Source organism: Odocoileus virginianus, chromosome 20 (assembly GCF_023699985.2).
Source record: "Odocoileus virginianus isolate 20LAN1187 ecotype Illinois chromosome 20, Ovbor_1.2, whole genome shotgun sequence".
In the NCBI taxonomy this organism is placed as follows: domain Eukaryota; kingdom Metazoa; phylum Chordata; class Mammalia; order Artiodactyla; family Cervidae; genus Odocoileus; species Odocoileus virginianus.
In genome coordinates this window covers 4976024-5042473 of record NC_069693.1, presented here as the reverse complement: position 1 = coordinate 5042473, position 66450 = coordinate 4976024, and the positions used below count along the sequence as shown (strand labels likewise).

The window sequence follows — 66450 nt, the reverse complement described above, 5'->3', positions numbered from 1 at the left end:
CAGATGAAGGGCGTGGTTCTAGGCACTAAAGATGACAGGTGAAGAAGAGGGACTTCTCTGGCTGTCCAGAGGCTGAGACTCTGTGCCCCCATTGCAGGGGGCCTGGGTTTGATCCCTGGAGGGGGAACTAGATCCTTCGTGCCACAACTAAGACCCTATGCCTGCTAAGTCGCTTCAGTCTTGTCAGACTCTCTGCGACCCTATAGACTGCAGTCAGGCTCCTCTGTCCCTGGGATCCTTCAGGCAAGAATACTGGAGTGGGTTGCCACGCCCTCCTCCAGGGGATCTTCCCCACCCAGGGATCAAACCCGAAAATCTTACATGTCCTGCATTGGCAGGCAGGTTCTTAACCACTAGTGCCACCTGGGAAGGCCAAGACCCTGTACAGCCAGATAAATAAATATTCTTTTTTCTTTCCTAAATTGTGAAGGCACAGACATTCCTGTGGGGGGGGGGGGGTGTGCTGATATTCAAAGGGGAGGGACAAACATTCCAGGGGAGGGGCTAAGGTTCTCTACCCTTCAGAACCCACAGCCTCCACCTCCACACCATACTCTGTTCCTATAAAATACCGACTGAGCACACGGTAGGTATAAATCTCTGCCATCCCCGGGGACTCGAGTATGCCTGCCAAGACCGTAGCTTCTGCCCTCACGCAGCTCCCAGCCTAGGAAAGACAAGCCTGAATAGTAGGATCGCACAGAAAGAGGCTTACCTCCCAGTCGGGAGGGAGGCAATTACGGCACGCTGTTAATCAGTACCTCTGTGTCTCTCAGCACCCAGAGATGGGAGGCGGTGCCCCCGATCTGGCCTGGTTTGAGATGTTCCCAGTCGTGGGAGACAGACAGACTGTCATCACATGTCGGAAAATAGCTGTCAGGAGACTGCTCACCGCCCTGACACCTGAAACCTTCCCTTCGTGGCTGCAGAGTCATAGGTTCTGTTCCTGTTGACTGAGCGCCCGAATCCTTTCCAGTCCTCGTGCAGCCTGACTGGGGTAGAGACTTCCCCACCTGATGTCTCAGCCAGGGTCAGGATGTCAAGGATCGGGTTTAAACTCAGCACCGTGGGCAACACAGTGAGCTGTGCTGTGGGTCTCCTGGTGCCCATTCTTGTTCGTGTGGAATAAAGTGAAGGGACGACAACGTGATGGTCTTACACCCTTGTCTGTTTCATTGTGTCCTCCATGGGCTTCCCAGGTGGCGTTAGTGGTAAAGAACCTGACTTCCAGTGCAAGGGACATAAGAGATGCGAGTTGGATCCCTGGGTCAGGAAGATCCGCTGGAGGGGGGCATGGCAACCCACTCCAGTATTCTTGTCTGGAGAATCCCCATGGACAGAGGATCCCTGGCAGGGGGCGGGGGGGGGGGGGGGGCTACAGTCCATGGGGTCGCAAGGAGTCGGATGCGACAGAAGCGATTGAGCAGCCGCAGCAGCAGCAGGGTCTGCCAGGCCTGGACGTGGTCTGTAATGATGTACTGTCCCTCCCCGCCACCGCACTCACGCGGACCAAGATCTGGGCTTTCTTTTTGTTCTGTTAGTTGCTCAGTTGTGTCTGGCTCTTTGCAGCCCCATGGACTGTAGCCCACCAGGCTCCTCCGTCCATGGGATTTCTCCAGCAAGAATACTGGAGTGGGTCGCCATTTCCTTCTCCAGGGGATCTTCCCCACCCAGGGGTCGAACCTGCATCTCCTGCCCTGGCAGGTGGATTCTTTACCACTGAGCCACCAGGAAAGTCCTAGACCTGGGTTTATAGAGGGTTAAAGGGTTCACTGTCTTGCAAATGGGGACCCACTCCTCTCATATGCCTCCCCTGTGGTGGGTGACGCTGGGGACCCTGGAGGAGTCAGGCCAGGGCCCTTGATCTCAGAGAGACTGACTCGCCACAGAGATGGACACAGGTGGTGAGGACCGCAGTGGTCACGGCTGTGACAGAGCAGGCTGCACCAGGGGTGCAGCGCCCAGAGCTCAGGGTGATGCCACGGCGGGGAAGCCGAGGGCTCTGATGGGCAACAGTGGGAGAAGGGCAGGCTGAGGGGCTTGAACTTTGTTCAGGGGCACCTGGGAGCCACAGCGGGTGAGCAGGGGAGGGGTGAGGCCAGCCCTGGGCACAGAAAGACCCTCCCATCCGGGACCCCGTGGGTGTGGACACTAACCGGGAGAAGGTCTGGGGATGCAGGAGAAGGCCTGGGCAGTGACCAGCTGGTGGGGATGGAGAGGAGAGTGGGGGGGTGGGGCAGGACAGATAGGGCTGGAGGGGGGCAAGGAGGGAGAAGCTGGCAGTGGGCTCTAATCCAAGACCGCTTCCTCCTCCCTCCTCTCACCCCCTCCCAGTTTTGGACACTTTGAAGCCCACAGGAGCCACAAGATGGAGCCTGGCAGAGTAGGGTGACCCACATCCCTACCCACCCTCCCTGGTTCCTGCTTCTTCATCTTTCCCCACGGCCAGCTCCATTCCTCCCACCACAGCCTGGCCATCCCCTCCAGACTTCCCCTTTGGCCATCTGGGGGTCCAGATGCCCCTCTCCCTGAGGCCTGCCCCCAACTTCCTACCCCCTCTTACTCAGCGATTGTGTGGCCCTCAGCAAGCCTCCAGGGGCTGGTCTACAAAGGGAGGGTATTATTTTCCTATGGTCAGTGTAACAAATTCCTACAAACTTAGTGGCTTAAAACAGCATCCATCTATCTCATGATTCCGGAGGCCAGGGGTCCAAGGTGGGTGTCACCAGGCCCTGGAGGACAATTCACTTTCTGTCTTTCCCAGCTCCTGGAGCTGCCCTCATTTCATGGCTCATGGCTCTTTCCTCGTCTTCAAAGCCTGCAGGTAGCATCTTCATTCATTATTAATTTTTTAAAAATTATTTTTGCCTGTGCTGGGTCTTCGTTGCTGCACGGGCTTATCTCTAGTTGCTGCTCACAGGCTTCTCACTGCGGTGTCTTCTCTTGCGGAGCACAGGCTCCAGGGCACCGGGGCTTCAGGAGCTGCAGTGCGTGGGGGCAGCAGTTGCAGCCCCCCGACTCTCGAGCACAGGCTCAGTAGCTGTGGCACACAGTCTTAGTTGCTCTGGGGCATGTGGGATCTTCCCGGACCAGGGATCGAACCCATGTCCCCTGCATTAGCAGGCAGATTCTTTACCACCGAGCCACCAGGGAAGCCTTTATTTATTTTTTAGCTGCACCATGCAGCTTACAGGATCTTAGTTCCCTGACTAGGGATCGACCCTGCATCTCCTGCATCAGGAGGCAGATTCTTAACCACTGGGCCTCCAGGCAAGTCCCTGTGATGTGCTTATTATTCACTACCCAATTGTCTATGGACCTTTTCTCTTCAACTGAGAAAACTGGCGCTCAGGGATGAGGCATCTGGTCACATGAGGAGGTGGGTATCTCTGGACTCCTGGTATGATGCTCACTCAGCCTGCTCTGGGCCCTGAAGCTTCAGCCACCTCCTTACTGGAGGACCAGCCTGAGCTGTTGTATGTCCTCCTCATCACTGGGTTGTAGCCTCTTCTTCCTCCTGGTCAGTCTCCAGACCCTAAGCTGCACCTGCAAATACTAAGGCCTCCTCTGAGGGTGGTTCTGAGCTGGGGGGTTTTGGGGACACAGATATGAATTGGCCTTCTGGGGGCTCCCAGGCTGGTATAGGAGGAAAAATAAGGCACAGACAGTTCCAGTCTGGAGGGATTAAGGGGATGAGAGGGAAGAAGAGAGACTGTAGGAGGACTGTGCCTGGAAAAGTCATGGAGGGCATCGTGGAGGAGGAAGCATTTGCACTGGGAATTGATGTAGGAATAGGAGTTTGCCAAGTAAAAGAGGGGAATACATTCATTCATTCACTCATTCTTTTTACAAACATGTCCTGAGGCATTGTGTGGGTCAATTGTTCAAGGATGACTCATGCATTTATTCATTCAGTCTAACTTTATTTAGGGAAAATAACACAATGGTTAAGATTTCAGATCCTGGAGTCAGTCAACCTGGATTCTTTTCTCAGTTGTTTCATTGACTGAATGGCTCAGTTATTTAAGCTTGCCTCGGCTTTCCCCCTTGATATAATGACGACAGCAATAGTATTGTCCTCACAGTCTTCTTGGAAGAATAAATTAAAATGGGACTTCCCTGGTGGCCCAGTGGTTAAGAATCTGCCTGGCAATGCAGGGGATGTGGGTTCAATCCCCCGTCGGGGAACTAGGATCCCACGTACCTAGGGGTGACTAAGCCCAAGAGCCAGAATTAGAGAGTCCAAAATGAAAGATCCTGAATGCCTCAACCAAGACTCAGTGTAGCCAAATAAACTGACTAATTAAAAAAGATTAAAAAAAAAATAAAGCATACTCTAAAAAATAAAGTATACTATTTAAAAAAAGAGAGGCTAAATTAAAACGAGGCCTGTGTAGGCACACTGCCCCTACGTAGTTGACACCTTGTTCCTGCCTTGGCTTAGCCTGAACCTCTCAGAGACTTCATGTGCAGTGAAGGTGATACCTGGTTTAGTCTGGTGTGGCACAGTTGTAGGGAAGGGTTTCTAAGGGAGGGTGGCACTCAGTTGGGTTCTGAAGCTTGAGTAGGAGTTTGTGCATGTGACCAATAGGGTAGAGTGGTCCAGAATGAGGAAATGGAAAGGAGAAAGCCTGGATAGGTGCATGAAACCATGCGGCTTGTTCTAGGAACTGCAGAGCAGAAGGAAGGGACCTGGTGAGCCTGGCGGCTGGTGATGGGGGTGGAGCCTCGGCAGGTTAGGGCTGCAAAGGCCAGGCTGAGGAGCTCAGATCTCATCCTGGGGACGATGGGAAGGCAGCGCTCAGGTACACAAGCTGATCTTTGGTTCAGAGATGGGGAAACTGAGACGCATCCTCAGACCTGCGTGGTGGCCCCTCCGATTTCCAGCCCTCTGATTTATATCCACTTGTGTGCGGTCCCATCCTGGGTCCTCTGGGAGAGACCAGGCCTGGGGCTGCTGCTCAGACTCCCTGGGAAACCCCTGCCTCCCACCCGCTGGCGAGCTCAGGACAAGGAAACAGAGTGGGGAGACGGAGGCCCGTGAACAGAGCAGGACCCCCGAGAGCTAACATCCCGGCCTCCGAGGTTGCACAGGCGTGAGTGCACATCCAGGCTCTGCTTTGTCAGCTTTGATTGTGAGCAAGTGAATTTCCCTGCCCCAAGCCTCAGTTTCCCCATCTGGAAAATGGGGCTGTTAAGAGTGCAGCCACCCAGTGGGGCTTGGCACAGCCAGGGTCCTGCAGTCCTGGAAGGATACAGGTCTCCTGAGAGGATGGCCGAGGCCAGCAGGGGTGAAGCGCATGAGCCTGGAGCCAGGTGCTATTTCTGGGAGTGGTTGGAGGTGATGATGCCTTGAGGACAGGAAAAGGGTGGGCCAGGGGACCACCCTGGGGTCTCCACCCTAGGATGTGGGCCGGGGACTTTGGCCAGGGGTCCTGGGGAGCCAGGGGTGGTCTGTGAGCAGGGGAGGAGGGACAGGCTCGCTCTGGACTGGATGGGATGACTGGAGGCAGGGAGGCCCGGGAGGAGGCTGGGCTGAGCATCCAGTTAGGTGAGTTGGAAGCCTGCACTGGGCCGTGATGGTGGGGTCGGGTCAGAGGGGACAGGGCAGAATCAGGGTGAGACTGTGAGGGGAGAGGGGAAGGCAGGGAGAGGGGGGCCGCGCCTGGGCATGGGGGGACAGTGGGCCGTCCCTGAGACGGGGAAGTCGGTGGGGGAGGCTGGGTGTGGGGCTTGCTGACGTGGAGGCCTGTCTGTCCCAACAGCATCATCCCGCCCCTGGGAGACCCTTTGGAGACTTGGCCGCCGTCATCCCCCAGAGCCACGAGCCTACCGGAGGCCGCCCTCTTCCTTCTCTAACCCTGGCTGCCCTCACCTCCTGCCTGCTGGAGGTGGCCAGCCCCAGCCCGGTGGTCCAAGCCGCAGGGCCCCTCCTGCCTCGCCCCCATCAGCTGCCTGGTTCGGCTGCCTTCAGCGTCCTCCCGCCCTTGACTCACCCGGACGCGCTCCGGCTGGCCCCTGGGTGGCATCTTCTGCCACCTGGACCCTGGCCTGGCCTTCCTGACCTTCTGCGGCGGTGGCCCGGGATTGCTACTCCTCCATGCTCCAGCCCGCCTGGGCGCAGAGCCATCGCGCAGCCGGAAGGGCGGTTTTCTGGGCCGGGGTGTTCTGCTTCCTTCTTCCTGTCCTGGGCACACTGGCTCTATGAACTCTGGGGGGGCGAGGTGAGCAGGGCCGACCCTTCTAACAGGAGGCCTGCTGGGGAACCTTGTCAGCCAGCCTCATCCTCTGGCCTGGCACTGAAGCAGTTGGTGTTTGGACTGGAAGAGAAATCCCTGGGAGGGTTGGGGACTTTTACAGGGACAGAGGAGGGGGGTCTCCCATCTTATCAAATTCTGGAGAATGTGAGATGCTGAGAGAGAGAGAGAGGTTTAGAGAGGGGGACAGAGACCCAGAGACAGGGGGACAGGGATCCAGAGACTGGGGGACAGAGATGCAGAGAGAAAACAAGCCAAGTAGGGGACAGATGCTGGGAGGGGGAAGGGGGCGTTGACACAGATGTGACAGCATCACATGCACGGGCGACAGACGGGGGCCACAGCAGGGAGAGGAGGTGAGAGATGGGTCAGGCTGCTGGGGGGGACCAAGCCGGAGACAGCAAAAGACCCGGGAGGAGATGGAAACAGAACTCATCTGGAGGGGAAGGAGAATGAGTGGGGAGAGGGACGGATGGACAGGGGGAGACAGACAGACAGACAGACATGGGCCTGGATCTAAAAACAAGACCAGCCATTCCCTGGTGGTTCAGATGGTGAAGAATCCGCCTGCAATGCAGGAGACCCGGGTTCGATCCCTGGGTTGGGAAGATTCCCCTGGAGAAGGGAAATGGCAACCCATCCCAGTGTCCTTGCCTGGAGAATCCCATGGACGGAGGAGCCTGGCGGGCTGTGGTCCATGCTAGGGCTTCCCAGGTGGCTCCAGGTTATTGCCAGGACTCAGCAATGCAATACTGGGCTATAGGACTTTCGGAGCTAAAACCGTGAAAGGCTCATACCCACTGGGATGTCCTGGTCCCCATAGGTAGGACCGAGCATCACAGAACAGCTCTGGACACCCGGATTTTCTGGGCCCCTGGGACACCCATTATCATTCACCTTCTCTCACTGCCTTTTGAAACACGCATGAGCCTCCTAAGCATCTCTCCAGTGGCCCAGCCTCTGGGGAAGGATGTCGTTGGTAATCTTTGGTTTTCAAACTCCCTCAGGTTTCCAAACTAAAGGTTAATTTTTGCTCCACATTCTGAGTCCTTTGATGTATCCATAGAGCTACTTTAGAAACCTGCTAAGCTCCAGTGGGGAAAGCCTCTCTCTTCTGTCTTTGGAAAACGCATTGCTAGGATGCCTCTCCTGACGTGGTCTGCCCATTAGCATCTCCTGGGGGAGCTTTTAAAATCCAAATCAATGCCCAGGCCCCATCCCCAGGCGTTGTGGTTTAAGTGGTCCAGAGTAGAGCTGGGCTCTGGGAGTTTCAAAAGCTCCCCAAGGAGTCCCAGGGCTGCCGGCGGAGCCCCATCCATCTCCAAGTGCCTGTGGTTGTGAAAATGCAACCTCGATAGCTCCCAGGGGACTGAGAAAACCCAGCCCTCAATGGCTGAAAACCCTGGAGGTGGGAGTAGGGGGGCGGGGAGGACACAAAGATCAATTTCTTTGTCAATATTTGTTCGCTTCACAAGCACTGATAGCCAAGACCCATGGGGGTCGAAGAGGAGTCAGATCTTATTCTGCAGCCCCACCCTCAGGCTCCCAGTCACAACCGAGAAGGGTGAGGAGTGGGGAAGGTGTGAGGGGTAGGGAGACTGATTCTGATCAGGAGGGGTTTTACAAAGGCTTTCAGGTGGGGCTGACACAAAATAGAGGCAGACGCCCAGGCTGGGAGCACAGCATGTGCGATGGCCCTGGGGTGTGTTTTTCTTTTTTTTTTTTTTTTATAAAACCATCTCTGGGTTATATATGGAATTTGCCTCCCAATGCAGGAGACACACTCACACTTGGAGACCTGGATTCGATCCTTGGTGTGGGAAGATCCCCTGGAGAAGGAAATGGCAACCCACTCCAGTAATCTTGCCTGAAAAATCCCACGGACAGAGGAGCCTGGTAGGCTACAGTCCATGGAGTCACAAAAGAGTCAGACACGACTCAGCAACTGGGCCAGGGTATACTACAGCGGGGGAGTGGGAAGTGGGTAAGATTTTAAAAAAGAAAGCCTGGAGGGCTGTCAGGTTAGATACACCTTGCTGCGATGCCAGTCTGCTGGGCTGGGACAGCTGTCCCGGGGCAGGGGCTGTGAGCAGGGACTGGTCAGCTCTGCTTGTAGAAGGGCCCCTGCGAGGACTGGAGGAGAGAGATGGGGGGTGGGGGAGGGGGGGGCGAAGGTCCAGAGAGAGAGGAAGCCTCAAGAACGGCTTTCCCCGCCCAGGTCACAGAATTCCGGTTTTGCAGAAATCAACTAACTTCCCTACTAGAACCAGGGGGACCAAGTTCTGGCTGGGAACATGGTCCAACACCGCCCCCGTGTGGTCATTCTCAGTTTTGCAAACAAAGTGCTGTGTGCTGAGTCGCTTCAGTTGTGTTCAACTCCTTTGTGACCCTATAGACTGTAGCCCGCCAGGCTCCTCTGGCCATGGGATTCTCCAGGCAAGATTACTGGAGTGGGTTGCCATTTCCACCCCCAGGGGATCTTCCAGACCCAGGGATCGAACCCGCGTCCTCTTAAGTCTCCTGCCCTGGCAGGCAGGCTCTTTATCACTAGTGCCACCTGGGAAGCCAGCCCCTCTATAAGTAAGACTACCTTTTAAATCAGGACACTTTCAGGAATTAAAGAACAGGGCTTCCCTGATGGCTCAGTGGTAAAGAATCCGCCTGCCAGTGCAGGAGACGTGGGTTCAACTCCCAGTCCTGGAAGATCCCACGTGCTTCGGAGCAACTAAACCTGTGCACCGCAACTATCAGTCGCCCACATGCTGCAACTACGGAAGCCCCTGAGCCTTAGAGCCCGTGCTCCGCAACAAGAGAAGCCACTGCAATGAGGAGCCTGCGCACCACAACTAGAGAGGAGCCCCTGCCTGCTGCAACTAAAGAAAGCCCTCACAGCAATGAAGACCCAGCACCGCTAAAAGTAAGTAAATAAAAAAGAAGAAATGAAGAGGATACGATTCCCAATTATACTGGAATAACTGGCCCAGAGTGTTTGCATTCCGCAAGCCAAAATTACAGTAAGACTATAAATCAATTCCTAATTAGAATTTGATAGGCCTTCCCTGGGAAATCCAGGATGTTCAGTCACTCTGCTCAGAAGTCTCCTTTTGAAATCTTGAAATGAAATGTTTATCTGATGGAAAAAAATGAATAAAGCTCAACTAAAGGCTAGGGTATCCCCCAGGGCATTCCACCTCCTGGGGGTGGAGAGAGGGAGTGGGGAGGAGGCAGTTAGTGAGGGAGGGGGTAACTGGCTATGTGTTTGGAGGCCTGGATACTTTCATAGTAAGGGGCATTTACAGTGGGTATTGAAGGCTGAATAGGAGTTTGCTAAGAGAAAGATGTGTTGATATAATGTAACAGTAAAGATGACCACTACAGACCCTTTGTAGCTTGCAAATTCCATTCACATCTTTCATGTCAGGTTGTCGTTTCGGCCTTTTGGAGTCCAAGGAGAAAACCAAGGCTCAGAGAAGAAATAAATCTGAAGTACACAGCAGTCTGTGTTGGTACCTTGTGGGGAATCAGCCCTGTTATTTCTCCCCTCTGTGCTCTTGCATACAAGTTGGAATGTCTTTCCCCCATCTAAACTCTGACAGACTCCTACTCATCCTTCAAAACCCAGCTCGATGACTGGACCCCTAGGCTCAAATCTGAGAGTCTATCTTGCTAGTCCCCAACTTCCCCAGACCCAGGAGTCCAGGCTTCCTCTCTCTGACCCAGAAGCCTGGAGCTCAGACAGAGCTGGCCGGAGGCGGTGTGCCTGCCAGCCTGGTGAGATGGAGCAGGGTGTGCTGACTCAGTCACATTTATTTGGTCTCAGAGGCCAGAGTCATGGTTGGGACAGAGGCAGGACTCTTGGGTTAGGTGGTCCTGTGTCTTCTCATTGCTGAGCCTACGAGAGGAAAAGAGACAGAGAGAGCCACAGAAACAGAGATGATAACACAGGCCGAAGCGACTGAGATCTAGCCTGCCACCTCCACCCTCTTCCCACTCACCTTGTTGAAGAAGTAGATGGAAGCGAGGATCGTGAATACGGCCATGGCCAGGGTCACATTCTGGGTGGAGGGGTCAGAGGTCAGGACCCGTCCCTTCCCTTCACCACCACCCCTGCCCTGGGGCACCGCCCTCCCGCCCGCTGGGCCCCTCCTCACTTCCTGAAAGTTCATGGCCATGACTTCCAGACTCTGGGCTGCTTGGCCTCCCTCTCCCTTTCCTGAGCCTCTGAGCCAGACAGAGAAGACCAGCCGGCGGAACCCTGAGGGGAGACCAGAATGGTGGCCATGGTGACCAGAGAAGGGCATTCTGGGTAGAAGGGACCTCGCCCCAGAGGCTTGGGGGAGACGGGCACTTGGATACAGAGGGCATCTGAACTCTGAGATGGGAGAAGCCACACCTACGGCCCCAGAGGGCGCTGGGGAGCCACGGAAGGGCCGCAAGCAGGGGAGGAACAGGATCAGCTCTAAGTGGCAGCGATATCTCCGAGCAGGAGCTGGAGGGAGGCTGGAGACCAGAAGAGCAGGTGAGGTGGCCCAGGCAAAATTCCCTCCGACGGTGTCCACCAGATGCAAGCTTGAGAGACACGCAGTGGGGGAGCTGAGCCTTCCAGAGCCGGGTCACCAGTTTTGGGGGCGGGAGCAGCAGTTGGTCAGTCGGTCATTGCCAACTCTTTGTGAACCCATGGGCTGCAGCACACCAGGCCTCCCTGTCCTTCACCATCTCCCGGAGCTTGCTCAAACTCATGTCCATTGAGTCAGTGATGCCATCCAACCATCTCATCCTCTGTCACCCCCTTCTCCTCCTGCCCTCAATCTTTCCCAGCATTTTCCCAGTCTTTTCCAATGAGTCAGTTCTTTGCATCAGGTAGCCAGCGTATTGGAGCTTCAGCTTCAGCATCAGTCCTTCCAATTCAGGGTTGATTTCCTTTAGGATGGACTGGTTGGATCTTCTTGCAGTCCAAGGGACTCTCAAGAGTCTTCTCCAACACCACAGTTCAAAAGCATCACTTTTTCGGTGCTCAGCCTGCTTTATGGTCCAACTCTCCCATCCAGACATGACTACTGGAAAAACCACAGCTTTGACTGTAAGAAACTTTGTTGTCTAGGTGATGTCTCTTCTTTTAAATAGGCTGTCTAGGTTGGTCGTAGCTTTCCTTCCAAGGAGCAAGCATCTTTTCATCTCATGGAGCAGCAGTTATGAAGGTAGAAATCATGGCGCAGGTAACAACTTCCCCATCTCTGGGCCACGGGCTTAGTGATGCGCCTGGGACTCCCCTGGCCCTCCGGTGGCCCCTGTTGTTTACTCCACCAGCCCTCCTTCTCAGTAGGTGGTGTCTGTAGACACATGAATCTCTTTGGGTCCATCATGCCTTCAAGACTAATTTCGAGGTTAGGAGTGACATGGAGGACAGAGACACCAGTGCAGTCAGCCCTCATTATCCACGATTCCGTCTGCACAGAGTGGCTATAGTTTTGAGTCTGAGGACATGCACACTCCCAGCTGTGGCTGATCGAGGTGATAGTTCTCCGTTTTCCTGTCTCAGCTGTCAGCAGGGAACAGCCTGGAGGCTAGAGACAGGAGGAGGGGGAGGGCGGGGCTCAGGAGGAACTCCAGGTTCAATGGGTGATTTTTGAACTGGGTTCTGGTTTGGATATATCAGCTGTACATGATATTTGGGATGACATATGGGACCTCTGAGAGTGGGTATTATATGAGGTGAAAGTATTGTTGATGTGGAAAGTAGGAGATCATTACAAAATTTCAAGATCTCATTTCAGTAAAAAGCACACAAATATTTTAAAAATGTGTGTGGGAACTTCTCTGGTGGTCTGGTGGTTAAGACTGCGCTCCCAAGGCAGGTAAGACTGTGCTTCCAATGCAGGGGACACAGGTTCGATCCCTGGTCGGGGAACTAAGACCTTGCATACAGCTTGACACAGCAAATAAATAACATTAAAAAAAAATGTGTTGAAAAATCTGGAAGGATGTTCTGTCTCAGTATTGCAGCAGAAAGTGGCAGGTGCAGTTCAAAAAGGTTTGGTTGGAAAGAATTTAATGCAGGGCTCATGTTCACAGCTGGTGGGATGGTGCAGGGCTGGGCTTAGAAAAATCAGGGAGCTGCTGCCACCCAGTAGGAATTGAACTGAATCCTTCCCAAAGGTCAGTTCAAGTCCTCACCCCTGGTACCCATAAATGTGACTTCATTTGTAAATAGGGTCTTTGCAGATGTAAATCAAGTTAAGATCAGGTCTTAACCAGTGTCCTTATAAGAAGAGACACCTTGTTTTGACAGACTGGAGTGATGCTCCCAAAAGCCAGGGAATTGTCAACGACCCTGGAAGCTAGGGAGAGCCTGGGAACCGATCCTTCCTCCCAGGAGGGACCAACTTCCCACTTGATTTCAGACTCCTGGCTGCCAAAACTGTGAGACAATAAATTTCTGATGGCTAGGGACTTCCCTGGTGGTCCAGTGGTTAAGAATCTGCCTTCCAGTGCAGGGGACTCTGCATTGATCCCTGGTCAGGGAACTAAAATCCCACAAGCTCGGGGCAACTAAACCTGCACTCCACAACTAGGGAGAAGCCCACACACTGCAGCTAAGACCCAACACAGCCAAATAAATGAATAAATATTTTTAAAAAATTAATTAATTTCTGGTACCTAAACCAGCCAGTTTGCAGTCCTTTATTACGGCAGCCCTAGCGAATCAATCCACACTCCTAGGCATCAAGGGGGCTTCCCCAGTGTCTCAGTGATAAAGGATCCACCTGCAACTCAGGAGCCATAGGAGACATGGGTTCAATCCCTGGGTTGGGAAGATCCCCTGAAGGAGGGCATGGCAACTCATTCCAGTATTATTCTTGCCTGGAGAATCTCCATGGACAGAGGAGCCTGGTGGGCTACAGTCCATAGGGTTGCAAAGAGTTGGACACAACTGAAGCGATTTAGCACACACACACACAGGCATCAAGTGGTGAGAACCGTGTCACCAGACCCTCAAGGGACAGGGTCCTCCCCTAAGAAAGCACCATCCTCGGAGTTCCTGCTCCTCTCACTGGCTGACCCCAAATGGGATCCAGAGAGCAGAGGGGCCAGGATGGTGCTGAAGACAGAAGGCCTCCTTAAAGGCACAGAACCGGAAGGAGTAGGACAGAAAGTGTGCAGAGGGGTGGGGCGGGCTGCCCCTTATTTTCTTGCGTGGTGGGCTGAGTCATAACCCCAAACTGCCCACACCCCAACCCCCAGAACCTTGTATTTCCCTCACACGGCTTAAGGGACTTTGCAGCAATGATTACGTTAAGGATCTTGAGTTGGGGCTTGTCTTAATCCATTTGGGCCACTCTAACAGAATACCACAGATGAGGTGGCTTCTAAACAACACAAATCTCTTTCTCCTAGTTCTGGAAGCTGGAGATCCAGAGATCAAGGTCCTGGCAGATTCGGTGTCTGATGAGAGCCGGCTTCTTGGTTCACAGATGGCCAGTTACTTGATGTGTCCTCTTGTGATAGGAGAGACCAGGGAGCTCTCTGTGGTGTCTCTTATTTTATTCATTTATTTGGCTGCACCAGGTCTTAGCTGCGGTACACAGGATCTTTAGCTGCAGTACACAGGATCTTTAGCTGCGGCGTGCGGGGATCTAGTTCCTTGGTGCACAGGCTTAGTTGCTCCATGGCGTGTGGAATCTTCCCAGACCAGGGATTGAAGCTGGAAGCCATGTCCCTGCATTGGCGGGTGGATTCTTATCCACTGCACCACAAGAGAAGTCCTCATTATGTTTTAGAGTGACCCGTTACACAGCAATAGATAACTGACATACTGAGTAGTTACTCTGCACACCCTTGGAATAAGTGCTGAACACACTGCATTGCATTGCGTGCTCAGTGGCTTAGCTGTGTCTAACTTTTCGCGACCCCCATGGACAGTAGCCCGCCAGGCTCCTCTGTCCATGGGATTTTTCAGACAAGAATACTGGAGTGGGTTGCCATTTCTTCCTTGGGGGAAATCTTCCCAACCCAGAGATCAAACCTGCATCTCCTATATTTCCTGCATTGGAAGGCAGATTACCAGTGAGCTACTGGGGCTCCCAATCTATTAGAACTTGTCAATTCTCAAAGAACCTCTCTGAGGTACAGACCGTGTTTGTCCCCATTTTATGAATGAGAAAACAAAGGCACAGACAAGGTTCAGTAACCTGCCCCAAATCACACAGCTTTATATGTGGCAAAGCTGGGGTTTGAACCCAACCTGTCCCAACTCCAGGGTATGGGTGTTCAGCCTCTGGGCTTGTTGGCTTTGGCCAGCTGTGAGTGGCACTGAAAGAAGATGAAATCACCAAGAAGTTCAAGAGAACCTCAAAGAACAGACATGGCAGGCATAGCGGGGAGGGAGGAGAGGGCAGGGTCTAGAATGTGGGGCAGGGGTGGGGGTCTCCCTCCCTCTGCACCCACTCTCAGGGCACTAGGCTCAGACCCCAGCTCTGCCGCTCACTAGCTGTGTTCTCTCAGGCAGACTGCCTACCCTGGCGGTGCCTCAGTTTTCCCATCCGCACCATGGAGACGGAGGCAATCAGATCAACACCTCCTGGGGTTGCGGGAAAGATTAAACTGACGCATCCCCGGTGAATCCATGGCTGACAGAGGCCCTGGTGGGTGGGGGTTCTGGATCCAGGGGAGGCGTGCTGGGACCTGCTCTTCTGGTGGGGGGGTGCTGGGGCGGGGGTAATGAGCAGGTGGGGCTGTGGCGCAGACAGTGCGCTGAGCTCAGCGTCTGGCTGTGTGGAGATGGCCGGGCAAGGGTTTCGGGGCCACCCCGCCGGACCTCTCCTGCTGCTGCTGCTGCTGCTGCCCCCGGCCCTGACGGAAGGACCCCTGGTCTTCGTGGCGGTGGTGAGCTGCCCCCTGCCCCGGCCCAGCCCCTCACGTCCCCCAGGCCGGCCCTGACCTGGTCCCCTCCCCAGGTGTTCCGCCATGGCGACCGGGCCCCGCTGGCCTCCTACCCCACTGACCCACACAAGGAGGTTGCATCCACCCTGTGGCCACGTGGCCTGGGCCAGCTGACCGAGGTGAGACGCTGGGGATGGAGCAAGGGGTGGGGCGGGGGCGGGGAGGGGTCCGCTGAGCCGGCTCTGTCCCCAGGAGGGGGTCCGCCAGCAGCTGGAGCTGGGCCGCTTCCTGAGGAGCCGCTACGAGGACTTTCTGAGTCCCGAGTACCGGCGGGAAGAGGTACGGCCATGCTGACCTTCATCCTACCTCGTGACCTCTCACCTCTGATCCCCACTGACTCCAGAGCCTCCCTGGGCCTCCATCTCTGGCCCTTGACCCCCATCCACCTGACCTGCACCTTAGGTCTGACCTCTGACCCATGAACCATCAACTAACCCACACTGACCCCTGACTCCATCTCAACCTGAGTCACATCTTGACCTCTGACCTCCATCAACTCTGACTTTTATTTTCTGGTCTCCATCTCTGTGTTCTGACTCACTGAACCCAGCTAGTCCCTCTGACTTGGAAACTTGATTGATTTTGTCTTTGTCCCTCATTGATTCTACCGGCCCTCTGACTCCAACCTTTGACCTCTACCCTTCATCAAATCTGACTTTCCTCTATCTTCCTCTATCTCCTGACAGATGACCATAGGATCATTCCTGCTGACCTGATCTCACGACCTCCAACCTGCCCTCCTCCTCTTGACCTCTAACTTTCCACCTCCAGCAACTCTGATCTTCCTTTCCGACTTTCATTGGCTTAACTGATCCCCTTAATCCTCAGTGTCCATCCAACTTCCCACCCCAACCCAACTGCTCTTGACATTGACCTCTGACCCTTGACACCAACTTCTAATGTTGAAGGCCAGGTCCTTGAACCTGCCCTGAGTTTTGACCCCTAACACCTGACCTTCGACCCTGAGCTGAATCTGAAGCTTTTGGTTTGCTGCTGTAGTTGACCTCTGACCCCGACAGCAGCTCTCTGGCCTGTCCTCTCCCCACCCCCCATCCAGGTGTACATTCGCAGCACAGACTTTGACCGGACACTGGAGAGTGCTCAGGCCAATCTGGCGGGGCTGTTCCCTGAGGCCGCCCCAGGGCGCTCCGAGGCCGCCTGGAGGCCAATCCCTGTGCACACCGTGCCGGTCACTGAGGACAAGGTCAGGGGCTGGACGGGGCCTGGGGGCGGGAGGGATGGAGAGGGCCGGTGGCTCAGAGACCAGGCTCAGACCCGACGGGGCTGGGGGCTGGGGGCTTGGGGCCTCCCGATGGGGTGAGCCGCCCACCCCGCGCTGCTCAGCCATATCTGGGAGAAACCGTGGACCAGAGACAGGACCACCCCAGCCCCACTTCCCTGCCTGCAGTCGGGCCCCAGTCACACTTTTGTCCCCTCTGAGCCTCAGTCTCCTCCAGCTGCTGAGGTTCCCTACGCGCAGCTGTCCCCGATACCGTGAGCTGCTGAGGGAGGCCACGGAGGCCGCTGAGTACCAGACCGCCCTGGAGGGCTGGACGGTGAGCTGGGCGGGCCAGATGCGGCAGGATGGGGAGGGACCCACAGGACAGGGCGGTGCCGGCAGGCCGAAGGGGGCGGGGCCGACCGGGATGGGGCGGGGCCAGTGGATGTGGCGGACCCACAGGACAGGGCGGGGCCGACAGGCTAAGGGGGCGGGGCGAGGGGCGGGGTCGGCGGGGCCGGCCGGACGTGGCTGGACCCTAGGGGCACTGACATTTGCCAGGCTCACCCATCCCGGTTCGGTTCTTGCAGGACTTCTTGACTCGCCTGGAGAACTTCACGGGGCTGTCGCTGGTCGGGGAGCCGCTGCGCAAGGCGTGGAAGGTTCTGGACACTCTGATTTGCCAGGTGGGCCCCTGACCCATACACCCAGCCGGCCAAGTCGTTAAGGGCCCTGGGTTCCAATCCCAGCGTTGCTGCTCACTACTTGTGTTCCCTCAGGCAAGTCACTTAACCTTTAGTGCCTCAGTTTCCCCATCTATACAACGACAATGGCGACACTCGTATCAACTTGGGTTGCTGTTTGGATCAAAAGGGGTTAATTCACGCGATGCGCTTAAAATAGCGCCTGGCACATGGTGAGGCATTTTCGGTCTACGTGTTTGCCGTTCAAATCCTCCAATTCCGTAATCGGAAAAGCGCAGGAAGGCATAGCTTGGGCCCCAGGCGCTGACCTGAAGTGGCCTGAGGCTGGCAGTCCTTGCTTACCCACTTAATGGGAATGTTCCTAATTGCCTGGTGGGAAGAGCAACGTGTGTGTCTAAGGCGGCTGCCCCAGCCCCCACTGGATGTGTTCAGTTCAGTTCAGTCGCTCAGTTGTGTCCGACTCTCTTCGACCCCATGAACCGCAGCACGCCAGGCCTCCCTGTCCATCACCAACTCCCAGAGTTTACTCAAATTCATGCCCATCGAGTCGGTGATGCCATCCAGCCATCATCCTCTGTCGCCCCCTTCTCCTCCTGCCCCCAAACTCTCCCAGGATCAGGGTCTTTTCCAATGAGTCAACTCTTTGCATGAGGTGGCCAAAGTACTGGAGTTTCAGCCTCAGCATCACTCCTTCCAATGAACACCCAGGACTGATCTCCTTTAGGATGGACTGGTTGGATCTCCTTGCAGTCCAAGGGACTCTCAAGAGTCTTCTCCAACACCATAGTTCAAAAGCATCAATTTTTCGGCGCTCAGCTTTCCTCACAGTCCAACTCTCACATCCATTCATGACCACTGGAAAAACCATAGCCTTGACCAGAGAGTTAGGAGGTATATATTAATAGTACCGTCACCACCAGAACTTTCTGAAATTCCAAACGTCTGAATTATTATTATTTTTTTATTTAATCAATTATTTGGTTGCACCAGGTCTTAGTTGTGGCATATGGAATCTAGTTCTCTGATCAGGGGTCAAACTTGGGCCCCCTGCAGTGGAAGCATGGAGTCTTAGCCACCAGGGAAGTCTTGGGCCACCAGGGAAGTCCCCCCAAATGTCTGAATTCTGAAACAGCTCTGGCCCCAAGGGTTTCCGATAAGGGCTTCTGGAATAATGGTTATTACCATGGTTAATTAATAATTGCTATTACCCACACCAAGGACATCCCAGGTGGTGCTAGTGGTAAAGAACCCGCCTGCCAATGCAGGTAGAGGTAAGAGATGTGGGTTTGATCCCTGGGTTGGGAAGATCCCCTGGAAGAGGGCATGGCAACCCCTTACAGTATTCTTGCCTGGAGAATCCCATTGACAGAGAAGCCTGGTGGGCTACAGTCCATAGGGTCGCAAAGAGTTGGACACGACTGAAGCAACTTAGCACATTACCCACACCATAATTTCCTGACCAGACCTTGCCTATGAGGGCATCAGTCAGAGAAGGGCTGGAAGAGTGAACTGCAGCTGATGGGGGCATTGCCAGTGGGTCTGAGGGGAGCAAGAAGAGCTCTGGACATCGCGGTCACTTTGTTCCCTCCCTCTCTCCTCAGCAAGCCCATGGTCTTTCCCTCCCATCCTGGGCCTCCCCAGACGTCCTGCAGACACTAGCTCAGATCTCGGCTCTGGATATCGGAGCTCATGTGGGCCCACCCCAGGCAGCGGAGAAGGCCCAGCTGAGTGGGGGTGAGATGTGGGGCCGGGCGACTGGGAGGCCCAGGCGGCTTCCTTTGGAGGGTTCTTAACATTCTGTCTTGCCCTGTCAGGAATCCTGCTAGATGCCATCCTGGCTAACTTCTCCCGGGTGCAGCGCTTGGGGCTGCCACTCAAGATGGTGATGTATTCTGCTGTAAGTCTTCGGAAAGGGAGGCAGTGCCACGTGGGCACAGGGATGGGGAGGGGGTGGGATTTGGGTGAGGGGGGGACTCATGGTCCCGGTGGAACCTCAGCCTCATGCCTTGAGTAACACATATCTCCAAACTATACTCTCGGGTCATATCACCAGAGGTATGGAATCTGGAAGGAGGGAGGTGATGATGGGAAAGAATTCAGTTCTTCTGGAAGGACAGGCTTTTTGGCTGAGCTGTTCAGTCATATTTATTAAATGACCACCTGTAACTGGTGGGGCTGCCTCCAGGGTGAGGAGGTTTGGGGGGGCGTTATTTGTTCTAAGGGGTCTGAGGGCCATCTGGAGGAGCCCCGACTCAGCCCTGGATCCGCCCGCAGCACGACAGCACTCTCCTGGCCCTCCAGGGGGCCCTGGGTCTGTACGACGGGCACACACCGCCTTACGCCGCCTGCCTCGGCTTTGAGTTCCGGCGGCGCTTGGCCGACGCGGACCACGACGACACAGACGGCGACCACCCAGGGTGAGGAGGGGGCGGAACCCGGAAGTGGGCGGGGCCAGGGCGCTCTAGCGTAGGAGGGATGGAGACCCCGGTACGCGGCGTGACCCAGGTACGGGCCTGGAGGGGGAGTTTACAGGGGCGGTATTGGCAGGGATAGGAGTCAGAAGCGCAATGCTTCATCCAGTCGCTCTTCTCCAGATTCAAAGTCAGCGGCAGGGAAGGCGAGAAGGGACCAAGGCGCCTCCTCTCTCCCTCCAGGAACGTCACCGTCTCCCTCTTCTACCGCAACGACTCTGCTGGCCTGCCCTTGACTCTCCGCCTCCCCGGGTGCCCAGCCCCCTGCCCACTAAGCCGATTCCGCCAGCTGACGGCCCCCGCCCGGCCTCCGGCTCACGGGATCCCCTGCCACGGCTCCCACGAGCCCGCCACCCCCGCAGGTGACGGCCCTCGGCGCTGGGGTGGGAGTGGGGGGCGCCGGTCTCGAGACTCACACCCCCGTGTTCTCCCCGCAGCCACCGTGGTGCCCCTGTTGGCTGGGGCTGTGGCCGTGCTGGCGGCCCTCAGCATGGGGCTGGGCCTGCTGGCCTGGAGACCTGGCTGCTTGCGGGCCTGGGGGGGCCCCGTGTGAGCCATGAAACCAGGCACCCCTTCCCCCACAACTGAACCTGGATCCCAACACATCTGCTCACCCGCTCCTCTGGCTTCTGTGACTTACTGTGCGCGCTGGGAGAATGCGGGGCCGGGCTCCTAGGCCTGGAAGCCACACGTGGCCCTGTGGATGAGTGTGGGCTGAAGGGTGCCTGGGTCTGTGTGCAGGTGCACGCGGACGGCTGTCCATGCGTGCACTCCTGCATCAATCCGTGTAGTGCTTGTGTATATACATACTTGACACTCACGTGCAGACTTATGTGTCCTGTGCTTCTATGGGTAATACCTGCATGGGTGTTTATGTGCAGGTTTCTATACATGCCTGGGAGCACGAGGTGTGCGTGTGGAAACCCGTGTCTAGGTGTCATCACCTGTACTCTGGGGGAAGCCCCCCACTGTGGGTTATGCACTGCTGGGAGAGCGCGGATTCAAAGCCTGGGCCCACTGCCAGCCTGCTTGCTGGGACTGGTCTGGAGGCCGGGACTCTGGGTTAACTGGTCTTTGCCCCCACCTGTGATGGTTGGGTGCCATCACCGACTCCATCGACATGAGTTTGAGCAAGTTCCGGGAGTTGGTGACAGACAGGGAAGCCTGGAGAGCTGAAGGTCGCACGCCTGGAGAATGAACTGAGCCCCACCTTCTTTGATGCAGAAACCCCAGGCCCCTGAAATTAACCTTCTGGGAACCAGCAGAGCTGGTGGGGCCTGTAACAGTGCCCCTAGCAAAGCAGGGGCTACAATGATGATCTGAAGAGGGAGGGACCCCACCTGAGCACTGCCAGGTATGGTAGCCAGTGGCTGCCTTGAGGTCCCATTTGTACCTGGAAGGTACAGATCAGGAGCTTCATTTGCGGGCAGGCACTGAACTAAGGGAAGCTACCACACATCTAATAAACAGCAGGCTCATGGGTGCTTGTCATAGACTGGGTGATGCCAGGCCTGCTCTTGTGGGGCTTCGTGTCACCCCTCAACCCAGGAGGCTCTGTCCTCCCCACACACCAAGCAGCAGTCTGGGGCACCAGCGATGATGTCTGCATCGTGTTGACACCCCATCTGACTGGATGAGTAGCCTGGTGTGCAGCAGGCACTCTAATGCCACTTGGTGCCTATTAGATGGGGCAGAGCTGGAGCACCAGGGGTGGGGCCTGGTGTTCAGACCCAGACCTTTCCAGGCATGGGAGAAAAAGGGCAGAGGCTAACAGCTGGGTCTTCACAGCTAGACAAGACAGGAAAATGCTCCTCCTGCCCCAAGTGGGGCCACCAGTACACCCTCCCTGGCACTACCCACCACCCAGCATCATGGGGCAGGGGATCTGGGCCCCCCAGGTTGCCCGGGTCATGAGAACGCAGGCCACCATCGGCCCTGGAGTTCTGGGACAGTCACAGGGCCTCAGGGAAGGGTTAGGAATGCTCTCTGCACTTCATGGTCTTGGGGGGGGGGGGGTGGAGGGGGTACAGGAACATAGTCTATTGCTTATGGATCCATGTGTGAGCATGCTCAGTCATGTCCAATCCCATGGACTGTAGTCCGCCAGGCTCCGCTGTCCATGGGATTTCCCAGGTAAGAATACTGGATCAGGTTGCCATTTCTTCCTCCTGTGGGATCTTTCTGACCCAGGGATGTAACCTGCGTCTCCTTTATTGGCAGGGAGATTCTTTACCACTGAGCCACCAGTGAAGCCCCATAGAGCCATAGAAGACCCAAGCAAAGTTCTAGCTGATTCACCTAACCCTGCTGGTGGGAGCAGCTCCCACAGCCTAAGAGCCCAGTGCTCCCCTCTCTGCGGACAGCGTGGCGAGTGGGGGGGGGGGGGGGCAGTCATGGAGACCATGCAACCGACCCCTAGCCTCACTAGGGGAAGGTTCTGGCTCCAGCTTCACCCCTGCACCCAAACACCACAGCTCACAGGGAGTGACACATGTGTTTGTTTTTTTAATGGATGCGTGGTACCACCTGCTGGGGCTGTCCATCCTCACAAAGCTGGGATTCTTGGCCACAGTGCCCCTCACCCGGAGGTGACAGACCCTCCAGCCACACACGCAGCTGAAGAAAAAGGAAGGGACAGGCTAACCCCTGTCGAAAATTCCATTTTAAGAGAAAGGCATTGCAGGAGAAGAAAAGAAAAAAGTCTTTAAGAGACAATCCTTCACAAAGGGGGAAACGAGCACCGCTAAAAAACAAGTGTTGTCTGCTAAAGATCATAGAGTAAAAAAATATTGCATTAAAACAAACAAACAAAAAAACCTTAAGAAAACGGGTACAAACTTCAAAGTGCTTTCATGGTGTGGGCGGCGGGGTCTCCCACTTGGCCTGTAGTGCCTGGGGGGTTGGGGGGGCCATGTGGCAGAGCAGTGGGGGCGGAAGGCGCACCCACCCCACCATGCCCATCGGGCTAAAGTGTAACAGACTGGAAATGTAACAGACTCTCTCCCTGCATCCTGCAGCAGCTGCCAAGAGCCAGCCAGCCGCCTGTTTTCCACCAGCAGCGGCCGGTGATGCCCACCGGTGGCCGCGGGCACGGACACCACCCATCTCTGGGGCTCCCTGGACACGCTGGCCGACGTCTCCCCTACCCGACGGTGGGGGGCACATACTCCTGGAGCACCGGCGGCTCCTCCCCGCAGGCCTGGTCGGAGTACGGGGGAGGCGGGGGCTGCTCGTCTCCCAGCCCGCAGGGGGCGTGGCCGCGGCTGCGCTTGGCCTCCTTGATGTACAGCTCCAGGAGGACCTTGGTGGGCTGCTTGTCCACCCGCTCCTTGGGCACGCCGTGGCTCAGCAGCCAGCCCATGAGGTCCTTGCGTGTGGGGTTCGGCCCCAGCATGAGCTTGGCGCGGCCCGGCTGGCTCTGGCGCCAGAGCAGGCCCACGTCGGCGATGGTCTGGATCTCCATCACTGCCTCCAGCACCGTCATGCCCTTGACCAGCAGGCTGACCAGTGAGAGCCGCAGCTCGGAGGGCGCGGCTGTCAGCAGGCGCCGCTGCAGGCCCTGCGTTAAGGGCAGGTCCTCCGGCGCCAGCTGGGCAGGCTTGGGGAGCGGCGGCTCGCGGTAGATCCAGTCGAGCATGCCCAGCTCACGTACCAGCTGGATGCCCTCCTCCATGGTGGTCCAGGGCCGGAAGGGCAGCTCGGTGGCCTCGAAGTGCAGGAAGGACTCCCAGCGCTGGCGCCAGGCCAGCAGCAGCCAGGCCAGTAACGTCTTGCAGTCGCCCCGCAGGGCCTTGCAGCGGTAGTTGAAGACGGCGTCGCCGGTCAGGTCGCCCAGCAGGGCCAGCTCCCCGGAATTCAGGGACAGGGCCTGGCCGCCCTGGTCATACACCCGCAGGATCCAGCTGATCATGAGCTCGTTGGGGTTCTGCCGGAAGCGCCGCGCGATGGCCAGGAGCTCCGTGTACGTGTAGTAGCGGTCGCCCCGCCCCGCCATGGCTGCTCCAGGCGGGGGGCCACCGGAGCTGCGGGAAGGGCACGGAGGGGTGTTGGGCAGGGAAACAGTCACCCACCCCCAATTCTTCCCCAGAGGGGGAGCCCCTCAGACCCCCAGGTGTCAAAGGTCCTGGGGGGGGGGCACCGTGTCCTCACGGGAGATCAGAGCCCAGTGCTGGACATCACGGGGGCCCCAAGCACGGCCCTTCAGGAGCCCGGATACCGGATGTCTCTGCACACGCCAAGCGGTTCCCCTTATACCTTACACCACCCACCATGCCCCCATCATGAGGTTACTGTGAAGATTAAATGCCCTTAGTGCCTAGCACTGTGCCTGGTTCATAGTTTAGTGCTCAGCATCTGCCTGTACGGATACCACCATCACCACCATCTCTACATCGGATAAGTTCGATACGATTACGGCATTGGCCAACCCACTAAGAACTTGTTCTTACCGGGAGGGCTGAAGGAGCGGCTGGACTCCTGGAGGAACTGCCTGCAGATGGGAAGGCGTGGGGGTGGGGAAGAGGAGGTTGGTGGGGTGCAGCAGACACGATCCCCATCCACCTCTGCCCAGAGCCTGGGACCCCTCAGGCCCCCAGGTGTCAAAGGTCCCGGGGGAGCACCATGTCTGCATATAAGATCAGAGCCCAGTGCTGGACATCACGGGGGTCCCTCGCACGGCCCCTTTGGGCACCAACTGAGCACATCTCTCTGCAAACCACCCCCCACCCCTACAGGCTCACCTGTTCCTCACCCCAGCCCTTCTTGCATCCACTTCCTCTTACCACCACCCCTCCATCTTTGCAGCGGATGGCACAGGAATTCAGGGAGCATGCAGTACTTTCGGAGGTGGCTTGCAAAGGCTGATTGTTCAAGGACCCCCAGCTCTGCCACCTCCTCAATCCCCAGCAGGACTGGCTGAGGCATTAGCTACAAGCCCAGACAGGGTGGGGCCTGGGACCTCATGGGAGACAGGCCCACAGCACACACACACATACACCCACCCCGCCCCAGCCCTATTCGTGCAGACAAATCATGAAGGCGCCCTGTCAAAATGGCAAAACCAGGAATCAAAACCCACCCCTTGGTCCTGTATCCTCAACTGTAGGGAAGAGGGGTGACAGAGAAAGCCCCCACCACACTGGTCCCCCTGAACATGGGGGCTGCAGAAATAAGCCCCCTCCTGGCCAGAAGGAGCCAAGGATGGGCAAATTGCAGCCTCTACGTGCCTCCGCCTCAGCTGTGAAATAGTGACAAAAACTGCACCTATTTCAAATCATGAGGTTACTGGGGGGATAAGGAAATGGCAATCCACTCCAGTACTCTTGCCTGGAAAATTCCATGGACGGAGGAGCCTGGTAGGCTACAGTACATGGGGTCATAAAGAGTTGGACACGACTGAGCGACTTCACAACTCTAGGGCTTAGAAATGCAGCCGGGCTCAGACTAAGTGCTCAGCATCTATCTTTATTATTACCATAATCTATACATTTTATTAACAAATTGATGCCACTGTAAATTGGATTATGATTATTACAGTATTAATAACAAGGGGAGTCTCTTCTGTTCTTACCGAGGGGTGGCCAGACTGCTCAACTCCTGGAGGAACCACCTGCAGACAGGAAGGGGTGGGGGAGCTGGAGGTTGGTGGCATGTGGAGCAACCACGCCCCCTCCTCCATCTGGAGGTGGGATCCCCCACTCAGACCCCCAGGTGTCAAAGGTCCCGGGGTGCACCGTGTCCTCAGTGGAGATCAGAGCCCAGTGCTGGACATCATGGGGGTCCCAGTGCCCTCAAACCCCACACCCCAATCCCACAGTCCTCAGACTGGCTGATGCAGAATAAAACGCTTCCATCTTGCCAGTTCTGCTGCCTCGGAAATCTACAGATGTCACACATCCCTTAGGGATTCCTCTTCTCAGCCCCTTCACATATCCCGCCCAAGTGGCATCCTCCCAACTCCACACTTCCCAGAAATTCCCTCTCGGCCCACAACACTTTGGATGAAGAGAAGAGCCCTTCCAAAAAGATGCTCCGATGCACCCCATTCTGAGCTAACCCTTCAGAGAACACAGCTTCTCACCCTCTCAGGTACTTGTCAGCAAGAATCTAAACCTTCCCAGAGACTACACTTTCAGTTCTACATAGTATGTATTTAGAAAGTAATCTATGTCCATCAATCTCAAGTCAACCTTATTAGTGGGAATACAGATTTAGGCCCAGATTTCATTGAATAGAGGTGGGGAAAAAAACCCTCCTAGAACTGGGAACAGTTGTTTCTTTTCAGGTAACACACATACCCATGCCTACTTAATGATTTAGCTGTTGAAACAATTGTGAAACATTCTCCAAAACTTGAAACATTTTGTGAGACAGTCTCCAGATAAACCATGTCTTTTGACAGTGGCTATTGTATAAATTGAGGGTAAACTTGATAACTGTATCAGTTTACATAGGCATGATTCATGGGAAGCTGCCTAAACTCTGCTGGAAGGTACATTGTCTACAAATTCCACCACCACCACCCTACAGTGTGACAATGATAGTGCTTCCAGCCTTTCTGCTTCTTTTCTGCTGAGTCTGAAAATTAAGATTTTGGATTAGCCTTTTCCCCTGAAATCCAAAAACTTACACTGGGCCCTCCACATCTGTGGGGCCCTGGAATCAATCCCCATGGATACCATGGACAGACTATACATCTTCCCCTTCTGCAGTCCATATTCCTTGTCATATTCAAACCTTACCTTTGAAGGCAGGAGGAATCACTATCCCCCACCCAACTGGTCAGAGGACTGGGGCACATCTGCTCCTGGTGGATTGTACCCACTCTACAGACACAGAAACTGAGGCTCAGGAGAGCAATCACTTGACTAACATCTCTAAGCCCAAGAACAGGACAGTTGGGCTTTGCATGATTGCTGGCAGATAAATTAGAGGTTTGATGCAAAGTTATCCCAAATGAGGGTGAGATAGTTTAGATGTGGATGGGTCAGGTACTGGGAGCAAGGGTTCTTACCAAGGTGGGGTGGGTGGCCTCTCAGCTTGAAGACACACCTGTAACACAGGAAGGATTTGGTGAGGGTGGGGGAGGAAAGTCTTGGGGTGGGGGTCGGGGTGAAATCCAGAGAACATCAAAACCAAGGCCCCTCAGATCCCCAGGTGTCAAAGGTCCTGGGGGCACTGTGTCCTCACGGGGTAATCGGAGCCCAGTGCTGGACATCATGAGAGCCCGGGTCCCTCTGCAACCAGGTCCCAGGGCCACTCACCTTCAGGGACAGAAGCCAAGCAAGCTAACAGTGCCTAGAGACTGGAAAACACAAATCCATCACGGGGTACAAATGCCCACAGCCTTCCCTGTGTGACACCAAGATGCTCTCACCTCCCCAGTGTCACAGGTCCACAGAAGACTGTCCTAAACCCATCACGTAGAGAGAACCTGCTGACTACTCCCCTTGCCCAGTTTTGCAGATTTCCAGCATTGACTCTACCGGCTGCTGACCCTGAACAGTGACCACTAAGATGCAAATCCCTTGGAAGAAACTGTCCAGGGGTGGGGGGCGGTGTATAAGGAGGAAAAGTGAAACCTGAAGCACAAGCAGTCACCAGAGAGCCTTAAAACGCACCAGTTTTGAACAAAACAGTGAAAGACATTTTGGAAATGACAGGAACTATGGCCACAGAGCAGATGGGAGATGGCTTCCTTAAGGAATCAATCTCACCGAGGATGATGACAACATTGTCATTAAATAGAGAAAATGCTATTTTAGAGACACTGTGTTAACTATTTTGGATGAATTAAGAAATTTATTTCCAAAACATGAAGTACACAAAAAGCAAACATGGCGAAACGTCCTGTTAAGCATCTATTTCCCTGTATGTTTGGGGATTTTAACAACGAAAAGGCAATATATGGGACAATGGCAAAAGAGTGATGAATGGATGAGAAACTGCCTTCCACTTGTGACAAGGCAACAGTTAGGATAAAATTAACTGTTTTCTAAAAGGAGAAACAAAGCTGGACGAGATTCTTGCTGGGTTGTGGTGGGGAAACAGAAAATCGACAAGCTATTCCTGGGCTGGATCTCCTTGGAGGAGGTGTGGTATTGCTCGGGAGTCGGGAAAACGCTATCCATAAAGTCCCATTAGCCGAGAACTAACGCTGAACAAAACTCTGATGTTCTGAGCAAGCACAAAACTGATATTTAAATGACTGTGTCAGAATGATTCCTGAAAGTGAACGAAGGCCCCATTTACTTTGTCCGACAACTACTCCCCTCTGGTTCTGACACAACCCAGTAATTCACTTAAGAGATCCCACTCCCACTTCTTCCGCGGCAACCCTCGCGGTCCTGTCTACCTCCCACGCGGCCTCTGTTCTACATCGCACAAACACTCCAGCCACATGAAATCAGAATACGTAAGAACGATTTCCTAAGGAAAGCACGTGTAAGCTAACACTGGAGTGGAAAACCTCAGGCAGAAAGACTATGTCATAAGCCTACCCTCCCCACCTCCCCACACCCCGCAAATTCCCCCCAGAAGTTGACAAGATGGCGGAGCCCTGAAACGTGGGCAGCAGACACGGCGCAGCCAGACTGCGGCGCAAAGGAGGGCCAGCCCCGGGGGTCCGCCTTCGCTTCGGCAGGACTCCTCCTCCACCCCCTGAGCGCCCCCAGGGAGCCATCACCCTCTCCGAGTGAGCCACTGCCGCCCCGAAGGGAACACCCAGGGATCGCCTCGAGGCGCGGGTGCTGAGTGCTTACGAAGGTCCTGACACCGTCCCCGCCACGGCGTGCCCGCCCCCGCTGCAGCCCCGGGCACACACGTCACGCGTGACCGAGTCCCCAACGCGTGCCCTCCGGCAAACACCAGCAAAACTGAACGCTCACCTCCACTCTCCGCAACGCATGTGCGAGCCGCTGCGCGCTCTGCTTTATTGCGCGCGCCGCTCGCACGGCCCGCCCCGCGGCGCCAGGTGGGCCCCGCCCCGGGGCGTCCAGCAGAGACGCCGGTGTCGGAATCTGTACTTTGGTGCTTGGGGAGGGAAATAGGTAAATAAGAGTAAGAATCTTCCTAACAGGAGATGAGATGAGGGAGGCGGAGAAAATGAGAGCAAGCAAATATTGGGGCTCGTTATCCTGCATTAGAGTTAGGCAATTCTGTGAACAGCACGAGAGGCGGGCCATGGGGGAGAAGGACCCCTCCCCGAATGTGGGCGGGGCAGGAAGGCGAAGCCGCTGGGATTGCCGGAGCGGCAGCGGTGAGCGCGGTGGCTGCGGGGGCGGGGCCTACTCAGTCCCAGCCGCAGGGTGGGAGGCGGGGCCAGCGCGGAGATTGACAAGGGGGCGTTCCGGGAAAACGTCTGCGTGGCGCCAGTTAGAGGCCGAGCCTGCGCAGTGAGAGGTAGGCGGGGCGGGGCAGAGGCTGGAAGGCTGGTTTCCCGCCTGGGTCGAGGGAGGAGGGGCCTGGAGGCCCGGGCTCGCCTGGGAACTTGGATTCTTGGTATGGTTGGCGATTTGAGGAGTGTCTTGCAACTGACATGATTGGAAAAGTTTTTTTTTTTTTAAAAACGTATGAAATGAAACCTCTACTTCAGTCCTCCTAGTGCATACAGTCGGCAGTATCAACAGGTTGGTGTGGACTTTAATTTTATAGACACGCGCGCACACACACACACACACACGTCTTATGGGTAAAGATGCTTTTTTTTTTTTTAAACTCCAGTTTTCCCATACGTAGTCTCGTCCCATCAGTATACGGAGTGACCTCATTCCTTAAGCTGTAGCTAAGTATTCCCTTGTGTGAATAGAACACGCTTTGTTTAGCTGGTTCCCCTGATCACCTGGGAGAGGAGGCTGTGATCTGAAGTAAAGGGAAGAGACCTAAATTTTGCACGTTAAAGAAGTGATAACGTTTCCTTCACTGGTTCTACCTCACTCGGGAATGCAAAGTCCTCACTATGGCCCACACCGCCCAGAGTGACCTGGTCTCTGTTCCCTTTCAGCCCTTATCTTTCCTTCCTTTCTCGTCCTTGCTCAGGCTACACCAGCACATTGGCCTCGCTGGTCTTCCTGGATCCTGTCAAGGACATTTCTACCCCAGGAACTTTGCTTCTGTGGGTTTCCTCTGCCTGGAACTCTTTCCCCCCAATCAATCCCCATGGCTGTCTCTCTCCAGTCCTGTTTCCGCTCAGAGGTCGACTTAGCATGGAGCCCCTGCCTGTCCACTCTATATAACAGACGCTGTCCTTTCCAGACTGGTCTCCCTGACCCTCTGTTCTTTTCCTTCATAGCTCTTCTCTCCTAACATATCTACTTGTGGGCATTTTTTGGGTTTTGCGGGGTGGGGGTGGGGTTGCCTCTCTGCCAAGTTGTCAGTTCTTTAAAGACTAGGATTTGTGTCCAGTTGGCAGTAGACCCCATGGCACGTAGTTGCAGCTCACTTTTTGTTAAAAATGAATACACTGGAGAGCCTTTTGTGGGAGACAAGGCGAACACTTACTGTAACAACACAATGAGCACATACTACAGACTAAACTCTAACTAGATTAAGGTAAACATGTACACCCATGGCTGATTCATGTCAATATATGGCAAAAACCCCTACAATATTGTAATTAGACTCCAATTAAAATAAAATTTTTAAAAAAAGGTACAGTTGGCTTTCTGTGTCCACAGATTCCACATACATGATTTAAACCAATCTCAGGTGGAAAAATTTGGGGAAAAAAAAATAGTTCCAGAAAGTTCCTAAAAACAAAACTTAAATTTGGTGTGTGCCTCAGCAACTCTTTCCATAGCATTTCCGTTTTATTACATATTGTAGGTAAATCTTCAGATGATTTAAAATGTACAAGAGGATGTGCACAGTTTATATGCAAATACCCTACAATTTTAAAACCCATCTATTGCTGTGCTGGGTCTTCACTGCTGCGCGTGGGCTTCCTCTAGATGCAGTGAGCAGGGGCCGCTCTCTAGTTGTGATACGGGGGCTTCTCATTGTGGGGGCTTCTCTTGTGTGGAGCATGGGCTCTAGAGCGCGGACTCAGTATTTGTGACTCTCGGGCTCTTGAGTGCGGGCTCAGTAATTGTGGTACACGGACTTGGTTACCCCATGGCATGTGGAAACTTCCTGGACCTGGGATTGAACCCATGTCCCCTGCATTGGCAGGTGGATTCTTGACCACAGGGTTACCAGGGAAATCCACTCTGCAATTTTATATAAGGGACTTGAGAATCCACAGAGTTTGGTATCCAGGGGAGTCTTGGAACCAATTCCCTGCAGGTACTGAGGGACAACTGTACTGTCTTTATCCCCCAATCCATCTGCAAAAACTGGCTACATGTAACAGCCTTTAAAATAAATAAATAGGGAAGGAATGGGATGCTATAAATTTTTTTTTTAAAGTTAAAGGAATAGACTTGTGTGGAGAGAAGTAAGGGGTGATGGCAGGAGCTGTAAGGGGTAAGGGCAAGAGGCGAAATGTGGGTGCCAGGAAGAGCAAATTGTTAGGGGGGGTCACAAGTGTGAAGAATGAAGCCCAAATAGCTTGAAGAGAGTCAGCTGTTCAACAGACATTGCTTGAGCACCATCTGTATGCCAAGAACCTCTCCCATCTCTTTCCCCCAAGGCCCTCCCCCACCCATCCCTCTCCCCCAGAGGGCCCCCAAGGAGGCATGGCATTTCCAGGGAACACTTACAAGGTATTGAAATAAACGAACGTTCTGGGTGAGAAATACAGATTATTTGAAAATACACATCATTAATCTGAGTTGGAGGAATTTCAGAGGGGACTGAAAAAAGGGCAAGACTCTTGGTGGGGGTTGGGGGCTAGAGAGCAGGGCTGGCAGGTTGCTCGGCAGGGAGCCGCGTGAGCAGAGGAGGCGGGGAACACCCCCACTTCTTAAGTCCAGATGGCCTGGTTTGCCAGGAGGGACCAGAAATTTATGTAGTTCAAATAGGAAAAGAGACCTGGGGGAAGAAAGAGAGCAGAGAGGGTGAGGCGCAGAGTTCACCAGCCCAGGCCTGATGCCAGTCACTTCTCCAAGCCCAGCTACGCTCCCTATCACGTCCCCAGACTCAGGTCTAAACCCAAACTCAGCCCCATACCCCTACGTGGTCCCCAACCCACTCCCAAATCCAAACCCCAACCCCGCCCCTACAACCCAACCCCATATCCCTCCTCAGTCCAGTCCTCCTTGTCCACAAGCTCACCCTATCCCAAATCTATCCCACCCCGGTCCCCATCTGCATCCTGGAACCCATGCCCAAGCCCCGAACCCTAACCCCGCCCTGGGCCCGACCAATCATCACAAAGAAGAAGACTCCGGTCCATGCCAGGTAGAAGCTGCACCCCAGTTTGTAGGTCATGCCTTCCTGCAGGTATTCCCGGGCCTGCATCAGGTAGAACAGGATACCCAGGATCATGCTGGTCCCTGCGTGAATACAGGTGTTAGGAGGCCAGGCGGCACATGTGTCAGGACCCCTGCCCAGAGCTGCGTGGCTGCCAGGGTCTTGCTCCTTATTTTCCCACTTGCTTTCACCTTCATGAACCTCTGCTCACAGGCAGGAAAACTGGCTCCTGACAGTATCATGGTGGAGGACGTGGGTAAGGGCAAGGCTTGGCTCTTTAACCAGGCAATGGTGATGTCTAAAACCACAGGCTTTGGAGTTAGCAGACTGGAGCTCTTGTCTTGCTTCTGTATCCCCCACCTCAGGGCAGCCATTCCCATCTCTCTGAGCCTCATTTCCCTCATCTGTAAAATGGGAGTAGTCGTAGGACCCATCTCCTTGGGCCGTCACGAGGAGTTATTGAGATTGGCACACAGTGGGTCCTCAAAAACTGAGATTATCGTTGCTCTATTGGGTCTTTCATTTTGGGCTTCTGAAGCAGTGGACAAGAAACTTAGTCATTCTGGATATTTTAATTTTATTTTGAAATGACATGAATGTAATTTGTGAACTTCCCCTGGTGGCCCAGTGGTTAAGAATCCGCCTGCCAATCCAGGGGACATGGGTTCGATCCCTGCTCCAGAAAGATCCCACATGTTGTGGGGCAATTAAGCCCGTGTGCCTCAACTACTGAAGACTGCTCGCCCCGGAGCCCGTGCTAAGAAGCCACCACCAGGAGAGGCCCGTGCAGTCAATGAAGAGTAGCACCCACTCACTGCAACCAGAGAAAGCCCATGTGCGGCAGCAAAGACCCATCAAGGACAACAAAAAATAAATCTTTTAAAAAAAAGACAATTTGTGAAAAGGAAAAGACTCTTTTTCCTCCCCTCCTGTAGTGAAGAATAGGGTAATTTTTATGGTTTTAAAAAATAATATAGGAGATAAGTGCTTTCCATCTAATTAAAAGGTGGAATGGGTAAAAAAAAAAAATATATATATATATATATATTTTTTTTTTTTTTTTTTTTTTCTGGCTGCATCCAGTGGCACAAGGGATCTCAGTTCCCCAATGAGGGATCAGAACCCATTCTTCCTGCACTGAAAGCATGGAGTCTTAACCACTGGACAGCTGGGGAAGTCCCAGCTGTGATTTTTCTTCAGAGAAATGTCCTATTTTAGATGACATAAAGCAGAGATGTTTTCTACACTTTGTCCCTTAAACAATCAGGAAGAGTTACTGGACAAACTGGATAAAATACCTTTTACTAACAAGAAAACAGGAAGCTGGGTATTCTTTCTTGTTGGCCTTACTATCACTCTCCAAAAATGTTCTATTGATTCAACAGACTGTTGTGGTCCATTTTTACAGGAGACAGGAACACAATATCTTTCATTTCCAAATTAAAACGACCCTCCCCCCCATCCCCTCCCCACCCCTGCACTACTTTTCGAAAAAAAAAAGCGTAACTTGGCACGCAAATGGAAAACCAAACTATTCTAATCAGAATATTGATTTTGAGTTATTTGGAAAAGAGTGAGAGGACTATCATGCAAGACTGTGTGCAAAGCTAAATAGCTACCATCATGTACAGATGTTTTCTCATTCAGCCCTCCCTGTGTCTCCACATGGCAGGAAATGTTACCCCCTTGCTACAGATGAGAAAAGTGTGGCTCAGAGACGTGACCTAGCTTCAACAAAATCAGAGCTGGTGGTGGTGGTGGTGAGACAGGGTCTGGGATGGACTTGACACTGAACATGGGGTTGAGTATTGGGGCAGTGGATATTTGAGGGATGGACTCAGGTTTGGAGGGGGTTGGGAATGGGGATGGATTGGAGACGGGTGAGAAGATGGGGTTGGGAATGCATCGGGTTGAGTCTGAGAGCTAGAGTCACAGGTGACCAGGGTGTGGTGGTGGTTGAGGTTGGGGATGAAGAAGACGGGATCAGAGATGGATGGGGCTTGAGTTGGAGGTTGAGACTCATAGGGGACAGGGGTGGGTGGAATTTGGCATGAGTCTTGAGGAGGGTTAGGCATGGAGCTTTGGTGTCGAGGTTTGTAAAGGGGTCGGAGATGGTAAGGGGGATAGTTTGGAGGCTGGAAAGAAGGTAATGTCGGAGTGGGCGTGGGGATGGGAACGAACATCACATATGGCAATATGAATGAATTGGAGGTGTGCTGGTGGAGGTGGAAGGTGACGTGGAGGCTGGTGTCGGGGCTGGAGAAGTTGGGTTGGAAACCGATCTTCTGTCCTGGGATGGAGTGGAGATGTGGAGGGAGACAGGCTTGGGGTGGGGGCTGCAGGGCGAGGATGGGGATGGGACTGGAGCATGGGGGGGGGGGGGGCTGGGGTATCAGGACGGGCACTGGGCACTCCTGACTTGGCTCCTCTGGGGGGGTCTCAGCACCGTGCCTGTGAGGGCAGTGATGATAATATTGGAGAAGTCCAGCAAGGGCACATTGGAGTTGGTGGAGAAGATGATGTTTATTAGAATGATGCAGAGGATGAAGTTGGTCACACTGGCAACCAGGAAGAAGGCCCAGGTAAGGTCCAGCAAGTCTGGGGAAGGAAGAGAAGCAGGAACACCGGGACAGGCCCTCAGGCCCCGAACATGGCAGGGAGAAGGTCTCCAAGGAGCCTAGGAGCATTGTTAAGCCCTCTCCCTTGAGAATTCTTTGTTTCCAACCCCCGCCCCGCTGCTATATTATAAGAAAATTGAAACTGGGCTCCGGAGAAGGGAGGTTGAGGCAGATGCCTTCCGCGTTGAGGTATGCACCTCCAGGTCAGTAAGGACAAGTTCTTGGGCAGTGACGGGCGGGGTGGGCACTGAGGAGCCAGCTTGACGCCATATGGACAGATTCCTCAGGGATAGTAAGATGCTAAGGTCGTGAGAGCTGTGAGGATGGGTATCACATAGGTGAGAATGAGCAAAGGACAGTGAGGATGGCTCTGAGGCGGTGAGGACCCTCCTGGGAAAAGGGAGGACCCGCCATGGGGAGGGGGAGGACCAACCCAGGGCAGGGAGGACCAACCCAGGGGAGGCAGGAAGGCCCAACCCAGGGGAGGCAGGAAGGCGGGGGGGTGTGTGTCCCCAGAACAAAGAGGAAAGAGGGGCCCCAGGAATAGCATAGGGCAGGCCTTACAAGCATTCTGGTCATACTCGTGCATGCAGGCCACATCCGGGCAGCGGATGAACAAGATGGTGTCGATGGAGATGGTCCGGAAGCCAGGGTCCCCAGGGAGTGCCAGGGGCACCTGGAAGTGGATCCAGGGCTGGCCCAGAGAGATGAGGCCGATGATGACTATGCTGGCCAGGCTCAGCAGTAGGTTCAGCTGGCGGCTGATCCTCTTGGCCTCATGCAGCAGCCACCAGCCCATGGGCAGCTGAGAATGGCTGAGCCTATACTTGTCCAGACACCTGCAGTGGGTGGTCCACCACCAGGGTCAGCATCGGGTCCAGCCGGCCAGCCCAGCTGAGCCCCCCCGGCTTCCAGGTCCAACTGCCAGAATCCCGGCCAATCTGACGTTCAGACTCTCTCTTCCCTGTGTCCATTCTCCATGCCCTGTATCCCCCAGGTCCCCCCTCTAGGACCTGCTCAGCCCCGGAACAGCCTCAAGGCTCCCTGGCCAGTTCCTAGCTTCCAGGAGCTGCCACCGCCCCTTCCAATCGCTGGGTGGAATCACAAGTCCAGGCTCTATGCCGTGCCCTACCCAGGGCCAGCCTTCATCCCTGCTACCCCTAAGTCCAACCTCTACTTCATATACTGACCATGCCTCCCTGGTCCCTGACTTTTGCCTGATAGCCCACCCCCTAGAACTCTGGACCCCAAACCCGCCCTACTCCCTGCACCCCTGCCTCTCACCTGCCAGCACTGTTCTCGAAGGAGGCTGATGGTAAGTTCTGAGTGTTGTTTTCCAGGATGGACTGGCTGATTTGGGAGCTGGTCGAAGAGTCTCTGATGGTCTCCTGGGAGGTCCAGACAATTGACTCGACACTTTTGATACTGGCCTCAGGACTGTGAGTAATTGAAAGGGGGACATCGACTCTGGCCCGCACTGGTGAAGTGGAGCTTTGAAGACTTAACTGGGGACTCTGGACACTAAGTTGGCTGTGGTAGGTCACTGATTTTATGTTGGTCAGAGGGGTGCGAGTAGTTAGCAGGGGGTTTTGGTTGCTGAAGAAGCGACTTTGGAAAACTGGGGGCGCGTCTCGGGTGTGGAACTGGCGGCTGTAGGTGACGGATAGTGGGTCTTGTATGCTGGCCTGGTGAGAGCCGATGACGGGTGTCGTGTCCTCAATACTGAGTCGCTGACTGTTGATGGATAGAGGGTCTTGGATACTGACCCGGCGACTCGGGGTGCTGGACTGAGAGTCTTGGATACTGACCCGGCGACTGTGGACAATAGGCAGGGGCTCTTGGATGCTGACCCGACGAGTCGGGGTGCTGGACTGAGAGTCTTGGATGCTGACCCGGCGAGTCGGGGTGCTGGACTGGGAGTCTTGGATACTGACCCGGCGACTGTGGACAATAGGCAGGGGCTCTTGGATGCTGACCCGGCGAGTTGGGGTGCTGGACTGAGAGTCTTGGATGCTGACCCGGCGACTGTGGACAATAGGCAGGGGCTCTTGGATGCTGACCCGGCGACTATAGAGAATAGGCAGGGGCTCTTGGATGCTGACCCGACGAGTTGGGGTGCTGGGCTGAGAGTCTTGGATACTGACCCGGCGACTGTGGACAATAGGCAGGGGCTCTTGGATGCTGACCCGGCGAGTCTGGGGGCAGGACTGAGAGTCTTGGTTACTGACCCGGGACCTAAAGGTGCTGGATGAAAGGTTTTGGGTCTCACCTTGGGAGCTGCTGGGAGCAGCCGGGAGGGAACCTGGCTGAGCACTCTGCTCACCAGAATGGGACCTCTGGGCCATGTGGAGATGTGGGCCAAGGCCGGTGCCCGATGCACTCAACACCCTGCCAGCGGCCTCATCCTCCTGTGCCAACCATCACCACGTCCTCCTGGGAGCCCATTGGTCCCTCCTGGGCCTCCGGCTCTGTCCCTCAGGGTCTGAATCTCTCTGTCCCCTCCCCTGTCAGTCGTGGCCTCTCTCTGTCCCCAGGCAGGCCTCGGAGCTTTAGTCTGGCCTGGCGCTGGGGCTGGGGGCGGGGGGCGTTCCATGACAGTTGGAGGGGTTCCAGGAGGTTGGGACGTTGGCCATGGACTCATGTTCTACTCTAGCCCCATGTGAGAGATGTGGGGGCTTGGGCTGGGTCAGGGTAGGGTCTGGGTGGGGTCAGGATTGGGTCAAGAAAGGGGTCATGGCTGGGTCAGAGAGGTGTCAGGACAGGGCAGCGTTAGGGGTAGAGAATTGGGATTGGTCAGGGTGAAGGCAGAGCAGGATCGCAGAGGGGCCAGGGTGGGGTCAAGGGGTAAGCGAGGGACCAGAGTGGGGTCAGGGCCAGACATGGCAGAGTCAGTGCTGGGTCATGGGCCACATCTGAGATCCATTCTTGCAGTTTCTGGAGGGCCTGAGATCTGAATCTCTAATTCCTTCCCCCTGCCTGTTCTCACCCTTCCCCTCTCCCCCAGGACCTTCTGCAAATCAATTTCATCCCTTTATTCACATCTCAAGTTCTACATCTTCTTGCTCTCTTTACTTCTCCTCTGCCTTTGTGTCTCCTAACCTTTCCCTGAATCTTGCAAAAGACTGGGTCTCTTCCCACAGTCCTTGGTGACTGTTGGGTGCACCACCCATGTTCACGCTTATTCTTGCCTCTGCGGGGTCTTCATCGCTGCCCGAGGGCTTTCTCTAGTTACAGAAAGCGGGGGCTGCTCTCTAGTTGCAGCATGCAGGCTTCTCATTGCAGTGGCGTCTCTTGCTGGGGAGCTCGGGCTCTCGGGGCATGGGCTTCAGTAATTGCCGCACATGGACTCCACCGTTGTGGCTCCCAGCTCTAGAGCACAGGCCCGGTGGTTGTGATGCATGGCTTAGCTGTTCCGAGGCATGTGGGATCTTCCCGGATCATGGATCCAACGGGTGTCCCCTGCATCACAAGGCAAATTTTTCACCACTGGACCAGCAGGGAAGCCCTGGTGGTCACTCTTTGGGCATCATGGGTCTTGGCCTTGTGAGCACCCTTTGGAGCCTGTGTCACAGCTGTCCGTGTCCTGGGTTGGGATCTGAGACAGGGATGAAGATAGGGGGATGATGTTGGGAGCTGAGATTTGGGGAAAGAGGGAACAGAAGATGAGGTTAGATTTGGGTTTAGGATGGGTTGTAGGTGGGAGGTGACTTGCGCCATCAGGGTCAGAAATGGGAATGGAGTTGTGTTTGGGGTTTAGGACAGGGAGCGTCCTGGAGATGGATGGGGTCGTGGATGGTGCTGGGATGGGACAGGAAGCAGAGATGGGGACGCAGCTGGGATTGGGGTTTGGGCGGGGATGGAAGATGGCTGTGGGTGGAGGGGAGCTGAGTACAGGGTAACAGGCAAGGTGAGGGTGGTGGGCTGGCGGGGGGGATGCGGTTGTGTTGGAAGGTGGAAACTAGGATGTAACAGAGTGATGCAGGCTGAGCCAGGCCCTGGGAACTCTGTTCTTCTCCAGTGGAACCGGTCTCTTCTTGGGAAGAGGACCGCAAGTTCGTCCTGCGAGCTTGGTGTCTCGTCTTCATCGTCCTGGCAACCATGATGCTGCTCAGCGTGTTGGACGGGCGTATGGCCTACCTGTACGGCTCCTACACTGGCTACGTGGGCTTCTGGACCAACTGCAGGAAGCACATGTGTGCTGACCTGCACCAAGTCACCGGTCAGTGGGAGATGGGGCAGAAGTGGGGCGCTTGTGGGGTGGTGGTCCTAGAGATGATCAAGGGAGAGCACCTCTGGGGGAACCTCTTTGGGTGTTCTTGGTTGCCAGGGCAATCTTTAGGATTCTTGAGGGGCTCTCTACAAATTCTCTGAAGGCCTTGGGAGGGAGCTTCCTGGAGTTGTATGCAGCTTATGAGGCAACGGGAGTGGCCTTGTGCTCGGGAAGAAGAGTGCTTGCTACACTTGGCCAAACCCCAATCTGCTTCATGATTAGGTGGCTAAAGACACCATAATTCTCTCTCCCACTCTTTTTATTTATTTTATTTTATTTATTTATTTAAGAAAGAAAGCAAGAGGCTTCTAGCTCCTTCAGGAATTTTTTAAAATAACAATCTTTTTTGGCTGTGCTGGGTCTTCACTGCTGTGTGGGCTTTTCTCTAGTTGCGGTGCATGGGTTTCCCCCTGCGGTGGCTCCTCTTGTTGCAGAGCACAGGCTCTAGGGCAGGTGGGCTCCCGTAGTTGCAGCTCCTGGACTTGAGAGCACAGGCTCAGTAGTTGTGGTACACAGGCTTAGTTGCCCCGAGGCATGTGGAAGTCTTCCCGGACCAGGGATCGAACCTGTGTCTCCTGCATTTGGCAGGTGGATTCTTTACTGCTGAGCCACCAGGGAAGCCCAGAAACATTTTTCTTCCTTATAGGTCTCTGCTTTTCCAGTGCTTTTGAGCGTTACCACAGAGGCAGCCCAGACCCTGGAGCCAGAGCACCTGAGCTTGAACCCTGGCTCAGCTACTTGGTGGCTGAGTGATCTTGGGCATATTTCTTTACCCTTGTGTGGCTTGGCTTCCATCTATAATGCCAGTGATATTGGTACCTATCTGTGGGCTGTTTGAGGAATACGCGAGTTAAAGCACACAAAAGAATTAGAATAGCACCTGGTGCATATTACAGTAAGTGTTTCATCCAGGTTTCTTATTATCATAAGGATTTTGCCCCACCTACCTTCATTTCAGATCGCAAATAAGTGCTCATAAAACTTTGAGAACATTGTGTAGTATTAATCTTACTTACTTGAGACATCTCTTTCTCTTATACCTCTCAAACTCAAGCTCGTTTCAAGTTACAGAAAAGTCCACAGGCGTAAATTGTTTGGGTTCAGGTACTGCTGGATCCGGGTGCTCAAAAGGTGTCTCTTGCCATCTCTCCTTGAAGGCTTCCTGTGTGCTGGGCCCTCAGGCAAGCTGTGCTGTATAGCGGCAGAGGGGCTGTCTGCAGCTTCTAGGGTCCCATTTTGTTTTTCCTGTAAACAACCATGGAGAAAAGAAAGTAAGTTGTCCACAGAAGTGGCCCTCACATGAGCGTCTCAGGATTAGCTCCAGTGGGACCAGATTTACTACCCTGAGTTTTCTCACTTCTCCCTGAACCATTTTGTTGTGGTTAGGATGATGTCATTCTGTGGTTGGCTGGATTCCATGAGGCTGGATCTAAGTCTCAGGCAGCTCCAAGCTCATAATCCTCTTGATTAGAGAAGAAAGAGCTGGTACCTGATAGTTTCAGTTAGAAAAAGTCTCAGGGAAGAGTTTGGTTGGTTGGCCTTGGTTCATGTGCCCATGTTTGAGCCAATCACCACTGCCTTAAGTCACTGGGGCACCATGATTGAGTCAGCCTGAGTCACATGACTACTTCTGTGATCCCAGAGGGCAGAGTATGTCTGTGATCCCAGAGGGCAGAGTATGTTGTCAACCAGGATAATGTGATTGATCCCGAGAGCACTACTTCTATTTTGTATATGCATGTGGTTTGCCAGTAACAAAGCAGATGGAGTTTTAGCTCATTTGGATGAAACAGTCTTGCACTGTTCAAAAGTAGTTAACATAGGAAAGGGCTAAAAGGAAGATATGTAATTCTCAGAAGGGGCTGAAACTCTTGTCATGCTGAAATGAAAACTGGATAAATATCAATTTCAAACTGAGCATGTGATTATGTCTTTTAGGTACTTTTTTAGAGTTTTTGGAAGTTTTCTTGTGTATATATCTGTGTGTGTGCTCTGGGGGACGTCTGGGGGGTTATTAGAATGTCTGTGAGGGGCTCTAGGGTGTGAGTGGGGGTGACCTTGGTATATCTGGGGATGCCTAGGGAAGTGAATGGGGTCATTAGGGAACCTTGGGATATGAGTGGGAGAGAAGTAGGGTGACTTTACAGATAATGAAAGTGGCTGAGTTGTCCGGGGTAACTTCGAAGGTGCTACTGGGGGTGTAGGATTGGTATTGAGGGTATAAATGTGATCTGCTGTGGGAAATCTTTTGGGAGTACGAGCAGAGTAACTTTGGGGGTGTCTGTGGGGATAATTCTAGAAATACTAGAGATGATTCTGTGGGCTGAACTTGAGGATATGGTTGGGGGTGACTCAGGGACCATCTGTGGGGTGACCTTAGAGGTATGTGTGGAGTTGATTATGAGAGTGACTGGGGTTGACTTTGGGGTAAGAGGGGGTGACTTGGGACAACTTTGAGGGTACAAGTGGGGATAACTTGTTTTAAAATTGAGGTATAGTTTATTTACAACATTATATAAATTTCAGGTGTACAACACAGTGATTCACACTTTTTAAAAGAAAGTGGGGATGATTTTGTGTTGATTTTATGGGTACATGGACTTTGTGAGAGTGGGAATCATCTTGGAGTTTCTAGGAGGTGACTTTGGTGATGGCATTGGGGGCGAAGTTGAGGATGTCTGTAGCTAAACTTCAGGGGTGTCTGTTGGGGAAGACTTTGGAGGGTGACCTTGGAGAGTATCTAGGGGTGAATCTGGGGCATTACCTCCTTTCCCCCCAGTTCTCATCCACATGAGCATGGGCTTCATGATCCTGGCCATGATCCTGTCTCTAGTCCTCCTCTTTGCCATGGGCTTCTCCTTCCGGCCAGCGCTCCGCCGTCTTAACAAGACTGACCTCGTCTTCAGTACCCTCGGCTCCTTCACTGGTAAGTGTCGCCCTGGGAAAAGGCTTCGGGGAGGGGTGTCCCAGAATTTCTGTCCTGCTGGGTCTCTCGGAATGTCTCTTGAGCTCTGCGCCTCACCCCCACTGATCTTGCTGTAGGTTTCTTAGTTCTAACTGCTATATCCCTCACTCTCTTCCTGTTTCCCTGCTCCTGGTATCTTTCTGTTGTGTATGTGTGTGTCCGCACGCTTGTCATGCTGGGTGGGAGAGGATGTCTCTGGCTCGCTTCTCTTTCTGGAGGTATCTGGGTCCCTGTCCAGCCTCGTGGCCATCTCTGGCCCCATCTCAGTGCAGGGCTCCTGATTCTCCTCAGCCTGACGCTCTTTATAGCCAACTGCGAGATGCTCCAACCGAGGCCACACGTATCCTACCTGGTGACTACCTACCTGAGCTGGGGTGCCGGCGCCTTGATGCTGTGGGCCGGTGAGGGCGGGGTCTCGGCGGGGCAGGGGGTGAGGCCCGGGGCGAGCGTAGCAGGCAGGGCCTCGGACCGGATTGGGGTGGACCCCACGGGAGGTCAGCCTACAGGGACGGGCTGGGGCCTAGGGGGCCATCTAGCACCCCCACTCCCGCCCCCAGGAATCCTGAGCTACTTAAACTACATGGGCATGTGGGGCAAAGGGACGCCCTCCATGGAACGGCGGATGAGCTACCGCCGGTGGGCCTCGCTGCAGAGCACCCGGAAGTCCATATCCGAACCGCCATCGGATGCAGGGTCCAAGCACACCGAAGACCTGTCCGTTTAAGAGCCTGCCCCCCGCCCCGCCCCGCCCCCCCCAGCCTCGTCCAAGCCTCTCGAAGCCAGCGGCACCCGAGCTTCTCAGGACACTGACGCGTAACTGCCGCCAGGTGCCGGACCACCCCTTTCACCTTGGCCTTCCCGCCCAGCGAGTCTCTCCCTGCCCCCACCCAGGAAGTACGACGCCGGCCCCTCGCTGCCAGCCCCTCGCTTTCTGCGAGCCCAATCGGTGTGGCCCCGCCCTCGAGTCTGGCGAGGCCCCGCCCCCGCCCCTGGCGAAGCCCCGCCCCCAACTCTAGCGAAGCCCTGCCCCCGTGTGTCTAGCTCTCACTGACGGTGGCCCGAAGCCTCACTCCATTGTAGGCATTCCTACCCCTCCGAGGGCCAGCACTGGCCCAGAACGTCCAGTCTGGCCCCCCGGACCGACATGACACTGCCCAGCGTTGGATGTCGCCCCGCTCCTCGGTGGAACAGGCCCTACCCTGGGGGGGCGTGGCTTGCAATTCCATTTCCACCCTCCTTCACGTTCCTGGCTTTCCCAGCCACCAATAAAACGTGGGTTCCTTTTCTCAGAGTCCGAGCCTCCGTTTCCTGCTCTCCCTCCAAGGAAGAGTGGGGCTCAGAGTCCTTGCCTTGCCCTTTGGGGTCTGAGCTTTTCTGTCTACACCGGCCTCTGACCCTTCCTTTCCCCGCTGTTCATAACTGCATATCTCCCGCCAAGAGTCCGGAAGGGCTGGGGAGGCTCTAGTCCGGGCCGGATGGGCCCCGAGTTCCCAGGTGTCCAGCATCTGGAAATCCCGAACGACATCAGGACTTGATGGGAGTTTGATGCATATTCGATTTTACTGGGGGTAAGGGACAGGGCAGGGGCATTCAGGGGTTGTCAGTCATGGTCTTATTGATCCAATCCAGATACAAAATCACTTTGGTGTAGACGGAGGGCTTATTGGGAGAGCCACACGGGATGTGGCCCCATGACGTGATTCCTTGCAACATACCCTCGCAGATCAGCGGGCCCCCTGAGTCACCCTACGGCACAAAGGGGGAGGGGAGAGTGTGAGAGAGGTTAGGAAAGGCTTGAGGGTTTTCCCTGGTGAGCTCTAGCCCTTGGACGCGAGTGCAGAGATCCAGACAGTAACTCCCCATGTCTGGAGAAAGAGACAGCTGTCTCCAGAGACCACTCCCTGAAGAACATCAGCGTGGATTCCAACAGAGGGGACAGTGGCTCGAGCCCTGCTGATGGCGAGGGGGCCTCAGGGTCCAGTGTCTGCCCAGGGGGGCAGGATTCAGGAGCAAGATGGTCCTGGCAGGCGGGTCAGTGCGGAGGAGGAGCAGGACCCTACAGGACCCGCCCACCCTCAAGCTCACCTCAGGCTTTCTCTGACTGGACCAGAAATACGTGTCAGAGGGAGGAATGTGTGAACTGTGATGTGTGTGGAAGTTGGGGATACAGGAAGGAAAGGGGGCAACGAGCTACAGCTGCGAAGCGATGGAGACGGATGTCTGCTTAGCTCTGAACCCCAGCCCAGAATCTGAGCCCCCTCCTCCAGCACTTCAAGGCCCCGGGGTGGGGGGTGGGGGTCAGGCTGGCTCACCACGCAGGTGTCCTTGCCGCCCTCTAGGTGTCCAGCACACAGCATGCTCTCTGTCACCTCCTGGGGGTGGGCTGCGGCACACTTCTCATTGGGCAGGAGGGTGAGGTCCACACACTGGAGATCGTCTGGGTAAGAGACTACGGGCCAGGGAGAGACGCGGCTGCGGCCAGACCCCACACCCTCAGCCCTGCTCCCTCAGACTCTGGAGGCCAGGTCCCCAGCTCCCGCCTCCCGCACAACCCGTGCACCGTCTGGACCCCGGCATACACTCATCTGGCTTGATGCTGCCCCAGCCGGAGGCGAGGCAGGTGGTCCCCAGTTGGGGCTCCTCGGTGGGCAGACTCAGGACCTGCACGTCCTCTGTGAGCTGGAGGGGCTCCTGCAGACGGAGCAGCATGAGGTCGTGGCTGTAGTCCTCTCCTGGCTGGCGGGTGTGGTTCTCCAGGAGGCTTAGGTTGAATCCGGGGTTTGGGAAGGCCTCACTGACAACGGCGAACTGGGCCGTGTCTTCGTCCTCAAACAGGTTGTGGCGACCCAGCCAGACCTGGTAATTGCTGGAGGAAGGAGAGGATGGAGACCTTGAGAATGGGGGTGGGAGTTGGGGGCAGGAAGGGCTTCCCTGGTGGCTCAGACGGTAAAAGAATCTGCCTGCAATGCGGGAGACCCGAGTTCGATCCCTAGGTCGGGAAGATCCCCTGGAGAAGGGAATGGCCACCCACTCCAGTATTCTTGCCTGGAGAATTCCATGGACAGAGGAGCCTTGCGGGCTACAGTCCCTGGGATCACAAAGAGTCGGACAGGACTGACAAGCAAGCAATGGGGGAGGAAAGGGAGATGGAGCAGGAGAGCATGAGGAGGGGTCTAAAGAGAAACAGGAAAGGGGGGGCGCAGGAGAGAGAGACAGGAAAGATACAGTCACAGAAAACAGAGAAGAGTGAGTGCAAAAATAAGAGAATGTGACAATGTCACAGACAGAGACAAAGAAACGGAGTGAAAAAGAGCTTGGAACAGCAGAGGGGATGGGAAGACGGAGGAGAGACAGAGAGAGAGGCAGAGCACACGGGAGGCGAGGAAGGGACGGAGACGGAAATAGACTAAAAAAAAAAAGAGGAAGGGAGGACAAGGACGGAAGGAGCAAGGAGAGCGAAAACGGGGCCACCCGAGGAGGGAGGAAGAGAGAATGAGCAACAGAGGCTGGGGAGGCGAGGCGCGGAGACTTTGACAGCGAAAAGAGAGGGGGGAGGGGGAGGGGGAGGGGGAGGGGGCGGGGGGGGGGAGGGGCGGGGCGGGGCGGGGCCTGGGACCAGCTCAGCTGCAGCGAGGCTCGGGGCTGGATCCCCAGCGGGCAGGTGGCCTGGCCCCCGGCCCAAGGTCGCGTCCCCTTCCTACCCCAGCTCCTTCCCTCCCTCTTCTTCCTCCTTCCCTCCACTGTCCCCGCCTCCCCAGCTCCAGCTGACACCAGCCCTGCTCTGTGTCCTCTTAGAGCTACCCCTCAATACACAGATGGGGACAGTCTCATCCGTTTCTCTGGGGAGGAGGCGTGCTCAGTAGTGATGGAAGAGGGCAGAGTGAGAGAGACAGACAGACAGACACAGAGACAGAGAGACAGAGATAGACGGAAAAAGAGAGAGAGACAGACAGACACAGAGACAGACAGAGACAGAGAGAGACAGAGAGATGGGGGGCAGGGCAGAGAGATGGAGGGTGAGACATAGGTGATAAAGATGGTAGCAGAGACCTTGAGATGGACAGAGACAGGGAGAGAGACAGAGATATGGAGACAGAAGTGAGAGGGAGATAGACATAAATCGTCGTCACAGACACACAGAACCAGTGAGAGACTGACAGGACAGAGGGAGCCATAGAAAGACAGAGGGACAGTTAGGAGGACTGATGCAAGAGGCCCAGGCAGCCGTGGAGCAGGCTTCCCTGGGGTCATCCAGTCCCAGCCCTGCCTCTCTTTCGCCTTGTGGCCCTGGACCACAACCCCCTCCCAACCCCGTCTCTGCCTGAGGTCCCCAGGCTCCCCTGAGGTTATCCGAGGGGACAGTGCCTGTGTGGGCGTGTTAGTTGCTCAGTCGTGTATGACCCTTTGCAACCTGTAGCCCGCCAGGCTCCTCTGTCCATGGGATTCTCCAGGAAGGAATACTGGAGCGGGTTGCCATTCCCTTCTCCAGGGGATCTTCCCGACCCAGGGATTGAACCCAGGCCTCCAGCATTGCGGGCAGACTCTTTCCCGTCTGAGCCACCAGGGAAGCCCACCCAAGGGTCAGTGCTAGCCGCTTAATCCTGTGTACACGGGGCCCCCTCCAGACCCCCTGCCCCTACTCACTCGCTCTTGCAGTGAGCGGCTGTGAGCACCCACTGGGGGGCCACCAGGACGCCCCCGCACTGGAAGGTGCTGAAGTGGTATATAGCCACCTGCCAGGGCTGGGAATGCTTCTCACACTCCTGGCCTCCGATGATCCGGGACTGAATGCGGTGCACAGCGCCTGCAGAGGGGGTGTGCCGGGTCATGTAGGGAGGGGGGGCAACACAGTGGGGTGAAGGGCCCCAGCTGTGGGATTGCAGGGCCTTGGGGGTGCCCGACAAGACCTGGTGGGGGGTCTGAGGACATGGGCCAGGGGCCCTGCGAAGGGCCTGGAATTCTGGGGGCCATCCCTGGGGTGGTGGGGTGGTGTTGGCAGTGATCCTGGGAGTGGAGACTGCAGAGCAGAGAGCTGACCCCGGGGTTTAGGGAGGGAATGACAAGACAGCATGTGCAGCAGGCATCTGGTGTGGGGTTGGGTGGCCTGCCTTCTTGGATTGGAGGATGGGAGGCTCTGGGCTCTGGGAGGGGAAACCGAGGGTTAAAGGCCCCAGGAGGCTGGGTCCCGAGGCTGCAGGGGAAGGGATCGGAGGATGGAAGGGCTCCCAGGCTGATGAAATTTTTAGGGCAGGGGCTGACTGTCTGGGCTCTGGAAAGAACACATATTTGCGGATTCAGGTTAGAGGGGCCAAGAAAAGCATCAGGGATCTGGGGACTCCTGGATTGGGGCTGGGGGATTTGGGAGAGTCTGGGGTTCCGGATCAAAGGTTGAATAAAAGGATTAGGCTGGGAAAGGAGTCCTGTGAGGGTCAGAGTCCTGCAATCCAGGAATGGCAGTCTAAGAGGAGTTAGGGCTCTGGAACCAGGTTGGGGTCAGATTGGGAGGGAGCCCGGGAGGAGGGAAGGTGGAATGATGGTCATTCTGGATTCAGGTGGTTCTCATGGGGATGGGGCTCATGGTCTGAGGACCTGGGGTTCTCCTGGGGGCACGGCCAGAATAGAAGCGAAGGAGAAGCCATGCCAGGGGCCAAGCAGCTGTGGGGACACAGAACTCACTTGATGGGGGAGGTTTTAGAATCAGATGTTGAGGTATCTTGGGACAGGACAGCTGGGCGGGGAAGCTGTGTGTTGGGATCTTGAAGAGGTGGCAGGGGGTCCCAGAAAACCAGAGCTGGCTGGGAGGAGTTCAGCTGGACAAGAGCTGGCACGTGGGGGAGGATGGGAATTCCACATGGAAAGGGGCATGTGGTTGTGGGTTCTGGATATTTTTCCTCATGGGGAGAAGGCTGAGGGTGTGGGATGGAGGTTCTGGAACAAAGAGAGGAGGAAGAGACACTTCCAAAACCCCCCACACCAGATGGGAGGCCCACCTGGTCACAGACCAGACAGTCTGTTTTCGAAGAAGCATCGGTGTCTAGTTGGAATTCAGGGATCTTGAGGGGATTAGGGGGCATCAGGTGGCAAGACTGGAGGAGCCAGTTGAGAGCTGGAAGGGGAGAATTGCCAGGGTGTGGTAGGACTTGGGGATTCAAGAGCCAGACCATCTGGCCATAGAGAACTAGGGATAGGAGTAGGGGCTTGGGGTCCCAGTGTCCGATGGGGTTGGGGGTGCTCCTTGGAAGACAGAGACAGACATGGATGGGGGTCCGTCCCATAAAGCGGACGGGGGCAGGGATCTGAGTGGGGAAGAGGAGGAAACCCTGCTTGTTTCCTAGGAGGGAGGAAGGACCTAGTGGGAGTAAGGTGGAAGGAGTGACAGGCTGGATTTTAGGGTGCAGCTGGAAGAGATAAACAAGAGCCTGGTATCCTGGTCTGGACCGGACGGGGTTGGAGGGGTGAAGGCTGAGGTGCCGGGTGGGAGGGGAAGGAGTTATGGAGCGGGGATGTGGGGGGACAGCTGGAGAATCAGGGCCCACCCCCACCCTCCCCCATCTTTCCCACTGTCTCACCAGTCCCTGCCAGGGACAGGGCAAGGCACAGAGCTGGGAACCACATGGTGTCCAGGGGCAGGCAGGTGGTGAGCTTGGAGCTGGAGAGCCTCCCCGAAGGAGGCTTTTAAAGCCCTCCTCCCCCTCCCCAGGGCCCCACCCCTGCCCTGCTGGCACCCAGATGCTAGCTCAGGCCCTGCCCCTGCTTCCTGGGGGCTGGACAACCGTCTCCCACCCCGAGGGCTGTGGAACGGACGGGACACTGAGCACCTGTTCTTCTGCAGGCCCTCAATCACGCTGGAAGCATTCCTGCGGCCAGAAGCCAGATGGGGCAGGGCCTGGAGCTTGCTTGTGGGGCCAGAGCCGGTGAGCAGAGGGGGAGAGGGGTGAGTGGGAGCAGGAACAGGATGGTGGAGGAACCACTATCCTCCAATACCAAGCCCCAGATACCTTGACCCCATGTAAGGCTATGTACCCCCAAGACCCAATGTACCCTCAAACACCAGCAGTGGGGTTCTGATTCCTTTCTCCCCAAACCTCTTGGAACCAAAGATGCCAATTTCTCAGCTTCCAGCACTTCCTGAAATGTAAGCCTGGGCTTTCAGAATGCCCTGACTCTTGTATTCCCAGGTTTGGAACCCAGGTCCCTAAATCTACTGTTCCTTTCATAATAAAGTCTTAGGTACCCCTCACCAAATCCTGACATCTCCAGATGCAGAAATATGACATTTCAATGGTTTCCAGAGTGAATTTTCCCAGCATCTCAAAATCTAATATCCCCCCCCACAGACAGTGGGAGGGTTCCATTATCCACCTCCTCCTTGTTTCCCAAGTCTGAATGCTTGAAGTCATGTCCTTCAAAGTCCCAGAGATCCTGGACTACCTGCCTTCCAGGATCAAGAGATCTCCACAAATTCCAACCCACCCTCCCCTCCATAAAATATTTAGGTCTCAGGAGGCAGGTTCATGTGCTTCAACATTCGGTGACCTTGGGGAAAAAAATCACATTTTGGGGGTTCAGGAACTAGATTCAAAGCAGCTCACGGGGGCCCAACCTCTGCTGCATGTCAGGAACCTGCCTACAGAAAGGAGCATCTTTGCCTTTTTGCCATGGCTAACAGTGAGAGAGTCAGTTCCTAGGCAGATTGATAAGAAGTCTGGGGCCTCAAGGGGAAAGGGGTCTGGAATTCTCAAGGAGGAAGAAAGGACAAACTTTTTTCCCCCTCTACATTCCTTAGGATTATATAACAATAATGTATCCTGCTTGAGGACAGTCTCTGGAGTAAACCTTCTGACTAATCCTGTTATCTTAAAATGTAAATTATGGGAGTAGGTCTAGTGAGGTCTTTACAACCTCCAGACATTCTTTTGGTTCAGTGTAATAACTAATTGGAGAGTATATACCTCCACTGCTAACACTAACAAGGGGGTATTTTTTCTGCCCCCTTCTGATGCCTATGTCAGAAGCTTTCTCTATCTCCTTTATACTTTAATACAACTTTATTACACAAAAGCTCTAAGCAATCAAGCCTCGTCTCTGGCCCCAAATTGAATTCTTTTCCTCTGGAGGCCAAGAATCCCAGCGTCTTTTCGTGGTTTCAGCAACAACCTTTCACCAGGAAGCCCAGAACTCAATGTGGAAGAAAAATAAATCATTCTCGACTATCTAGTGTGTACTGCGTCCTTTCACTGGAGTCCAGAAATACAGAGTCTTTTCTCAGTGCCAGGCACTATTCAAATTAGTCCCTATGAATCATCTCATTTAATCCTAAGGATAGCAACATGAGATGGGGAAAGCCAGGCTGACTGAGGTGGGATCTTTGGCTCAAGATCCAAAGGTGCTGAATGAACTGAGAGAGCCCTGCTTCATGTCGTTTCTTCCCACCTAAAGGTCAGGGCAGCGGGTGAAAAAGACCAGGATCTGGTGGCTCTGGTTTCCCCTCCCAGTCTCTGGCCCCTCTTTCCCTTCACCCCCGAAGTAAGTTGCAGAAACTTCTACAGAGAAGCTTGCATCAGTGTTTTCTGTTATTTTGGTATCAAACAGGTGACCATGATCACCAGCTCTGGTCTCAGACAGGCAAGTCCATGGCTAACCTCTGGGCCTTGGACCGGGTCTTGGGGAGGATGGCCCAGTTCTGTTCCAGGTCAGGATGGGGCTGCTGGGACACAGGTGGTAGGCCTAAATGGTCAGTTCCTCTTCATGGTTTCCTTGATCCACTTCAAGTAGCTGCAGACTTTGGTATAGACACCGGGCTTGGTGGTCGTGTCGCAGGGGACATCACCCCAGGACACAATGCCCTGCAGGACACCCCCACAGACCAATGGTCCCCCAGAGTCACCCTGTGGGGAGAAGGGGAAGCTTGTGTGGGAACCCATTCCCATCTTCACCACCATTCAGAATCTCAAACAAAACCCAATCCAGCTCCACCCCCATGCAAACCCATCCCAGCTCAACTCAGGAGGACTCAATTTAATCCAAGCCAGTCGAACCCAACCTCAACCCAACATAGCTCAATACAACCCATGTCCAACTGCACCCTCCACCTTTCCCATTCAAAATCTAACCTAACCCACGTCCATCCTCACTTGCAACACAACCCAGCCCCAATCTTCCCGTCTTTTGCATCCCAAACAAAATTCATCTCCATCCCCCATTCAACCTCGATATATTTCCCATCTGAAAACAAGCCAAACTCATACCCATTCTCAAGGGCCAGCCCAAACCACATCGTCCACCCCAAACACAACCCAAACCCATCACCTCTCTAAGCCCATCTCCCACCTCACTTCCATCCTAAGGACCCTTCATTCTCCCTTCCTCAAACCTATCCTCAGCATCTTCCCTGGCCCACAGCAAGCAAAACCCGGCCCCCTGTTTCAATTCCCAAACCGGTTTCCCTCCCTTTCCCTTCTTCCTTCGGTGGCTCCCTGCCAGCTCTGACCTCACAGGAGTCGGTGCCTCCGCCCTCCACGCCCGCACACACCATGGTGTCCATCAGGCACCCCGCATAGTCCTTATTACAAGACGCGGTGGAGATAATGCTGATGTTGGCACAGTGCAACGTATCCGGGAGTCTCACTGTAGAGGACGGCAGAGTTGGAGCGAATCTGTAAAATTTCAGGTCCTTGTCCCCTCCGCCCGAGAGCCCTGGAGAATAAGGTCCTCGAGGGAGGCCTGACAACCCCTTCCATCCTTTTACGCACCTTGTGACTCGGGGCTCCCTGTGGCCCCAGGCTCCTTGTTAGCCACCAGGCCCCAGCCGGACACCACGCAGGCCTCGCCGGCCTGGGGGCAGCGCGCGGGCAGCGGGACCGGGCGCACTTCGGCGGTGACACGGACGGGCCGGGTTAGACGCAGTAACATCAAGTCGTGGCGGTGGTGCCGCGCTTCGTATCGCGGATGTGGGATGATGCGAGAAACAGCCCGCAGTTGCTCATGACCATCGCGCTTGCGCAGATTGTGCTCGCCCAAGCGCACTCTCAGGAAGCTGTGCGGGCGGGCGAGTGGTTACCAGCAAGCGGAGTGAGGAGAGGACAGAAATATCACAGAGCGGGTAACTCGGGGTCCCCTGCTCTTTTGGAAATCTGGAGATCCTGTTACCCTTTCCTCAAGGCCCTGGAGCCAATAGTTCCAGCCCCGGCCTCTCAGAGACCAAGGTGCCAAAGCCATCCATGCACACACCTGGAACTCAATCCCCCGGTTCCAGCTCTTTTCTTCTTTTTCTCCCTCAGAATCCACAATTCTCAGATTCCTAGACCCTCCCGCCATGCCCCCTCAGGACCCTAAGCTTTCATACCGGGTTTGGCAGTGGGCTGCAGACAGCACCCATTGCGGCGAGATGAGGGAAGCACCGCAGTTGAAGCGTCCATGCGCGAAGAGCGCCACCTGCCATGGCTGGGAGTGGGGCACACACTCCTCACCCCTCCGCACCTCGTCACTGTCGTCCTGGGCCACTGAGAAAGGAGAGAGAGGAGATCCCTGAGAAAAGAGGCCTTTCCCTTGCACCCTACACCTTCTTTGCACCCTGCCCTCACCACGCATTTTCCAGATGTTGCCTTCCCCCAACTTCTTAAGATGTCCCTGTTGTTGTTTTGGCCAGCGGCGTGCAGAACTTCCCCAACCAGGGATCAAACCCGTGGCCCCTGCAGTGGAAGCCCCGGGTCTTAACCACTGGACAGTTAAGGAAGTTCACTGAAGTTGATTTTTTGTTTGTTTGTTTTGTTTTTTCCCCTGCTATTGATTTTCTTTAGCCCAGCTTTCTCTCTAGCCTTTACAACAGCTACTTTAAATGAAAAAAGTTTATTTATTTTTTTTTTTGCCATGCCACGTGGCATGTGGGATCTTAGTTTCCCCAGCACGGCTTGAACCAGGGGCCCCTGCAGTGGAAGCACAGAGTCTTAACCACCGGACAGCCAGGGAAATCTCCACCTGCTGCTTGTTCCCTCCAGAATCGTCTCCCTGCCCTTAGCCCCCCACCCATTTGATACAGGACTGTAGGAGCAAGGACAGGGAAAGGACGAGAAGGCAGGAAGCCTTCTGTGAGAGGAAGTGGAGACAAGGATGATAGATTCAGGTCCAGACAGATGGTCACTCGGAACCAGCCATTCAAGGTCACCGATTGAGCTGTCACAGACATCAAAAAGATGTGACCTCTCAATATGTATGACACAAGTCTTGGCTCCAGACTCTGGACATCTCTGCCAAACGCAGTATCTTACAAGGACACAGATGTGGCCATACAAGGTCATGGGCAAACACAGGGGCACAGTCAGTCTTCCCAACGTAGGAACTGATATTACCAACACTTTCAGCTGAAATTCATGTGCACGTACGTGGGTCGCAGCTTTAAGAATCACAGCACAGAGCTTCATGTATGTATGTGGATAGGGACAGTTAGGGCACGAGCATGTGTATGTACGTGTGTGCACATGCACACATTCACAGACACATATTGGGACATAGAAGCTCAGATCAAGTCTCCTGTGTGGATCTGCATACACAAGGTCACAGGCTTGCACACTTGCCCATGGGGTCTGAACAACAAAGTGAAGTCCTTAATGAGGATACACAGGAAGAGACACCAATACACACTCAGGTCCCCAAAGACTCGTCATCAACATGAGTCCATAGTGTAGTGGTTAAATCTGAAGTCATAGAGTAAAAACTCCTGTATTCAAACGTATTATCTGTAAGACTTTGAACAAATTGTCTTCTCTGTACCTCTATTTCCTCATCTGTATAGTGGGGTTGTTTTAAGAATTAAGTGGGAGAGAGAGCGAGAGAGAGAGAGAGGGTGTGTATGATGCCTGGCACATTGTAACTGCTTAATAAATATTAGTTATCTTAAATAAAGGGCATATAGATTTACTTATGTAGGCACACATGTGGATGTTCAAGTTGTGGACACAAATTTAGCCAAAGGAAGCCAGACATATGTGCAGATTCACATAAAGAGGTCAAGGTCAAAACTGTGATTCCTTCCCAAGCCACTTTGTGGAGATTCAGAGTTATAGAACTGACCCAGAGGGCCAGAACTCAGATGTGAACCCACTAGATCAGACCCAGGGAGACATGGAACCCAGAAGTGGCATTCAAGGTCAAAGACACATTGCTGGAGACACGGGCAGCCAGGGCAGGTCACATTTATCCATCTCTAAATCAGCCTTCGAGTCAGTCCCTTGGTGTTCAAGGTCACTAATTGAGTTTCATGGTTGGGGACCAGGCTCACACGTGTGGTCAGAGTGCAGACACATAGGGTAATCCTTGCACACATACACACACACACACACTCCCCGCACCCACACTGCACTGCGCACAAGTACATGAACAGGAAAGGGTCAAGATCATGACGCCCTACACTGGGCAATGTCGATATGTCCCCTCAAGGTGACAGCTGCCTAGGCGCACAGACACGCACACCGGGGCGGGCTTCACACAGCCGTACATGCTACCTGGCTCCGGGGTCAGGAACTGGGCCAAGGGCCCTGGCCAGGCCGGGGGAGGGGGGAGAACGCGGATGTGGTGGACAAGGGGCTTAACACGGGAAGGGTGGGGTTGTCCTCGGAGAAGGTCGGAGGGTGCAGACTGCACAGCTGGGCGCCGAGGCTGCACCTGGCCAGTCGAAGCTGGAGGAGGGTGGAGGCCCCAGTCGGGTGCAGCGGGCAGGTGGGGGGATGGCGGGGGTGGGGTGCAGAGAGGAGGGAACATGGAGAGCGCCGCAGGGGAGGCTGGCAGCAGGGTTGGGGGGAGGTCTGAGGGGCCCCAGGAGTGAGGGTCATGTGGGGAGAGGTTAATTACAGTCCACCTTCTGCTTGTCCAGAGCAGAGGCATCAGGTTACACTTAATTTCTCCATGGGGGGTGGCTGAACCTGATCTGGAGTTCTCCTGTCACCTGGGGTCACCTTGACCTAGAGGCTACCCCTCTCTGAGTCACAGCCCCCTCCCCTGTCAAATGAGGGCAGTAGGGCCCACCCAAGGGGCTTCCCCGATGGCTCAGTGGTAAAGAATCCGTCTGCAATGCAGGAGATGCAGGAAGATGTGGGTTCAATCCCTGGGTCAGAAGATCCACTGGAGGAGGGCAGGGCAACCCCTTCCAGTATTCTTGCCTGGAGAATCCCATGGACAGAGGAGCCTGGTTGGCTGCGGTCCATGGGGTTGCAGAGTTGGACCCAACTCAGCATGCATGCATGCATAAGCTTTACCTACATCGTACTATTGAAACCTGTATTGTTACAGGTAGGTTGTCTTCTAGAGAAGGCACGCAAGGATCAGAAAGGCGAGGCAATTTCCTCAAAGTCACACAGCAAGAAAAGGGCAGCCCCAGGACTCGAAATCAGGTCTGGGTCCTCCAAGGGCCATGTTCATCATCACAGGGACTGCGGAGCAGCCCAGGGCCCTGACAGCACTTGGGGTAGGGCGGGGACCCCGGGGGGGGGTCGGCGGGTGGCTGAGGTGGGGGTGGGGGCAGGGATCCTCAGATGGTCTCCTTGGACCTGACCTGAGCCCACCTCACCTGCAGACGCCAGCAGGAAGGAGAAGGTGAGGAGAAGCCACATCATGACGGAGGGACCAGGGCTCTGCTGACGTCTGGGGAGGGGAGAGGGTGAGCTGGTGTGAGGCTGGCCCCTCCCGCCCCACCTGGACACCTCCAGGTACAAATTCATCCCACTGTTTCTTAAGACACCTCTTCTCACCATCCTTGTACTCCACCCCAACTTGCTTTTCCTCCTGGGTTCCCCATCTCACAGGAGTCTGCTGTTCCTCCAGGCACCAAGTCAGACTCCCCAGCGTCCCCATGGCCCGGCAGACCCCAACATCATTCACGGGCCCAAAGGCTCTGGCTCAAGATTCACCCTTTCCCCAAACCCTATACCAGCCTCTTATCTGGCCTCTGGGGTCCTCCTCTCTCAGCCTGTCTCTCTACTCAAGTCCCACACCCCCCACCAGCCTGTTCTCCCACATGGCCCCCACAGAATGCCCCTACGCTTGGAGTTGACCAGCTCCCTTTTCCACTCGCAGACCCCCAGCTCCCCCGGGATAAAGTCCCAGTCCCCACAGCCTCACTTGCAAGGGCCTGAGTGTCTTCTCCCCTTGCAGGCTCCCTGGCTGGGTCTCTCATGACCTGGCTCTAGAGGCAGTCAGTTCTTCCATTTTTCCCTTCTTGCAATGTCATGCCTCTGCACTTTGTTCATTCTGCTCCTCCTCCCAGGTATGCCCTTCCCTTCAAGGTCCACTTCTGACCTCCCCCGAATCAGTGGGGTCTGCCTCCCCTTCCAGACCCAGAACTCCCTAAGGGCAGTTCCAGCCTGATTGGACTCAGGAATCCCAGCATTGCACGGTGCTGGGCAAGATTGGGGCTTAAATTAAAGTTCGTCTTCCCTTCATCTTCTGAATTCATATTTGCCCTCTGAGGCTCAGCCCTCAGCTGAGCTGGGAGACCCTGATGTCTAACAGGCATCTCTTCTGGGTCCTAGAGTGCCTGCTCTGATTTCATCCCCAGCAATGCTCAGGTCAGCTCCTTTCTGCATCCCCAGCACTGCCCAGCCAGGGGTCTGGCACAGGGGAGGTCTTGGGGAGATTGTGCTGAGCTGACCTACTCTGGTGATAACTCCTGACCTTGGTTCCTGGCTCTGGTACAAATGCTTTTGAAGATGTCCTTCTGATTCAGTCCCTCCCCTCCCCCACCTCCCCAACTGCAGCTCCGTCTTACATCTCCAGGACATTTTCTTGGTTTAGGTCCAGCTTGGTCGTCTCGGTAAAGAACACATGGACCTCCCCAGGTGCCCTTGACATGAAAATACCTCCGGGCAGCCCGTATCTGCACCTTGGAACCCGGGCATCTCCTGTTTCCCCTAGACCAGCGCGGACCTGTGTCCCTCCTCACTCCAAGCCCTCTCCCCCATCTCAAGGATCTCACCCCCTCCAGATCCTCCAGCAGCATCTGGGTCAGCTTGGATGCCAGAAGAAAGGGAGCTGGCACCCCAACGCCTGAATTTATAAGCTCCCAGCTCCACCCGGGTCTTGGGGGAGGGGGGAGGGTGGGGTGGGAAATGGCTGAGAGTCAGTTTACAGGCGGGGACGCCTAGGTGGCTGGTGGGGCGCGGGACAAGGCCTAATGAGCATTTATGAGGCTGAAGTTTTTGTCTGAGTCTATGAGGAGGGATTTCCCTCCCAGGGGCAGTTTGTCTGGGGGGTGTGGGTGGAGGAGGCAGGCAGTAGGGCAAGAGCATAAAATTGGAGGAGATCAAAATACAGGGTCAGGAGTCTGGAGCATGTAACTGGAATTTGGGGTCTGGAGTGCAGAAACTGGATTCTAGAGCCAAGCTTCCTGTGCCTGGAGGAGGGTTCTGGATCTTGGACTCTGGAGCTGGACAGGGATCCCCTAGTTCTGGACCCCTGATTCTGGATTCTGAACTCTCTGCTCTGGATCGTGGATCTCTGATTCTGGATTCTGAACAGTGGATTCTGGATCTGGATATTCAATTGTGGATCTTGGATTCTGGACCTAGACACCCAGTTCTGGATGTTGGAGTCTGAACCCCCAATTCTGGATTCTGGATCTCCAATTCTGAATTCTGAGTTTGGGGCCTAGAATCAAGCAATCATGACCTGGAGTCAGGGGTGGATTTGGGAGTCTGACTTCAGGAGTTCGGGTCTGGAATCTGCATCCTGGACCCTGGCCTTTGAGTGCCATGTCTCAGGCTTAGATTCTAGATCTGGTGCCTCTGAATACTAGAGTTCAGATTAAGAGTCTGAAGTCTGATGTTTGGAATATAGGACTTGAGGCCCTTGGGCCTGAAATATGAATGATAAATTTTGGATTTTCAGTTTGGGGGCCTGGATTTCTAGAGTGTGGGTCTAGACTCTGAGGTTACATGAATTGACTCTGAAATGTGAGGTCTAGAGTTTCAAATATGTATTGTGTATTTAAAAACTGGACTGAGAGACAGGGGCCTGGCTTCCCATGAATCTGAGATTCGTAGAATCCTGACTCTAGAGCATGACTTCAGAGATTAGGAAGCTGGAGTCCTTATTCTGGATCCTGTGGTCTTTATTGCACATCCTGAGGCTTGAAATCTGGATTCTGGTTTTCTGGAGGATGGAGATCATCACTAAGATAACCCAAAGCTTTGGGAATTTAGATTTGTTTTTCCAGTGTCTCAGGACCGTAGAGGGCCTGGGAAATTGTCTAGAGACTACCATGGCTAGTTTAACTGTGCCTTAATGAGGAGGCACAGGGATAAGGAGGTGCTGACCTCAGATCAACCAGTGAAAGATGCGAACACAGTCCCTCCCTGTTTCGGGAAACCCATCACGTGTATAGGAAGGGGCTGCCTGACTGGGGCTGACTGTTAAGGATGTTAGTGCCAATGCCCAACCCTTGACTTCCCCACAGAAATATGGGAGAATGATGGCATCTAAGCCCCCCAGATGTCTTTCAGACATTCCAGAACCACAAACTCTTAGTTATTCCAGAATCCTAAGGTCTCAGTCATTCTAGAACCATAGACCTTCAAAATCTTTAGAATGTCAGACCTCCGGATTCTAGACTAGAAAGGCTTGTTGTCGTCGCTCAGTTGCTAAGTCGTGTCTGACTCTTTGTGACCCCATGGACTGCAGCACGCCAGGCTTCCCTGTCCTTCACCATCTCCTGGAGTTTGCTCAAACTCATGTGCATCGAGTCAGTGATGCCCTCCAACCATCTCATCCTCTGTCACCCCCTTCTCCTCCTGCCCTCAAACCCAAGATAGTAAAATAGTCTAGGACTGCACATCTCTAGGCATTCTAGAATGCTACCATATTCAGATGTTCTGGGATCCCGCCTGTAGTTTGACTTCCCAGGCTGGGATCTACTCTAGAACTACTTTGTCTCCTTTTCTTGCCACAAATTTGTGCTCAAAGCCTTTGGACTCACAGTGGGCCTCTGCTTTGGCAGTTGAGCCGCCGCTGTTTGTGGAGTCTTGGCCTCGCATGATCTCATTTATTGTTCTGACAGCCCCCTGAGGTGGGCATTATTACAGCTTCCTCCTTAATATTGGGGCTTCTCTGGTGGCTCAGACAGGAAAGAATTTGCCTGCAATGCAGGAGACCCAGGTTCGATCCCTGGGCTGGAAATCTCCCCTGGAGGAGGAAATGGCCACTCCAGTATTTTTGCCTGGAGAATTCCATGGACAGAGTAGCCTGACTGGCTACCATCCATGGGGTCGCAAAGAGTTGGACACGACCGAGTGACTCACAGACACATACCATACAGAGGAGACAGACCCAGAGAGGGGCATCACAGCGAAGGTCACCACGGAGGGTGAGATGAATCCTGCCTTCTGTCTCTGGGAACACCTGGTTTGTCTGCAACTCCACCCCTGGAGCCGCCTCCCTCTGCTGGAGCCGGGTGGTGGCAAGGGGTAATCATAGCAAGGGCATCCCAGGCGCCAGGCTAAGCGCTTTCCATCACCACCACACGTGTTCCTGCCCCTCCCACTAGCTCTCACAGGCACGTACTATGAGTATCTCCCTGACACAGATGGGACTCTGAGCTCACACCAGAGCGCAGCCCAGGCTCCTACCTGACCTGAGCTCACGCTCCTGGGGAGGGTGCCCCGCCTCACCCCGCCCCGGACGCGGTGATGTCAACGCCCCGCCCATGTCCCGCCCACTCGGCCGAGTTAGACTCGGGGAATCAGTGTCCCCCTGGGCATGTCCCCAGACGTTCTTCACCTCCACTGAGGCCCTCGTCCCGCCTTAGTCTTTTAACTGGGAACACTCCCTGGAGTCTTTCTTTCATCACCTTCATGGTTCAACTACCAACCAAAGAGTTCTCCTCCATCTGACCCTAAACTCCAGCCTCGGGCAGCCACGCTCCTGGGAGGCACCCCCAACCCACCCTGGGGAGGCCCCAGGTCTGTCTCACTCTGTGTCATAACTCATTTCTCTCTTTTCCCGAACTCTCCTCCTCCCTCCTTCCACGTTTCCTGTCTCAGGGAGAGCCCCCACTGTCCACCCAGTCATGTGGCCAGATTCCCGCGGGTACTGCCCGACTCCGTCCCTCCCCTCATTCCCTACAGTCCAGTGGTATCCACCCCTGCCCTTCCCCTCTGCCCTCTTGGTCTGGCGCAGGTGCCCCCCTCTACTCCTGGACCTTGCCCCAGCCTCCACCCTGGCCTCCGATCTTCTAGTCTATCCCATCCTGTCCATCAGCAGTTGGCCTCAGAGGGTCTCTCTAGATAGTAGAGCTGAACCCGCCCCCTCCTTGCTCACAGCACTTCCAGCGGCGACTCCCCATCACACCTGAACAGACGTCTCAGCCTAGTGTTGGAGCCCCTTTAGGATCTCCCCCCGACCGAGGGAACAGGGGGCTTCCCAGGTGGCACTAGTGGTAAAGAATCTGCTGCCAATCAATGCAGGAGATGCAAGAGATGTGGGTTGAATCTCTGGGTCAGGAAGATCCCCTGGAGTAGGAAATGGCAACTCACTCCAATATTCTTGCCTGGAAAATTCCATAGACAGAGGAGTTTAGACTGGCAGGCTACTGCCGGAGTCCAGCCTCGGCAGGATCCAGGGGGTACCCTCCGGATGAACGGCGTTGGTGAGAGAGAGAAGACACCTGAGACCAGCCTTGATAGGGCCAAGTCTGCGAGGGAGAGAGAGAGAGAGAGAGAGAATATGACCAGATGGGGGTGTTTGCAGGGTCTGGCAGAGTCTGGCAATCCTTTATTTTTTACCATAGCTTTTATACCCTAAATTAGTACATTTCTAAGGGGAAGATAGTTTAACATTACATCAGCTTGTCCTTCACGAAACCAGGGTGTTTTGTGCATACTTCTTTGTTTATGAGGGTCTTGTACATTATCTTCTGGCCTTGGGGCCTATTAACATTTTATGCAGGTCAGGTGAATGTAAACCTATTTTCTGTTTCTCTGGTGACCTTCTGCAGAAGTTGTCAGTTGAGTTTATCTAAGAAGTTTACTCCACACTGACTCTGCGACTTTGGTGAGGCAGCCTCTGCCTAGCACTGCTGGCTGACAGTTAACATCTCATTGTTACCACACTAGGGCTAAGCTTTTATTTTTCTAGATCTATAACTATATTAACAATGGTTTCTATAACACAACCTTAGCACATTAAGAGCAAAAACACAGCAAGCAAATGTTAACCAAATAGCTACTCTTAGAATAATTTTTCTTGTGTTTTCTAATCGGGCTTCCTCACCCCCCGAAGGGCTCTATGTCTATTAGGGCCTTTATATGATCAGGTTCTTTATGTTATTTTATGATTAGGGTATTATAAGCAATCATGCATATTAGTACCAAGGCATAAATGCATTTGCCAAACAAACTAAAATACCAGCAAAGGAGTTTAAATTAAAACACTCCTTTCACCCTGGATAATCTCATAAAATACCACCACCCAGGAAACTTATTGATTAAAGTTCTAAGTTGATTCTTATTTGGAAAGAGATCTGGGAAGGCCTTCTGCCTGTGTCACAGAAATTAGGGAGTAGTCTACTGAAGCAAGCATCAGAAAGACAGATATCCTCTTTAAGGTGAGCGCCGGGGTCAGCTTTTCAGAATCCCTGAAAACCTGATCCTGATCCGCCTTGCCTGTCAGGTTTTCTCCCTCATGACCTTGTCATGGGTGGGATCTCGTGAGCTGGCCTTTTTGAAACCCCTGAAAACCTGATCCGCCTTGCCCATCAGGTTTTCTTCCTCATGACCTTGTCATGGGTGGGATCTCGTGTGCCGGCTCCCGGCAGGCTACAGTCAAGGGGGTCACAAAGAGTCAGACACGATTGAGCACACATGCTGAGGCAACAAGCTTCATCTTGAACCCCCTCTACTAGGGAGACAGACACTGCATCCTGTCGCCCTCCCCAAGGGACACTGGACTCTTGATGCCCCAGGAAACTCTCCATGTGGTGTTGGGTCTCCTCTAATTTCATCTCTCCACAACCCCCTCCCCTTCATTATGGAGCCGGTCAAAAGTGGTATTTCAGGGTCCTGGCCCTGGAGTCAGACAGCCTGGGCTCAGACCCCTGCCCCATGGCTTACTATTTTGGAAATTCGGTCCGTGCTTTCAGTCTCTCATCCTTAAAAATCAGGTAATGTTATTTAATAATAATCAGATAAAATCACAGAGTTTCACAAGGAGTATCTAAGACAGCTACGCATAAGGACCTAAGAGCACACAGTAAACAATTAATCTCACACAGGAGATAGATGGTTGGGAGGGTAGCACCCCAGAAGTTCAAGGTCACCCAGGCTGCAGAAGTCGAAGAGTGGGACAAGAGAAAGGCAGGAAGTCCTTGGTTCTTTGGATGTGAAGCATTGCCTCTCTCTAGTTATCACTGCTCATCTGTGATGGGGGTCTTAGGGTGGGGGAGGGAGTGGAGAATAGATGGGATTGGACGAGATAATATGCATAGAGCAGGTGTGTAAGTCAGAATTAGGCTGGTGTGTGAAAGACAGGTTAACAGAGGACGTGATTCAGATGTTGACTCTGACTCCAGGCAGCCTAGAGTCAAATCTTATCTCCAACACATAATGCGGTGTGTCTTTAGGCAAGTCACCTGGGCTCTCTGTACCTCAGTCGCCCATCTGTGAGATGAGACTAATAATTGTTTCTGCCTGTTCCGAGTGTTTTGAGGCGTTAGTGTGTGAAATCTGTGCCTGGCACTTAATGAGTAATCCAGGCCATCATCTGTCCTGTTTTCCCAGAATCTTGGGGAGAGGTGATTGTGGGGTCTTTCTCAGAGCAGATTAGGACTTGAAGCAGCAAGGGCTCTCCCGTCTCTCAGTTTTGGCATCTTTTTCTGAACCCCCTTTTCCCAGTTTACAAGTGGGGAAACTGAGGCCCGAGGAGTGAAAACAGATGTGTCCGGCCCCAGCTTCCAAGTGTGACTGTGAGCAGGGGGGCACGCGCCATATACAGTTAGGTTTTCCCTGAGACTTTTTATACTTCTTGTGCGGCGCGGGGCGGAACCGGAAGGAACCGCTTTTTTCCTGTCCTGGGAGGGTTCCACCGCTAGGTGGCGCCAACGGGCGGCTCTGAGGGACGGGGCGGGCTGGGGGCGGGGACTCATGGGTCCGACGGAGCGGGGTGTGGGGGACCGACTCAGAATTCGGGAGCTCGGGTTATGGTATTTTGTCAATTCCTAGCTTAATGACATTGTGGCCAGACAATATACTCTGTATATTAATATTTTGAAATGTGTTGAGACTTGCTTCATAGCTCAGTATGTGGTCAATATTTGTAAATGATGTGCAGTCTTTTGTACACCCCCATTCATGGATAGACTTTTAAACCCACTTTTATCCATTAATTGTAAGTAATACAAATATTCCCAAAAAAGGAACAGACACTTAATGGTGTCCTACATTTCAAGTGCTTTAATACAACAAATTTATCTAGTCATGAACCTGTAAGCAAGGTAGTCAGAATCCCACAGCCCAGTCCCAGTGGAAGGCAGGTCTCCCCATCCTCTGCCGGGGTCCAGCCATGGCAGGATCCAGGGGGTACCCTCAGGATGAATGGCTTTGGCGAGAGAGTGAGAAGACACGTGAGACCAGCCTTGATAGGGCCAAGTTTGTGAGGGCGAGAGAGAGAGAGAGAGAGAGAGAGAGAGAGAGAGAGAAACTGAGTGACTAGACGGGGGGTGCAGCAGAGTCTGGCAATCCTTTATTTTTTACCATAGCTTTTATACCCTAAGTTAGTACATTTCTAAGGGGAAGATAGTTTAACATTACATCAGCTTGTCCTTCACGAAACCAGGGTGTTTTCTGCACACTTCTTTGTTTATGAGGGTCTTGTACATTATCTTCTGGCCTTGGGGCCTATTAACATTTTATGCAGGTCAGGTGAATGTAAACCTATTTTCTGTTTCTCTGGTGACCTTAACTGAAAGGTAGCAGTCTCATAGGGCAACAGTACAGAGTAGAAGTATAACCTTGTTAACACAAAAATTAATCCTTCTGCAGAAGTTGTCAGTTGCGTTTATCTAAGAAGTTTACCCCACACTGACGCTGCCACTTTGGTGAGGCAGCCCCTGCCTAGCACTCCTGGCTGACAATTAACATCCATCTCATTGGTACCACACTAGGGCTAAGCTTTTATTTTTCTAGATCTATAACTATATTAACAATGGTTTCTATAACACAACCTTAGCACATTAAGAGCAAAAACACAGCAAGCAAAACACAGCAAGCAAACATTAACCCAATAAGCACTTTTAGAATTATTTTTCTTATGTTTTCTTAATAGGGCTTCCTCACTCCCTGAAGGGCTCTATGTCTATTAGGGCCTTTATGTGATCAGGTTCTTTATGCTGTTTTATGATTAGGGTATTATAAGCAATCATGCATATTAGTACCAAGGCATAAATGCATTTGCCAAACAAACTAAAATACCAGCAAAGGAGTTTAAATTAAAACACTCCTTTCACTCTGGATAATCTCATAAAATACCACCCCCCAGGAAACTTACTGATTAAAGTTCTAAGTTGATTCTTATTTGGAAAGAGATCTGGGAAGGCCTTCTGCCTGTGTCACAGAAATTAGGGAGTAGTCTATTGAAGCAAGCATCAGAAAGACAGATACCCTCTTTAAGGTGAGCGCCGGGGGCAGCTTTTCGGAATCCCTGAAAACCTGATCCGCCTTGCCCATCAGGTTTTCTCCCTCATGACCTTGTCATGGGTGGGATCTCATGTGCCGGCTCCCGGCAATCCTCCAGATGGCATCTTGAAGGGGGTTGAGCAGCACAACATGGACAGGTCAAATCTGAGATAACTTCAAGCAGAGAAGCTCAGGGGACTCAAACAGGAGGGCCTGCTCCAGGGGCAGGCCCCATGGCATCACACGAATGGGGCAGGGGGCCAGAACTCTGCCTCCCTTCCCGGGCTTGAATGCAAGTATTTACTGGTGTTAAAAGAAAAAAAAAGACAAAACTGAAACCCCATTTTACAAAAAGGGGACTGAGAGACAACAGTGACAAATAAGCAACTGAAGCGCTGAAGGGGAAAACAAGGCTTCCGTTCTGTAGACACTTGACCTGGGTGGGACGTGGGGTGCAAGACGGTCTTGGAGGGGGCGAGGGGGCTGCCTTACTGAATGAGGCCTTGAGGTATAGTTTTGATAAATGCATGCACCCAGGTAACTCTCAATCCCATCAAATTATAAAACATTGCAGTCTACTGTATAGCGCAGGAAACTCTACTCAGTACTGTGTAATGATGTATATGGGAAAAGAATCTAAAAGATAGTGGATATGTGTATCCATACAGAGGGCAACAGGGGATGAGATGGCTGGATGGCATCACCGATTCAATGGATACGAACTTGGGCAAACTCCAGGAGATAGTGAAGGACAGGGAAGCCTCGGGTGCTGCGGCCCATAGAGGTCACAAAGAGTCAGACTTAGCAACTGAACAACAACGAGCCTTTCTATCCTAGAATCTGAAGGCCTGAGAGTCTAGAGATTTTGAAGGTCTATGTTTCTAGAATGACTGAGACCCTAGGATTCTGGAATAACTAAGAGCCTGTGGTCCTGGAATGTCTTAACCGCTGGCCCACCACGGAAGCCCCCACTCAGCCCTCTGATTCTGAGGGGCACTGATACTGTTGTATATGTCAATGCCTCATCTTTTTATTACAGCAGCATTTGGCACTGAGTGAATAGTTCACAGTTTGCCCATTTACTCCTTCACGGACATCTGGGTTGTTTCCAATTTGGCTGCTATGAATAAAGCTCCTGCGAACATTCGTGGGAGGTTTCTTTTTTTTTTTTCCCCATTACTCTCACATGAATACCTAAGAGTGGACTTGCTGGTCATGGGGTAGACAACGTATGTTTATCTTCTAAGAAACTGCCAAACTGTCTTCCAAGGCAGTTGTACCATTTTATACTCCCCTGCCCCCAGAAATACGCAAGAATTACAGCTGCTCTACATACCAACCAATATGCCACGCTGTCCTTCTTTTTAGTCTTAGCCATTCTAGTAGATATGTGCATTTTAAAAAGGTTGAATATTCTTCAGATACTGGGTGCAGTGTTCTATATATGATGACTAAATAAAGTTTGTTAATCACGTTGTTCAAATCACATATGTCCTTATCCACTTTTATCTTGTTTGTTCTATTATTAAGAGGCTCCTTAAAATCCTCTTTACGTTTTTTAAAATCTATTTTTTTTTTTTTTTAACTTTTGGTCGCACTGAGTGGCTTGTGGGATCTTAGTTCCTCGACCAAGGATTGAACTTGCATCTGAGCCATCAGCAGTGAAAGTAGAGTCCTAGCCACTGGACCACCAGGGAATTCCCCAAATCCTCTATCATGAGTAGGGATTTGTATCTCTTCGTTATCTCATCATTTACTTTATATATTTGAGGATACTGAAGAGATACAGAAAAACTTGAATATCTCCTTAAGAATAGGTTCACAATATATTTATGAAGATATTCCTGGATATAAATTCTTATCAGTATATTCTATTTAGTTGTTGTTGGTTAGTCTCTAAGACGTGTCCGACTCTACCACCCCATGGACTGTAACTGGACTGCCACTGGCTCCTCTGTCCATGGGATTCTCCAGGCAAGAACACTAAGTGAGTTGCCATTTCCTTC

At 53.9% G+C, this 66450-nt stretch overlaps 6 protein-coding genes, 1 long non-coding RNA gene and 4 other non-coding genes across 30 annotated transcripts; 2 read left to right on the top strand and 9 right to left on the bottom strand.

Moving 5' to 3' along the window:
* Positions 1-10046: 10046 nt before the first annotated feature.
* LOC110135453 (uncharacterized) lies at positions 10047-10547 on the bottom strand. The gene is made up of 3 exons (XR_002313377.2): positions 10409-10547; positions 10253-10312; positions 10047-10149 (listed from the first exon to the last, which is right to left on the bottom strand). It is a non-coding gene; the product is annotated as an uncharacterized lncRNA (long non-coding RNA).
* A 6-nt stretch (positions 10548-10553) lies between these two features.
* On the top strand, positions 10554-20419 carry ACP4 (acid phosphatase 4). Of its 4 annotated transcripts, XM_070450418.1 has the most exons (12): positions 10555-10776; positions 11382-11473; positions 15212-15316; positions 15390-15476; positions 16255-16401; positions 16655-16753; positions 17007-17102; positions 18722-18854; positions 18935-19017; positions 19395-19537; positions 19715-19953; positions 20029-20419. In XM_070450418.1, exons 2-12 carry the CDS (start codon positions 11450-11452, stop codon positions 20142-20144), a joined length of 1272 nt encoding a protein of 423 aa, XP_070306519.1. In that variant the 5' UTR covers positions 10555-10776; positions 11382-11449; the 3' UTR covers positions 20145-20419. The 4 variants fall into 4 exon arrangements, with proteins under 4 accessions (XP_020746165.1, XP_070306518.1, XP_020746164.1 ...); XM_020890506.2 differs by having other exon boundaries at positions 10554-10776; positions 11382-11455; positions 19715-20419; XM_070450417.1 differs by having other exon boundaries at positions 10554-10776; positions 19775-20419.
* Positions 20420-22076: 1657 nt separating this feature from the next.
* Positions 22077-28711, bottom strand: LOC110135450 (Friend virus susceptibility protein 1-like). Of its 7 annotated transcripts, none has more exons than XM_070450419.1 (5): positions 28477-28711; positions 26604-26641; positions 25161-25199; positions 24040-24080; positions 22077-23613 (listed from the first exon to the last, which is right to left on the bottom strand). In XM_070450419.1, exon 5 carries the CDS (start codon positions 23583-23585, stop codon positions 22734-22736), a length of 852 nt encoding a protein of 283 aa, XP_070306520.1. In that variant the 5' UTR covers positions 23586-23613; positions 24040-24080; positions 25161-25199; positions 26604-26641; positions 28477-28711; the 3' UTR covers positions 22077-22733. The 7 variants fall into 7 exon arrangements, with proteins under 7 accessions (XP_070306520.1, XP_070306521.1, XP_070306522.1 ...); XM_070450420.1 differs by lacking the exon at positions 28477-28711 and adding an exon at positions 28351-28463; XM_070450421.1 differs by lacking the exon at positions 28477-28711 and adding an exon at positions 28275-28309.
* Positions 23684-23778, bottom strand: LOC139030104 (small nucleolar RNA SNORD88). Its single transcript, XR_011482417.1, has one exon. It is a non-coding gene; the product is annotated as a small nucleolar RNA SNORD88 (small nucleolar RNA).
* LOC139030105 (small nucleolar RNA SNORD88) lies at positions 24168-24259 on the bottom strand. The gene has a single exon (XR_011482418.1). It is a non-coding gene; the product is annotated as a small nucleolar RNA SNORD88 (small nucleolar RNA).
* Positions 25279-25372, bottom strand: LOC139030106 (small nucleolar RNA SNORD88). The gene has a single exon (XR_011482419.1). It is a non-coding gene; the product is annotated as a small nucleolar RNA SNORD88 (small nucleolar RNA).
* LOC139030107 (small nucleolar RNA SNORD88) lies at positions 26728-26818 on the bottom strand. Its single transcript, XR_011482420.1, has one exon. It is a non-coding gene; the product is annotated as a small nucleolar RNA SNORD88 (small nucleolar RNA).
* A 2598-nt stretch (positions 28712-31309) lies between the features above and the next one.
* LOC110135446 (serine-rich adhesin for platelets-like) lies at positions 31310-37116 on the bottom strand. 7 transcript variants are annotated; one of them, XM_020890494.2, is made up of 5 exons: positions 35842-37116; positions 35139-35251; positions 34391-34537; positions 31891-32022; positions 31310-31558 (listed from the first exon to the last, which is right to left on the bottom strand). In XM_020890494.2, the coding sequence occupies exons 1-5, from the start codon at positions 36900-36902 to the stop codon at positions 31491-31493; spliced, it is 1521 nt and encodes a 506-aa protein (XP_020746153.2). In that variant the 5' UTR covers positions 36903-37116; the 3' UTR covers positions 31310-31490. The 7 variants fall into 7 exon arrangements, with proteins under 7 accessions (XP_020746153.2, XP_070306515.1, XP_020746150.2 ...); XM_070450414.1 differs by having other exon boundaries at positions 35139-35396; positions 35842-37114; XM_020890491.2 differs by having other exon boundaries at positions 35122-35396; positions 35842-37112.
* Positions 36005-43083, top strand: LOC110135448 (transmembrane protein 202-like). 5 transcript variants are annotated; one of them, XM_020890499.2, is made up of 6 exons: positions 36005-36092; positions 38576-38776; positions 39985-40098; positions 41607-41753; positions 42065-42193; positions 42350-43083. In XM_020890499.2, the coding sequence occupies exons 2-6, from the start codon at positions 38656-38658 to the stop codon at positions 42514-42516; spliced, it is 678 nt and encodes a 225-aa protein (XP_020746158.2). In that variant the 5' UTR covers positions 36005-36092; positions 38576-38655; the 3' UTR covers positions 42517-43083. The 5 variants fall into 5 exon arrangements, with proteins under 5 accessions (XP_020746158.2, XP_020746157.2, XP_020746159.1 ...); XM_020890498.2 differs by lacking the exon at positions 36005-36092 and adding an exon at positions 37105-37216 and having other exon boundaries at positions 42101-42193; XM_020890497.2 differs by lacking the exon at positions 36005-36092 and adding an exon at positions 37141-37216.
* Positions 43084-43333: 250 nt separating this feature from the next.
* LOC110135449 (kallikrein-1) lies at positions 43334-48407 on the bottom strand. The gene is made up of 5 exons (XM_020890502.2): positions 48362-48407; positions 46437-46596; positions 44372-44658; positions 44105-44241; positions 43334-43538 (listed from the first exon to the last, which is right to left on the bottom strand). The coding sequence occupies exons 1-5, from the start codon at positions 48405-48407 to the stop codon at positions 43383-43385; spliced, it is 786 nt and encodes a 261-aa protein (XP_020746161.1). The 3' UTR covers positions 43334-43382.
* Positions 48408-50384: 1977 nt separating this feature from the next.
* Positions 50385-55396, bottom strand: KLK15 (kallikrein related peptidase 15). Its single transcript, XM_070451899.1, has 5 exons — positions 55349-55396; positions 52138-52286; positions 51545-51828; positions 51283-51419; positions 50385-50680 (listed from the first exon to the last, which is right to left on the bottom strand). Exons 1-5 carry the CDS (start codon positions 55394-55396, stop codon positions 50528-50530), a joined length of 771 nt encoding a protein of 256 aa, XP_070308000.1. The 3' UTR covers positions 50385-50527.
* Positions 55397-66450: the final 11054 nt, after the last annotated feature.

Excerpts from the sequence above, each read along its gene's own strand:
- LOC110135450 (XM_070450419.1), bottom strand. The coding sequence starts at position 23,585 with ATGGCGGGGCGGGGCGACCGCTACTACACGTACACGGAGCTCCTGGCC.
- LOC110135446 (XM_070450414.1), bottom strand. The coding sequence starts at position 36,902 with ATGGCCCAGAGGTCCCATTCTGGTGAGCAGAGTGCTCAGCCAGGTTCC. Across the intron at positions 34,538-35,138 it reads GATGTGGCCTGCATGCACGA|ACTTGCTGGACCTTACCTGG; the intron begins GTATGACCAGAA and ends TTCCTTCCCCAG. Across the intron at positions 31,559-31,890 it reads CTTCTTCTTTGTGATGATTG|GTCTCTTTTCCTATTTGAAC; the intron begins GTCGGGCCCAGG and ends TTCTTCCCCCAG.
- LOC110135449 (XM_020890502.2), bottom strand. The coding sequence starts at position 48,407 with ATGTGGTTCCCAGCTCTGTGCCTTGCCCTGTCCCTGGCAGGGACTG. Across the intron at positions 46,597-48,361 it reads CCTGTCCCTGGCAGGGACTG|GCGCTGTGCACCGCATTCAG; the intron begins GTGAGACAGTGG and ends CCCCCTCTGCAG. Across the intron at positions 44,659-46,436 it reads GCCGCTCACTGCAAGAGCGA|CAATTACCAGGTCTGGCTGG; the intron begins GTGAGTAGGGGC and ends TCCTTCCTCCAG.
- LOC110135448 (XM_020890497.2), top strand. The coding sequence starts at position 37,189 with ATGGACTCATGTTCTACTCTAGCCCCAT. Across the intron at positions 38,777-39,984 it reads TGACCTGCACCAAGTCACCG|GCTTCCTGTGTGCTGGGCCC; the intron begins GTCAGTGGGAGA and ends CTCTCCTTGAAG. Across the intron at positions 42,194-42,349 it reads CGCCTTGATGCTGTGGGCCG|GAATCCTGAGCTACTTAAAC; the intron begins GTGAGGGCGGGG and ends TCCCGCCCCCAG.
- ACP4 (XM_020890505.2), top strand. The coding sequence starts at position 11,450 with ATGAAGGTAGAAATCATGGCGCAG. Across the intron at positions 11,474-15,211 it reads AGGTAGAAATCATGGCGCAG|GTGTTCCGCCATGGCGACCG; the intron begins GTAACAACTTCC and ends TCCCCTCCCCAG. Across the intron at positions 16,402-16,654 it reads TGCCGGTCACTGAGGACAAG|CTGCTGAGGTTCCCTACGCG; the intron begins GTCAGGGGCTGG and ends AGTCTCCTCCAG.
- KLK15 (XM_070451899.1), bottom strand. The coding sequence starts at position 55,396 with ATGTGGCTTCTCCTCACCTTCTCCTTCCTGCTGGCGTCTGCAGGTGAG. Across the intron at positions 51,829-52,137 it reads GCAGCCCACTGCCAAACCCG|CTTCCTGAGAGTGCGCTTGG; the intron begins GTATGAAAGCTT and ends CCGCCCGCACAG. Across the intron at positions 50,681-51,282 it reads GAGGCACCGACTCCTGTGAG|GGTGACTCTGGGGGACCATT; the intron begins GTCAGAGCTGGC and ends TTCTCCCCACAG.